The 53960-nt window shown below is 37.6% G+C and overlaps 3 protein-coding genes across 4 annotated transcripts; 2 read left to right on the plus strand and 1 right to left on the minus strand.

The window, feature by feature from the left end:
* Positions 1–8197: 8197 nt before the first annotated feature.
* Positions 8198–24292, minus strand: LOC106909151 (G protein-activated inward rectifier potassium channel 1-like). The gene is made up of 3 exons (XM_014975461.2): positions 23450–24292; positions 12137–12353; positions 8198–11778 (listed from the first exon to the last, which is right to left on the minus strand). Exons 1-3 carry the CDS (start codon positions 24116–24118, stop codon positions 11111–11113), a joined length of 1554 nt encoding a protein of 517 aa, XP_014830947.2. The 5' UTR covers positions 24119–24292; the 3' UTR covers positions 8198–11110.
* Positions 24293–26168: 1876 nt separating this feature from the next.
* On the plus strand, positions 26169–37311 carry znf281b (zinc finger protein 281b). Of its 2 annotated transcripts, XM_014975458.2 has the most exons (7): positions 26169–26756; positions 29542–30068; positions 30207–30320; positions 30745–30868; positions 32354–32437; positions 32536–32654; positions 33241–37311. In XM_014975458.2, exons 2-7 carry the CDS (start codon positions 29607–29609, stop codon positions 34840–34842), a joined length of 2505 nt encoding a protein of 834 aa, XP_014830944.2. In that variant the 5' UTR covers positions 26169–26756; positions 29542–29606; the 3' UTR covers positions 34843–37311. The 2 variants fall into 2 exon arrangements, with proteins under 2 accessions (XP_014830944.2, XP_087872499.1); XM_088016373.1 differs by lacking the exon at positions 26169–26756 and having other exon boundaries at positions 26776–30068.
* A 9055-nt stretch (positions 37312–46366) lies between these two features.
* On the plus strand, positions 46367–53555 carry muc13b (mucin 13b, cell surface associated). The gene is made up of 12 exons (XM_088016475.1): positions 46367–46495; positions 47228–47701; positions 47802–47915; positions 50204–50310; positions 50495–50556; positions 50668–50828; positions 51237–51365; positions 51443–51485; positions 51571–51608; positions 52112–52199; positions 52370–52637; positions 52720–53555. Exons 1-12 carry the CDS (start codon positions 46441–46443, stop codon positions 52879–52881), a joined length of 1701 nt encoding a protein of 566 aa, XP_087872601.1. The 5' UTR covers positions 46367–46440; the 3' UTR covers positions 52882–53555.
* Positions 53556–53960: the final 405 nt, after the last annotated feature.

The following is a 53960-nucleotide window of genomic DNA, read 5'->3' on the forward strand; positions in this document are numbered from 1 at the left end:
ACCTTTGAATCCAAAATCATTCATCAATCAAACTTATTAGCTATCATAGATTATCCCACAGCTGAGACAAATATCTCATATCTAGGATAGAAATCAACAAGAGGGACTAAGACACCTCTGTGTCCCAGAAAATATGCAGATTTTTTTTGAAAAATATGTAAATTTTCTAGGACGTGAACAAGTTGTCTTTGTTGAGCCTCTCTTTGAAGTTTACTAAATTATCCCACATGGTACTTACTGGATCTGTTACTTGGGTAATCCAGAGGGGGGAGAGATAGATTAATCTGATGGAGACTGAGCAGCACTAAGTAGAGCAAGGCCTTTTTCTGGGAGATCAAAGGTTTTAGTGCTACTTAACGAAGGTGCTGTAGCTGTGTTTTTCTCCACATGTTAAAGACAAAGAGGGTAGGTGAATAATGTCCTTGTCACTATCCGAAGGTCTCATTTGAATCAAGGTTTGGTGTGTGGGAGAGACACAGAACAGAGTTCAGCAGTATGAATATAAGAGCAAAGCAAAATGCACCTTGGAGCATGTTTGTTTACAGCTTCCAGAGGTGAAAAAAACATCTTTTCATCATATAAATATGCTTTATATATACATATTATAATAAAAACTGTAAAATCTTTTTACCATCAGAGCTTTTATCAATATGCCTAGCTTTAAGCTAAACCCATCGACGTGGATTAGAGATGACATCATTCGCTTAAAAATGAAAGTCTTCCCAAAGGAATCCTTATCACTTAATAAAAGATCAATTAAGTATTTATTAGACAAGCACACTGCTCACAAGAGTCGAACGTGCTCGTCAGTTTGAACTCGTGTAGCAGTTTAACCATAAATGATTCTGTGTGCTTCGCTAACTCTTCACCACAAGTCTTTAACAATTCAGGACTGCGTCTATTTAAAGCCAAGAAATAAAGACAGAAACGCTGTAAAAGACAATTACTTATTCAAATAGGCGCTCCCCTCCGGAGGTCCATCATGCGCTAATGTGCAATGAGTGATTTTGCGTGTTCTGCGGTTGGATTGTAATTCGGGGTTTTGAAAGAGCTCTGAGCAGGAAAACCCGATTAGGATGCCAAGGAGGGCATGTAATCAGATTCTGTCACGACGTAATGAAGTGACAGAGGAGCAGATTTCAATCAGGGCTGTCCTGGGAAGCACAACGTGGTTAGAAAAAAACATACTGTTGATTTGCTTTTATACTTTCTAAGACACTATTAATGTGTATTTTTAAAGCAGGGAACATGTTAATATTGTGGGCTGCACAATGGCAGCAACAAGGCCCTGGGTTTGAACTCTTCATGGAGTCTGGATGTTCTCTCAGAATACTCTGATTTCTTCCCGCAGCAAAGAAGCATGACTGTTTGGTCAGTTGCATACTCTAAATTGTCCATATCTGTTACAAGATGGATACACTCTGGTATGAGAGTGTCCACCAGTCCATCTTCTTGCTCAGAGATGGACTGGTGACCCGCCTCTTGCCCTTTAACAGCTGGACTTGGGTTGAAAAATATTCAAACAGCTGCCGAGAAGTGCAGCGTCAGAATGCATGTGAAGCAAGCGACACAGAAAACATCAACACTGTGCAACGGACGTCATGCCAGGAGGATGTGGCGTGGATGTGACCAGAAGCCAGATGTATCCACTGGGTCCACGTTGACTGTCCAGTCCTGTGCTAGGCTTAAATGAATGCATATGTTGCTAAGTCCAACCTGTCTGATTCATACTGGAGGCACAGGAGAACTAGAAATTTAGAGATTAGAACAATAATAATATTAATTATTATTAACAATTTCATATCTGTATGTTTGAAAAGAAAATAATTTAATTGTTCTGACACGACAGAGTTTCTTGTATGTTCAGGCTCTTGTAAAAACAGAACTTCCTGAGTTTCAGCCTGTCCTTAACGAATTTACTGGGTTATTGTCAATTTTTGGTCCTCATCTGCTTTATCTTTATTTTTTACTTTTTGACAGACAGTCTCTCATTTTCCTGAAGCACTTTTAATTTCTGCAGTGTTTTCTGACTACACAGAAATCCTCTTCCTCGTCATTATGAAGAAGTGTTATGATCAATATGATTTAGTTTGATTTATGTTTCTGTCTTGATCATTTCCTTGTGGATTTTTCTTATTTTTCCATTTTAGTTTATCTTAGCTGTAAGTTCTTTCACTCCCTTTGTTTGTATTTTAGCTTTTGTTTCTTTAGATTTGTCTTCCTTTTGTTTCCTGTTTATATTAACTTGAGAATTTCTTTAAGAGTCTTTGTGCATGTGTACCTTTAAGGTCCCTGGTACCTTGTCAGATTCTCTCTGGTGTTTCATACCACTGGTCTTTTTTCCATTTTTCTTTATCAATCCTTCGATCATGAGATCATGAGGTCCCTTTTTTGTTGTTGTTGTTGTTTTTACCATTTTTTGGACTCATTTTTGGCTTAACTCTTTGACACCCAGACCTGGGCACATGAACAGTTGTTGTGATTGTCTTTAACATATAGACCATTTCCATACTGCTGGTTTCATATTCTTTTCAGTATTTTTTTTTAAACCCGATATTTTACTCATAAGCTGCTGCAGTCTTGTGGCCTTTTTCAGTTAATGTGAGCAAATTCAGCATTTGTGCAATGCTGGTTTAATTAAAACCAGCATAAACTACATTCCAAGTACTAAAAGTACATAAAAAACATCACATGATGTTTTTCTTGCAAAAACATTATTGTAGATTCTTATTTTTAGTGATACTGTTTAGTTTATGGACTAAAGAAGTAACCATTGTATTGCAAAGGAAAAACTTTATGTAGGAAACAATAAAAGGAACTGAGACTGCAGTTCTATCAAGTGTTGTGAAGATAAAAAGAAATATATAAAAACATCTCTGAAAAAAGCCATTTTCAGACTTTTTCTATAGTTACCAATATAAATGATTCCTCTCAACAGTCTGCAGTTCTCGGTAAAAGGACGTCACTGCAATAAAAAGCTTTCGAGCTGATGTATTGAGTGATTCTTAGAGAAAGCAAAGAAAGAAAGCGATTGAGATTCTGCAGGGGAGAGAAGAGCCAAGCACTGTTTACCGCGTGTTGCCCACGGTGAGCCCTGTGGGCGCAACACACGGATGACACTGAGAATAAATGATTCCTTCTTGTGATCAAAAGACAATCTTTCAAAATCTGTTTCACTCGCTCCTCATTTGGACGTTTTGTGCTGAATAAAACATTGAGCTGTTTAGGAATATTTCAGCTTCAAGAGGATCTTTTCGGAGCATTTGGATGCTATTTTTGCCCTTTGTAAGTGTGATTTTTTTTTTTACTCCTTTTTATGTGTATAAACAGCAGAAGTGCAGTTGCAGTACAAATACCCCCTGTTTAGTCAGGATCCAAACCTTCAACTTCATTTGTTTAATCACTTCTCCAGCACCTTTCAGGTGATATAAGCAGCACCCACAGGTAGATGCATTCATCGCTGCTTCAAACCTGTAAATGACTGAATCTGGGCCAAGAGGTTAAAACGCAGCTCATCCTAGATGAGGTCTCAGTTCACAGGAAAATGTAGCTCACAAACCTAATGGCGTTGTAGAGAAACGCCTTTTTTTTCCTGTGCTCATTGACTATGTATGAGCATCTGGTCAATGTGGATGTGTTATCTGATCACAGTGCTCCCCCCCTGAGAGATGCCTGATGTGTTTCCCTGTGCACAAGATAAACAAGCAGAACTCGCAGAGCGCAGAGTCACGCTCCACACCCACATCTACCCCTACGGTGGAGGCAAGCGCAACTCCAGACTGAAGTGAAAGTAAATGCAGGCTGTTTGTAAAGAGTGAAACAATGAGGAAAGTACTGGAGGATTTCAGCTGATCACGGATGAAACCTGTGAAGATTTTTCTTTAAACGATAAAGATTGTTCTCTGTTAGAGGTCAACACATGTGCTGGAGGAACAATGAGATGTGTCTTTTTATTTGTAGGTGACAAGAACAGGAAAAAGGCTTGTTCCAGCGCGGACATTTCGTACTTCACGGGAACTCCAGTGCCGTCTTCAGGTCTCTCACTGCAGAATTTATCAGTGTCGGATTTTCTGACCGACGACACAATAGCTGTCAGACGCCACACAATAAGAAGTTCTGCCAAGAAAATGTGTCGAGATGGATGGAAAGAGAGAATCTCATTTTGTTCTTGCAGCTCCGGGAGAGAGAGAATTGATTATTCTTACATTCATTCATGTTCAGACCTCAGAAGTATGATTTCTGTTAAAAAGACGTTTTCTAATCTCAGAGGTTCGTATCAGGGCTCCTGAGGCCTTAAAGCTGTTCTACATCACTGAAAGTCATACAGTAAAGGAAATGTCAGATTGTCACTGTATTTAGATACACATTTGAAGTCTGGGTAGATTTTTATGTGTCTAAGATGTACTAAATTGAATCAGTGATCAGCTGATACTTCCATCTGAAACCGATCTTATCCAACGATCTTATCTACATTTAGATCATCAAAGGTCTAAAAATCGACCCCAGTCCTCTTTTGCTCTGCTGTGAGAGAGATTTGGCCCACCGTGTCATGTCTGCATGTTTGCGGTTAACGATCATCACCCCACTGTTGCCAACTCAGTGACTTTCTTGCTACATTTAGCAACATTTCAGACAAAAAAAATCGGCAGGTCAGGCATCGGCAGTCGTCCAGAAAACTGCAATCAGTGCACCTGTTAATAACTTTTTAATATTTTTTTAAAAGTTTAAAATTTCAGTCAAACATAACACCTAATTATTTGAATTCAGAGACCTTGTTTAGCTTCTGTCCTACTTTCAAGAACATAATAAAGGAATTTTGCTCAGTTGTCGAATATCTGGTCTAACATGTAAGCATAACTGTACTTTTTTAAAATAATACATACAAAACTGGACGAAAAGCACTTTAATACTTTTCTTTTGGAAGAGCCTAACTTTCTTCCTGGCTGCACACGTTTGTTTTCAGTTTAACGCTGACACGGCTTGTTCCAATGTCTTCCCCCACATGACAACTGCCATCCTGTTTACTGGCACAACCCGCCAGATGCCACTCATACATTTACTCTTGGATAAACAACCTATTTGCATACAATTTTACGGTGCAAACGATTGAGTATAAAGTGGTGCTGCGTAGTCGCAGTAATGAAATTAATGTGGCAGAGAAACATTATGTTGTGACATAAAAATGTGGTGTATGAAGTAAACCCCATAAACCACGAGCTCCTCACAGCTCAACTCAAGGGCAGCCCCTATATGAGGCTGTCTAGCCTGTTTATATTGAATATTGAAAATGCTCTAGAAATATCAGGGAGTAGAAGGTTCATTTAATGTTTGTCATGCTGATTATGCACATAGTTATTAATATACAAAGAACCAGTTCATTTTTAGTCTGTATCCAGATGCTTTTTGTTATTAAACCACTATTTCTGACACGGGCAATATGGCTCTTCACCCAGGGTGTCTCAGGGGCGGCACTACTCCAATAGGCATTTTTAATTTGCCTTGAGGGTATGGTTATGATAAGAATTCCCACTTTGAAACTGCATTTTAGGAGACATTTTCTTTAATTCTGAGTTTTAAAAAAATAAAAAATAAATTAACTACGACCTTATCAAGCTATAAACTGACCTTTGATTCATTAACCATTTCATGCATAGTGGTCACTGCAGTGGTCAGCTATCTAAAAGCCATTTTCTTGTGTTTCTTGTGGATTTTTATGTTATAAATGTACACAGACCACTGAAGTCGACACTAATGCATCATAAAAAATACTATCAACTACTGGCCATCAGCTGCAAATGCAAGAAATTATTTTTGTTAAATCCAATATGGCCGACAGACAAAAAAAGCATGTCGACCGACCCGGTCCCTCCTTCTACTGTAGACGAGTCTAGCAGGTAAAAAAATATTGTGACATCAGATGACCTCTAAAGAACAGAACTACTGATGTATTTTTCAAATAACAACTTTGTATTTGGAGAAAATTACAATTGATCACCTAAAAACAAAGATAAGTAATTTTTTTTCCGACCATTTTTTATGCCTTAAGAAATTTTTTAAAAAATGGAAAAAAAAATCCTGATTCAAAGGATCATAATTCATGCATGAAAGGGTTAAGAAATATACATTTGTGGCCCTTGAATACTTATATTTGAGTACCTTTACTCTCTAATGATACTTTAAACTTGTGGAATATTTCTAAACGGTTAAATAATTACAGTTCTTGTCACATTCTCAGTAGCAGAATGGAGGATTCGCCCAGGGCGACACTGTTGCATGAACCGTCTCTGTTCAGACACGTTCACTTTAACTGTTGTTTTTCTGTTTAACTGCACAGTTTAAATGCTGCCTAGTCTTCATACATGCAACACAGTTTAATCCAAAAATGCATTTTGAACACATATTAAATCTTTAACTCCATCATTATGTGCTATTATTTTAAGTGAGAAATGATCTGTGATTTATTCTTCCCACATCATTTATCTGAGTCACTTTTAAACTTAAGCTGGATGGAGGTCATTTTGTACTGTCAACAAGTTGCATAATCAATTTTTTTTCAGCTATTCTCTGCTGTATGACTAATTAGCACTGGATGTCCTCAGATGTGTAATGTCTGGAAAATTGCCTCTCATCCTGATAGCCATAATCAAGGCAGCGCCAGACCCAGAACGAGCCAGTCAACACCGTGACTTATGTCGGCTTGAAGGCGCGATAATTAGCCGGATCTGGAGATGCAGGGGAAGGTCAAGGGGTTTGATTTCAAGAAAGAAGAAGGAGAAGAGAAGTTAGTTAACCTTACAGCCAGGAGGTTATCAGCCACCAGGGGATTTTATTCTGGAGTTTCTTATACTTAGACATTGTGCCCTCTTAGAACTTCCTTTAAAAAGAGAGGAAAAGCCTCAGACTCACATGCAAGGCTTTAATATTTGATGATTTGTAATTTAGCCATCCAAGATGAAATATGAGCTGTTGGTGATGCATTCTGCAGGCTGAAAGAGCTTTGGATATTGAACAATTTCACCAAACACACTGCAGTCACACAGAAATATGATGGCTGCTTTAGATGTATGAAAAAGGTGCTTACTGTTTATTCAGAGAAACTATTATTTAGGAGTTGTAATATAAAGTTTTACCTTATATGCATATTTGTAGTGGTAAGCATCCCTGCATTCCTACACTTAACTTTGTAGTAAAGCAGTTCACAATGAGAGAAAAAAGTATATAACCCCCTTCAGGTGTAGTAATGGAAATGTCATCCTAAAAATGAATTAAAATAAGTTTGCCATTGAGGTAAAAAGTATCTGACTCCCCCATCAACGGCTTAACACTCAGTGGAGGAACCTTTATTGACAAACTGCAAACACAACACTAAGACATTTTCTGAAGCTGGTAAAAAGGTTTGTGATTATTCCAGGAGATTTTGAACCACTCCTCTTTACAGAAACTCTAAATCCTTTAGGTTTCTTGCCAGCTGTTCAGTAACTAGATGCATCAGATTGCTCTACATTAGACCAAGGTCTTGAGACTGACTTCGCCAAGGTATAGTCACACTGGATGACTGATCCATGATCCACATCAGAGCACAAACGTAGGTTTTGCTCCTGTGTCTTACCAGAGGATTTTCTCCCAAGCTTTCTCTCAACCATTTAGATGTTCACTGGGAAACCTAACCTGGAGATGGGACTGTACTCTACGTGTGGCTTCTGTTGCAGGGGCTTGAAAAACTTCAATCCCGTCACATTCTGCATTGTTCTTAGTGACTACGGTCCCATCTACCTTTAGATTATTAACAAACTCCTCTTGTTTAAATGTGGCAGACCATTGAACTTTCTCACCCCATATGCCAACATCTTGCATGAAGAAAAACATTTGATATTTCTTCCATTTCCCAATAATCGCTTCGGTAGCTGCCGCCTTCTTTATGAGCCTCTAGCTGATATTCTTGGAGCTCATTCCTGTTCAGATCTAATATCTCAGCTATTTGAGACATCAGGGACATTCATACACATATTAAGTTGTGGTCAAAAGCATCTGTAAATGGTACATAGATTGATCTAGATGCAATAAAAGGAAAATATTTGTGGGACCAATATTCCGATTGGGTTGTATAGGATTAATATTTTTTTCGCTTTATTACATTTATTTTAGATTTTTTCATTGATTTTGTGTCTTTCTAAATGAAATGAGATAACCAAAGATGTGGAGACTATGCTTTTATTTGAAATTGAGCAAACTTTGAAAATCAGCAATAGATTAGATACTGATTTCCCCCAAATGTATTCTAACATGCTAACATGATGGTGTACTGCACCACCAAAAAGCTTAAGTCAAGACTTTGAATGATAACATATGTAGAAAAAGTTAATAAATACATTGACTGTATCATCATGACTTGACCTGATATCTTATCACTGTTTTGAACCAAACCAAAATGAGACGGATCACATGATGAACTGTGCCACCCCGTCTGTTTACTGTGCTGTTAAGTTACCCAAACAAAACCATGTCTAAATAGAGCAGCGATTGTAGAAATATAGAAAATAGTGCCAAAGTTTAAAAGGATCTAAGCCAACATATCTTTGTTTTCATTTTCCCACCAGCCAAAAGCTTTGAAACCACTGAAATGTATTAGTAGGAAAAGCGTTCAATTTACACAAAACACAACAAAAAAATCAAAACCATCAAAGTATTTAAGGTTTCAGCTCTATTTTAAATACATCACTTAAAAAAAGCTTTTCACGTTGTCTTTTGAATGCTATTTGATTGTACAATGTGAAAGTTTTGATTTTAAAAACATTTTTTAAAAAAAGGTCAAAATTATGAAGAGCTGCTTTGTTCAAAAATAAATACTGTTATTGATAAATGTTTTCAAATTTTTCCATCAAATAAGTAAATGTCCCCATTTAAAAAAATAAAAATAAACAAAAGTCAATGTAAATAAAAATATTTTTATTGGGGAGCTTATTTTGTCAATCAATTTTATTTGCTTATCTATTTACTTATTTTACCTTGACCAGACCCACCACACAGATAGTAACATGAAATAAAAATAACCTAAATAATAACGGAGTTAAAACAATAAAAGCTCATGACATAGACGGAGTAGTTTAACAAAAAAAGTGTGGCAAAATAAAACACCATTATAAAATGAATAAATAAATTCAAATGAGTACTGAAATAAATAAATAAAAGCTGACTGACAAAATAAACTCTCCATTAAAGAATATATTTTATATGCATTTAGCTTTCATTTTATGACAAGGCTAACAACTATTAGCAAGACACAACAATAATACAGTATTCCTCTCCATTTTACAGCCTGTGCATTCATATTCTAAAAGAACATGTTCACAAACAGAGGGTGTACATTAATGCCACTGGATTATTGAGATACAATAAACAGAAATCAAACTGTTTATTTGTGCAAAATTCACTGTATTTTTTTTTTGTGTGTGTGGCAGCCATTTTTTGTGACTGCAAGTAGCTCAGGGATGTCAAATATTCCAAATCACAATTTCCAGTTTATCGGGCGTTTCAGCATATTTTTCTGAAATGGAACTCAGAAGATGTAAGTCCTAAGTATAAATAATATCGACCATTAATAAATGTACAGTGGTTGCTTACAGTATCTTTATATTAACAATGAGTATAGTACCTCAATGCGTTCACTATGTCTATATTGTTTTTCTCTTTTCTGGAGATGTAAAATGATCTGATTTAGTAAACTGAATGAGTCAGTCACACCACACCTCACTCAATGTAGCACCAGGATATGTGGTACATGTTCAGCAAGCTGATTTTCTTCTTTTTAAAACAAAATGCAATTTGATTCAAGTTGATTCTTTGTTTCCTACATTAAAATTGTGTGATGTGCGTTCTTTAGACTGGTTTCATTAAGTTTTATGTACTTGTGCACACTGAGTCACAGTAGGGTTCACATTTATGAGTTGTGAGTTTTATGGTATGTCATAACCACTCAGGGTGTAATTTTCACAGTGTTAAAAAAGCAGAAAAACTCCCATTATGACACACAATGTGTTGGAAACATGATGAGCCTTTAAAACCCATTTTATGCTATCCAGCTATTTATGCTAACGTTAGCATAAATGAGGCCTATTTGTTTTAAATTGCAAGGTTATGATAATGAAATAAGTGACACATGCAGAGTTTTAAGCAATAGCTAAAACTATTTTCTGAAATGCTCGAACCTTTGTATTCTGCAATAATTTTAAACATAACACTAGCAAACATAGACTTAGCCTTAGCCATTCAGCGCAAATGTTAGCCCTTTACACAGGCCACTGAGTAGAACAGACCAAACTGATCAAGCACATTGAGTCCCGTTCATCACTAATTTGTAATTAAACCAACAATTTGCCAATAAAGTTCTGGTTTCTCCCTGTGTAGCTCCTACACAATCATGAGTTCAACTAGTAATGGCTACAAATCCTGAGTTAGGCTATAGCTAATGGCTAAATACAAAAAAAAATAATAATAATAAACAAAGAAAGCCAGATAATATAAAAAACAACTGAAAATAAATTGTACACTAGCTTATAGTGTATTACTTACACTATAAGCTAGTGTAAATTTACACTATTAAATTATAGTGTAAATTATACACCACAATAATCTACATTATTATAGTAAATTATTACAAAATTACAAAAAAAAATTCTTATTCAATACTTTATCATGTTCCTTTTTTTCCTAAGTTGTGCCTGGTACAGCAGTGGTTTGGGGAAGGTTTGGCAAATAGTAATTTCTATTTATTTATTCATCCCTTTGTTGCTTTTTCAGTTAGAAAAACATACAGCAGTTTATGAAGATCAGAGAACATGTGATATAACCATGTAGAAAAAAAAAAAAAACAAGCACACAGATACGTGTTAGAAGTCTGTGGGGGGCACAGATGGTGATCTATCAAAACTGACTCACAGTTTGAGCGGATGGATGGCTTATTGGCATCGTCCTATTTGTGGCAATCTTAGTAAAGAGATTGCATTTAGTGAACAGTAAAGAACAAAAACTGCAGGGGGGAATCTAGGTCACAGTAGTCTTTGTTTCTATGCAATGCCCTTGAAGCCTGTTTGAGATTTATTTTGAGTTTTTCTCAGCGGTCAGCGTTCATTTTGCGCAGTTTTGCGGGTAGATTGTCCTCTGGCCGACTCCCCATCGAGGGGAAAGGGACTGGTGCTGGCGTCGCAGCGCCGATGGTGCTAATTGCTGTTGGCTGTCTGTGTTTCACCAGATCCCCCTCGTCGGCATCAAGATCGAGGGACAGCAACTTGACTTGCTCCTCAGGCTGTCCGTGCCTCACAGCCGGGATGGAGCTGGACCTGAACCGCTGGATGCTGAGCGAAAGGTCTCCAGTGCTGGAGGCTTTACCACCGGGCAAGGCTGTCCCCGTCTTCAGCGCCCTCCACAGGTGCTCCTCCTTGGTGGAGCTCATCCGCTGGAGCTTGCTGGGCAGCCTGGAGGCCTGATCCTCCGGGTGCTCCGCGTGGTCAGCCGAGAGGAGCCTTTCCCGGCGGCCCACTCTGTTGCCCAGCAGAGGCGAGGGGAGAGTGGGAGCAATGGCAACGGGATTCGGGGACGTGAGAGAGGATTTCTCCTCCTGCTCTTTGACACTGTAGGGAGGCGTGGGAACCTCAAAGGTGTTGTGGAACTGGGAGTAGTCCACTCTGAAGAATCCTTCTTCTAGAGACATGACAGGAAGGAATCGATGGCCCCACAGGACCTCATCCTCCGTGTAGGATGTTCTCGCTTGGCATGTCATACCTACAAAGGGAAGTTACAGAGCAAGGGAGGTTTTCAAAAGTAAACAAGAAAAGATGAAAGTACAGAAAAGAGCCCAAGAAAAGTATGTAAGTTGAGAGAGCAAAAAACGAGGGGAAATGAATAGCGAACTGCTTTAGGGGGAAGACATGAAAAATACAGCCATGATGGGTAAAAGCTTGTGCTACTGAATAATTAAAACCATGAAATTAAACATTCAGTTCAATATTTCATACAACTGAGAAAGGGATCTGTGCCACAGGCTAAAAAAACGATGAAACAAAAGATTAGGCACCAGGAGCGGTTATCCAAATGTTACAGCAAAAAAGGCAGAAACGAGAACGTGAGATTTTGCGCTCACCTGTGGTTTCGACAATGCCCTCTAGAATAACTACTATCTCAAACTGCTCGTTCATGAGCGAGCGCTGGGAGAGATCAAAGAACGGGCTGTTGGTGTTGATCTCGTGGCAGATGGTGAGAGGTGACACCAAGAAAAGCTGGTCCGCTCTGGTGCCAAAACCCACGTCCAGCTCACACTGGTCCAGAGGCAGAAACTCTCCCTCTGGGGTCTGTCTAGACTGGAAGCACAAATGATTCACACGTTTGGGAGAAGAATTGACATTTTTGTTTGCCAAGAGATCGTTTTTTGTTTTTTTAGGATTATTCAGACAGCAGTAAATGTCACCAGAAATTAGCTGATTGAACACACAGTTTGGGTAAGAAGTACAGACACTCATCATGAACATAAATATCGCTACAACTTTCATGTGAGTTTTTGCTTTCCAAAGAGAAATTAGTTTTTGTTGAACGAGACAAAAATTTAGCTATATAGACCGCCATGACATAAGCATTTGTTTTTTGTTGTATTTTTACCTTCCTTTAAAAAAAAAAAAAAAAACTGGTTAAAAGCCCCCAATTAATATGACGTTTATGCTAATCATAAGACAAGAACTTAACTAGCGGCTCTTAGCTACACCAGCCAAATTCAAGTTTTATGAAAAGGGTGAATGTTGATAAAATCCATGGAAAATCCCAACGTGAAGCTCAAACATAAACATTCATTAAAATTCCTCCTGTCAGAAATATTCTACATCAATGTTTTACACAAAGCAGTGGATCCCCACATACTTATTTCAGTGTTTGCACTTTCACCTGTTTATGGATTTTTCTGTGGAATGTAACTCCAAATTATTTGGGGAAATTTTCCCCATTTAAGGTTATTTTTGTGCAGCATATCTAGAATATACAGAAGAAAATGCAGCTTGGGAAGCTGAGCTGCCAAAGCAAAATGCTTTTTGACACGCTATTGGATGCTTTTTGCAAAGCAACCGATCCAGAAGTTCCATTTATTTTCCTTTGCACTGATTGGCTGTACCCCAGAGACAAGGATACGGATGTTAGCTCTCGCTACGATCGGTGCCAGCATCTAACTGTCTCCTGCTACAAGCTTCTGATTTACAACAGTGATTTAAATAACATCACTTTAAGTCCTAATGAGACCTCACAGATGAGGGGAATAATTAAGAGGCCTTAAAGGCGGTTGAATGAGCTCTTCCAAAATTCAAAATTCAAAGTACTTCCTTTTGCTTTCTTTGTTTTATAACCCTATGGGTGACAGCTATTCATAATTCAAGGCTACTCTGACAGACAGACAATGTCTGGTAAACAACAGCACTTTAGGGGACAGTTTTTATTCAAAGCTACTTCCAACTGTGTTGCTGCATGCCTGTATTTTATTCTATTTATTCATATTTTTACCCTAACTGACAGGTGAGGAGGGAAGTGTTAAAGGCTGCATGTAATTGCTATGAAAAGGAAATTTCCTTCTGTATTTAGGGACAGAGACGAATTGTGCAGGAAGTTATTTTATTGTTCAGTAGCAGATGGCATGACGCCAATAAACGTAAAGACGCTGCAGCTGCCTAGGATTGTTTCCATCACAACCCTCTTACTGAAGAGAGGAGGATGAAAATAGAGAGAAAAAGACAGATTTTCCCTGCACTCAGTTAGCTTTAACAGGCCAGCAACATTCATACATTGAGAAACATCACATCTAATCTGGGGTTTCGATGGATAAGGCAACAAAAATCTTTTTGTTGAAAGAAGTGGATGGACTGTAACAATTCATCCAGGAGCTGCAGCAGCAGTAAAGCTTTGCTGTCGATGATTGGCAGTTTGCAGTGTTAATAAAGGTGTGAAAACATTTGTCTTCCTTGTTTTCCGTCTCTCTCTCAGACATTAGACAACATTATAAGCCTATGTTGTGACTTTAGTGACAAATTAATTTGTCAACGAAGATATTCAGACTGAATGACAGACGTATGAGACGATAAACTGTGCAGTCACATCTATTTACTGGTAATTCATGTCATGAGTTAAAAATACATAGACAGCGAGATCTGTGTTTTAGAAAAACTACGTTTAAACACATATCAGCTGCAACATCAGAGCAGATAAATGGAAACCATGACAATCTGATGATGATCGTCAGGTTTTATTCCTCTGTGTGGGGTAAGGTGGTGAACTCCATCTATGTATTTTCAAACTCTGGATAATTATGGAGAAAGAGTACAAAGTCCAGAAAATACTTATATTTCCAGAATCCATCCATCTGTCCATCCAGTCCATTCAACCAACCAACCACCTGTCCATCCATCCATCCACACATAAATCCATCCATCCATCCAACCAACTGTTTTTACAGGTCTGGTATTTAAAATTGTCAGCAGTAGATTTATTCTGAACTTTTATAATTGTACTAGTAACTGAGTCCTCTGCTGTTACAGGCTAATTTTAGTCTGTAACACTGTGAGATTAGCTACTTGTCTATCATCAAGAACCTCTTCCTGTTGCTCAACGTTAACTTTATTTGTCTTTCTGGCTTCCTTAGTAAGTAGCCACTCGGTCCACAGATGGCAAACAGGCTGTCATTTGTATTCACAGTGATGTTGAGGACAGAAGGGTGTGACATTTCACGGGAAGACGTCTGTGCCCACAGATTCCTGGCTCGCCTTCACGACGGAAAGTGTCACCCATCATGCAGCATCAGTGTTTATTTCTTCAGTAATGCGCAGACATGCAGCCGATGTTACATGTCCACTAAATTTAGATCAGAAACTCAGAGAGCAAGGCCGGCAGCTGCTTAATATGATTAATGCAAGGCTAAGAAAAGCTAGAAAAAGCCACAAGAATCAATGATCTGATTGCGTATCAATCCCCAAGGTGTGTTATTTTAGGAAATATAGAATACGGCTCAAATTTGGTGTCTCTGACAGGACAGAGGGTGGTAGGAAAATATTGCACGCTCGGTTTTTGGACGCAGAACAATGCTATCCTTCTTAAAACTGACAGAGACAGTCACATACAAGCCCAGTCTGGAGAATGTAATGTGTAAATCTTCCACTCTGAGCAAACTCTCCAGAGAGGAAATCTGTGAGTGAGTGTGAAGTCTTTAGCTACTGTGAGGCTTCTAAATTCATTAATCTCTGGAGCTTGGCTTGCTTTAAAATGTAGTCTTTCAAATCTAGGTTAAATGTCTCCAAGTAATTGATACGTATATTTCAGAAAGTACTTTCGGTCACTATATTAGGCAGTGTACAGTTTCATGCAGTGTGTGTAAAACAAATAGCCATTTTTTTTCTCATTGTCTGATATTAAATCAGTGGGATATTTTCCCAGTTTTTTGTCAGTTTTGATTACCAAGATACTTAATATTTTCTGAATCATAGCAAAGAGAGAGATTTTCATAATTAAAAACAATTTCTTCAAATTTAGAAGTTTGCTTTTATCAAAATGAGTATGCCTTTAAATTATTTAGGAAAGCGCAGATGATGTTGACTTTGGGAGATTCTAATATTTTAATCCACAATATTTGAAAATATTTGAGAATCTTTTTGGATGCTGCTTTACACAAAGATAATCAACAGTACAAAATAAAAGCAAACATTCTTCCAGACCGCATCCTGCAGCTGCGTCTGTTCTGCAGAGCTTAATATAATTTTTTAACTAAAACTGAGATGAGTACAACCACAAAAACAACAGAACACACCCATGCCTGTAAGGAGTCGCCTTGTCTTTTCTGGGACACATGATGTCATTTGTAGAGTTTGGAAGGAAAAGCATAAACCGCTAATCAGGTTTGCAAAACATTAAAAAATCACCAAAACTCTGGAAAAATGCCCTTTGGAAAGATGAAAGGACATGTTTGGCCATGTTTCCAGTCAGCAACAAATGTCCACAGTCTGCCAAATGATTCTAAAATCAAATATGAAACTATCTGTGCGTCTGCTAAAGCTTGGCTGTCATTTGGTAATCTGACAGGACAATAATAAAAAACAAACATCATAATTATTTTACAATGGCCTAGTCAATGTCTGGAGCTTAGACACTGACTAGGCCATTGCCTAGGTGATGGGGAGCTGTATGCTTGTAAACCTCAATGAACTAAAGCACCGTGCTCAAACGTTTCGGTTTGGACGTTTTGTTTAATAAATGTGCTCAATAATTCAATAAAAACCTCAGATCCTGTCATTGATTCTTACAGTGACTGACTGAATGATGCTGTGGTAAAAAAAATAAAATAAATAAATAAATAAATCACTTTGATACTTTGATGCTACTTTTCTAACTTCCTCTTCCAGCTAGCTGTGCTGTTCCAGTTTACTCACATTTCAAAGCAACATCTGTTACACATTATATGTTTTCAATAATCTACACTGAAAATGAATGAAAATGAAAAACAAGTTCCCTAGGATGTCATATCTAAAATCTTGTATTTTAGATGCACTGACTTACACTAAAGCATTGTGGCTAAATTATAACCATACACTTCTGCTAAACAAGGATAAACATATTTGACACTGAAAGGTCTAACAAGGTGAAAGCCTCCTCCTGCTGCTAAACACTCAGTGCCACAGGGGGAGGAATTAATGGCCTCTGAAAGAGCTGCTGATATGGAGGGAGTGTTTAATTTACTGGGCCACCTGAGAGTCAGAGCCAATCCCCAGTGACTCACTTCCACCTGGAACAGAGCACCAGTGGTTCTGACCGCTGTCGCGTTATACACTGATGTAAAGAACCATCAAAAGCTTAAGAAGTGTGTTGTTTCAGAGTCGTCCTTGGCTTTGACATTGGAAACCCGCTGATGTTTAGTCAACAGATTTATAGCTCGGCTTCGAGGCCATAAATCAAATGTTCACGTCTCATCTGAGTCGTCATTTGCAACATTTCCTAAGTGAGATTGAAGCCTGGCTGTGTGTAGGTGGTTTTCTTCTGCTTGTCCTCCTGTGCTTGGCAGTGCCAGATGTTGCAAGTAATGTGGACTTGTCTTCCTGCATGTCTGTCTCCCATCTCCTGCTGCCTTTGCAACCCACTGAGAGAGCTTCTGCTGACACTGATGAGCACCACCCAGCTGTCACTCTCTTTCTCTGGATTTTAGCTCTGTTTGCCACTGCTTACTGCCTTTCTCCTTTGTCTCTTCTTCCATGCAGGGGTCTAACAGCAGACATATCCCACCAATGCTGCACAGCTCAATGCACCTCTGCGTTCTGCCGTTTTATTAACAATAGCTGCATCAATATTAATGAAGATTCAAGGACTTTTATCTCTTTAAGACCCCATGCATGGAAAAGGCATGGAACATGCACTCTGCGTTTCTGCTGGTGATTAACTTAAAAATTAGAATCTAATCAACATAAAATATTGTTTAATTCAAATTAATTCACACTTAAAAGACACAACCATCCCTATTCTTTTCGGTTGAGGTAATACATTCTTGTCAATTTAGTCATTAAAATATTTTTCACATTTTCAAAACGAGCGATAATCTATGTTTATAGTATTTCAATGTTACCCCAGCATTAAAAATGAGTAAACTGTGAAAGCACATGGCTACAGTTCAGATTAGCTATCTGCAAAATACTGTAAGTCAAAAGGTTTAAGTGTTTTAGATTTATTTTTTCAAAAACTTCATATTTCAAGAATCTTTCCTATTATTCCATGTATTGCCAGGTCTTTACCAGCTTCTGACAGGCTAATTCCATACAAGCTGCTGAAAAGAAAACGCTGCACAGCCTGATGTTGTCACCACCGTGCATCACCTCTTCATGGTTCAAAATAAGTTTCTATTTGCACAAAAGTTGTTTAGATCAAGCTACCTTTGTTTGACATCTTCTCCATAAAAATGGTAGCCGCTTGTTTAAACAGTTTTCTGTCTTGCCTAACTGATTAACATGCCATGGTTATGCTAACAGTTAGAAAGCACTGTTAGCATAACCATGGCAGTGTGTGCTGCTGTGTGGCTCAGTGTGTAAACTGAATGTGCTGAAGCTGTCATTCTGACGCCTATACGCTCTTCACCTTCCGTGTCTAACAACCAGCAAGTAAAAGCCGCCTGTCACCAAATCTTACAAAAAAAAACATAAAATAAAGATAACTGTAACTTCTATTTGTGGAGTTGTTTAAGATGAATTAGGTATAAAATATAATTTACTAGAAAGGAAGACTCTAAGGAGAGGTGTCCATTTCACAGTTGGATATTTTTTTCTTTTATCATATTTGTATTAATAATGTAGAATCAGAATCATATACTACAGGAAAGCACAGGATGGGTAATGAAGGACAATTACTCTGTGACATTTTTCAGAGATCTATAGGATTTTTTATCATTAATTTTCAATATAACCTATGTATAATTAATGATATGAAGGTCATCAATACTGTTGAAGCTCGAACTGCACAGCCATGTATGAACACACTTCATACCAGTTGTTCTTTAGAATGAACAGTTATCCATCATGGAGTCAGAGATGGTGCAGGCTGCGCATAGAAAGCAAAGATTTGAACCAGTAATATCATTTCTCAGTGAGGCAGAAATACTAACCGGGTCGTTCTGCAGGAGTTAATTAAAATTTTAATAATGTTATTTAGATAAAATTAATTAAATCAAGGCTAACTTCGACGCCCATTCAATAACAGATGCATCAGAAACAGGAATATGTATTTCTCCTTTCACTAATGGTTGTATGGGTTTAGAGTTATACGTTGTACCAAAATGTGTTCCTTCTACCTTTTTTTTTTTTTTTTTTTGCAGAAATTCATAGTATCCAGACCTCTTAGGAATTTACAGCCTGTGCCTGAGCCTATTTCTCTGTAACCAACCGGGTCATGCAGCAGTTAGGCAGCATTCACTGGGATTAATGCAGCAGCTCAAGACGGAGTTTTGAAATGAGTTACCAGACCACAAACTAATGCACTGTTTCTAAAAGTGATTGTGTTGTACTTCCTGGTGATGAATTCTGATCTTTTACCAGACGTCAGGGAAGTTTTATTGGGGTGTTACATGATGTGCCAGTATAAAATCATGGATCATTGTGAACTCAAGGGGAAATTGTTCATGGTTGTCTCATTTTATTATAAATAAAATCTGAAAACTGAGGCCAGCTTTGGTCTGCAGTCTTGGAGATACAACACTTTGCAGTGACTGCATCTTTTGCTGTAGTCACTGCTGCAAACTTTTTAGTGAATGTGGGTTTTGCAGTGACATTCACATCTAGTGACTAAAACTTTGGCTGTTCTTGCATCCAACATTTTCAGTACTGCCACCTCCATGTGTTACTTTGCAAGAAGGTCAGTCAAGGTTGACGTCTACTTGTAGTTTGCCACCACACATAACATTTACAGTAAAAAAAAATTGATTTTGATCTTAACAGACAAGAGCACCTTCTTCCACTTGTGTCTTTCCTGCAGGATTTTAGGCAAAATTTTAAAACAGGTTGCTTATGGCTTTATTCTTGTAATAGTTATTGAGCTTCTTAGCTGCTTCTCTTACTAATGATTTACTTGCCCAACCTCTAAGTTTAGGTACATGTTTGGAAACTTTGCAGTTGTGGCAAACTCTTCATAGTCAGATGATGAACAGAGCTCAGAGAGATGTTCAAAGTTTGAGGTATTGTTTTTTATCCTATCCCTGTACTGATGTTGCATTCACACTTGTTTGGTCCTATTTAACCAAACTCTGATTCATTTACTTAGAAAGTCTGGTTTGTTTAGGTAGAATTATAAAAGTTCAACTGAACTCTGATGTAGACCAAAAGGTGAATTTTGGTGCGGTTCAAATACATATGTGACTGGAGAGCGCTCCAACAGTAAGAAACAAACTACCCCACAGGGCATTTGGGGTAAATATAACCAAAACAAATGCACGAGTCTAGAGCTAGAGGGAAAAACCGCTTGTGGTCTTTTACCAACAACAAAAAAGAAATCCTACAACCGCTGAAATCTGACACCACTCCATTTTTGTAATAGGAAGTTGTACTCATGTTTTCATGTCATTTCCTTCAGTGGTTCTTGGTGCAGCGCCACTACAGGTGAGGGGGTGAACAGGTCTTTTCAAAGGGTTTGGTTTGTTTGAAAGGGTGCAGTGTGAAAGTGAACCTCATCAGCTGGAAATGTAACAAATGATTCAACTAAGGGCCCCGATTGACCCGAGTCTGTTGGACTTTCTGGTGTGAAAACACCATATAAGTCTCCATGTCTTTCTCACTGATGTCTCTGCTGGGTTCCTATGTCCTAGTGATGCTGTTTGTTCTCCAATATTCTGTAATAAACTTCTGAGGTCTTTATAGAACAGCTCGGCTTATACTGAGTATAAATTGCTCCAACTATGTACTAATTAGGATGATCCCAGAAAGCAACAGTGCTTGGTTTTATTTAGTGGTTTTAGAGTGAAAGGGGATGGATAATAAATAATTCCACACGTTTCAGATGGCCAACGTAATGAACTGTTTGATGTTGCTCTCTGACCAATAATCCTCTCCAAAAATATATCAAAGTTTTTGGTAAAGTGATTAAATTTGCGAAAGTTCAAGGTGTACAAAACTTTTCTCATAATTTGCAACTCATCGTTCAGGGGCAGCTTTAGACTTTAATCTGAGGATGATTCATGTTAATGTTACACACTGTTTTAAACAGCAGAATCACAGTGTTTTATGGCTGTGTGGGTATAAAAATGTACTATAAAAAAGATGAGGATAACACATTGGGAATTTTTTTACAGGTTGTCCTGTAGGCACTACCGAATATAGCGCTTCAGGATGTAATTTAGATAATGATATTTAAACACATAAATTGGCTCAAAAAGATAATTTAATGACCACATAAGAGATCATGATCTAATTACTGGCTTGAATCCCAATAAGATGTTTCATACATATCTAACAAATCTGTAGCTGAATCAATGCCAAGGACAATTTAAACTAGAGTAAAGTCAGGGAGAACAAAAAGAAGCAACAATTAAAGTTCCTACAGTAATTTATCATACAGGTTTATTCAAGCTAAAAGGTAAAGGGAAGATGGAATAGATGGAGATCTCTGCTTGTGAATCTAACACTACAGCAGTTGTTATTAAGTGTTCGCCCAATGAAGAAAACAAAAGCTAAAACTGTCCCAACAATCTTCTTACATAGTAAATCCACAGAGATAATGTCAACATGATGTATGATTCTGCCTTTCCTGTTTAAAACAGTAACAAATTGAATCAGAGAGAATGATAACAGAACATAAAACAGTCCAAGACTTACTACTGTCCTCTGTGGAGGAAGAAAAGGTGATGATTGTGCATTTTTTCCCCCTGATTAGTCCCTCTTTGATGGGTTGTTAAGCGCAATCAAGAGACCATATTTTTCTTCGCCTTTCCAGGTTATTAATTTGAGAAGAAATGATAAGAAAATGAAATGTAAGTCATCTCAGAAGAAGCTGATTCCATAACCACAAACAGTTAACTAATCAAAGCTTTTAAATCTGCAGTGACAAGAGGTACTGGTGTATAAATTATATCATGTAAGCTCTACAGAGAATAAACGTAAAATCCAGTGGGAGCACTTCTAACTGAAAACTCTCCCTCCGACGTGGAGAATGTAGCCTGTCACATCAGATTAAATGTGAACGCACCACTAACTCTACCTGTCACAGATACGCAGTAATGCAGACATCTTTTAGCGGTTTGAACGGCGGAGCTACGTTGGAAGTCCATGCCGTGTGATATTTTGGTGCATAGGCTTCACTTTTTTAGCACAAATACAAAATATTACTGTGGAGAAATGCAAAACGCATCTCCCCGCTGACAGCAAGAGATGCAAAAAACCCTGTTTTGTTGCTGGAGTTTGTCTGTTTTGTCAGTTTGAAGTTGTTTGTCATGTGTGTTCCTCCTCTCTTCTATCACAGCCACCAGAAGCTGCCTCAGCTTTGCTTTTATCCTCTGGCTTTTTTTTTTTTTAGAACTGACAGTGTTTCATAAAATGCATTCTCACTGTCAGCTCTCTGTGCTTCAGATCTGTGCAGGGGCTTTATGTTCAAGAAAAAGTATAACCTAGAGGCTTGCATTCCCTGCCACTCGCCCAGTGTATACAGATCCTGATTCAACCAATCTCTTAATCAAAAGTCACAGTTTGGGTGTAATTATCTGATGTGGACACCTGGATATCGAGTGCCCTGCAAAAGTATTTATGTACTTTGAGCTTATTCACATTTTTTTTCACATTACAACTGAGGCTGAACAATGCATCACAACATTTCTGCTGTATACAGCTGCAAGCTTTTCAATAAAACTATGTTGTTGGAATGAAAATAAGGATTTCTCCTTAATAAACTTCTGTTGTTTACATTAGCAATAAACTCTAAGACATTAACAATGAAAACCAGTCATATAATCATTGTAACATGTATTGATATTCTGTATTAGATGTTTTTAGGACTGCAAATTTAATGCAGCCCTAATTGCAGCTGCAAAGAGAAGCCATGGTGACTCTGGAGGAGCTGCAGAGGGAAAGAAGTCAGTCAGAATTAGCATAATATAGATACAGCTAAATACTGGAGATTCCCAGGAGGGATCCTATCTGAGGCTGCACAATAATTAGGCCTGGGAAAGGTTTTTTTTTTTTGGTCTGTGAGAGAGGTTCACCTTCCAGCAGGACAACATGCCTCAACAATGCAGCCAGCGCTGCAACGAAATGAAATGATGCAGATTCAAGCATTTTTCAGGGTTATAATGGTCCAGTCAAAGTCCAGATCTAAATCTGATTGAGAATCTGTGGGTCAAGATCTCAAATTAGATGTCAACAGATCATCTCCATGGAATTGCAACAATTTGCAGATTCGTAAAACCTTTTGAGAACATGCAATTTGTCTTCAATTATGAGCAGCTTCATGGTGGCCTTTAAAAAAAATCCCCACCAAATAAACTAAAATGTGATTTAATAGGAGAAAACGTGGAAAGAATAATTTTGCAAGCTAGTGTAAAGCCCTGACACCTAATGTGGGGGACATTGTTTCTGGTGACCCTGACTCCATCAGGCAGCACACTCAGCAGTTCTGGAACAAAGAGGAAGAAAAGCTGCACAACGCAGTGATTAATTCAGCTCCGACGTAGATCTTCGGGGGGTAGAATGGTGAGCCATTATCATATATCTAATGATAAAATTATAGACCCTCGGGGAATTTCGTCAATTTTTTTAAAGCTGAATAGAAATTCAATGCATGACTTGTGGCGTCCTCTGAGAGTCTAATGAGCGCTCACAGCAAATGAAGTGACGGACAATTAGTCTCTGCTTCTGATAACGACATCTCCATAGTTAGGATTGCGCATAAAGGAGCACCTTGGTCTCCGGCCTCAGCCTACCTTGATGAGTTTGCACCTGATCTGCGCGGAGACCATGTGGCTGTTCCGCAGGTTCCCCACGCGGAACATGAGGCACAACTTTCCGTCCCGCTGCGAAATGACCGCGTCCTGGCTGAACATGAGCGTCTCCGCGCGCTTCTTCGGCTGCGACATCTTGATGAACATGCAGCCGATGAGGAAGGCGTCCACGATGGAGCCCAGCAGGGACTGGAAGAGGAAGAGGATGATGCCCTCCGGGCACTTTTCGGTGATGTAGCGGGAGCCGTAGCCGATTGTCGCCTCGGTCTCGATGAAGAAGAGGAACGCGGAGGGAAAGTTGTAGACGTTGGCGACGCACGGCGTGTAGGACGGGTCGTGGCCGGTGCTGCTCAGATCCCCGCGGATGTACGCGATCACCCACCACATAGAAGCCATGACCAGCCACGCCACCGTGTAGGTGAGGATGAAGATGAGCAGGTTCCACCGCCACTTGAGATCCACCAGCGTGGTGAAGAGGTCGGACAGGTACCTGCTGGTCTCCCCGCCAAGGTTACCGTGCTGGACGTTGCAGCGGCCGTTCTTCTCCACGAAGCGCTGCCGCTTCCTCTTCACCGGCGCAGAAAAAGTCATGCTCCTGCTGGTGTTCACCACCTGATAGTCCTCGCCGAATTTCCTCCGTAGAGCCGACATCGTGCCACGCGCCTAACTGAAAACAGCGGGGTTCTCCTGGCGCAGGACTTGGGCTTTTTGCGCAACTTTTCGTCCTCCGTGCCCAAAACCAGGCAGCACCATTCAGCGCGCTATTTTCGCATCTTGTGAGGTGGAGATGCGCCTCTCTTCTGTAAATTTAATCGTAAGCGAGCAGCGATTCTGCGCAACGCACGACCCAGGCTCGCTCCTTTTTACGCAGAGAGGTCTCTTCCAAGTGCCAACTTTGTGTTTCTTCCTCCTCTGAGGGAAGGGCTTAGGGCTGAAAACCAAAGCTGTGCGTGGTATTCAAAAACAGTTCCACTCCAGTGAGCAAGAGGAACAATTTAGTGAGCACTTATGGCACAGCGGTGTTCTAGTGACATCCTTTTGTTATGCGCCTTGATCCATTCAGATCCATTCAGATCAAGGAGCATCTGAATGGATGCGCCTTGATCTGTGCATTTATTTATTTTTCTTTTATTATATCCAGCAGATAAGTTCAGGCTACTCCACAACTAAGAAATTACAGCTTACTGTCGCCAGCTGCTTATTTACGGCTGTTTAGTACCCCCTAGTGTTGGTGCAGTAGAAGTAAACCTGAGGCAATTATTGCTTCAAAAAAATTACAAAGCTGCTCTTGAAAAGTTAAAAAAAATATTTATTATCAGATAAATAAACTAGTTTACTGTGACGGTATTTTTTAAAATAAAATTTGGAATTAAAATGATATAATGGCTTGTTTTTTTACTCAGTGTTAGTGTTTTTTGTTGTTTTTGCATCACACTTCTGAGAAATCATCAAAGACAAGGATAAGTAGTTTTGCAGCATTTCTATATTGTTTTCGATTGTTTCAAATCCAACACTTATATGAAACATTATTAATCTACAAGAAAAGAAAAAAACAAGAAAATGAACCAGGAGAAATATTAAACCATCCCTCTACAACAAGATACACTTATATTTTGCTTGGTACAGCTATTACTTTTTTTAAACATTTTAAAAGTGATTATATGAATGTATTTAGCAAGCTACAAAAATGAAATTATACTTTCAGACATTTAGATGTACTGGATGATTGAAGAAGCCATTTCTGAAATTCCACACCCACTGAACTCAAGCTAGACATTTTGCATAATGCAATTTAATGTAATGTAATAACATAACTTTGTCATTATGGTTTTACACATGACTTTTTACAAGTCAGGAATATCTGATGGAAAATTAAGTCCACCCTGCACAGGTTATCGGCCTATAGGAACACAGCCAAGGGGCAATTTTTTCTCAGTATGATTGTTCAAGTATAAACAATGTGAATGACGAATCAGTGAAACTCGAGACAGCATTTAAGAGGGGTTTTCACATTTTCTCACTAAACTCTTTTAAAGGAAATAATTCATAAACTAAGAAACCTTGGATTTGACTCCATTACAGGATGCCACAAAACAATCAAAATTCCAGCATCCATCCTAAGTATGGGGAAAATAAAGTTCCTTGCACATAAAGTACATTGATTTATCTTATAGAATATAAAGAAATACATGTGCATTCCCTGACAAAAGATCACTCATGCAGGATGCTGTCCATAGTATGCAAATATTATTTTTAAACCAAGTCAAAGAATTACGGAAACACTAAATACGGAGGGAAAGAATGGTAAAAATTTCCTTCAATTTCATATTTGTTAGTTCTCAAGTTTTGAGTGGAGCTTCTTGCAGTGCGAAAGGGAAGAGGAAGTGGTCAAGACTGGAAAAAGTGGCATGTTACTGTTATCTGTTTTTAAGAAACAAGTTGGACAAAGTGACAGTGGTGCAAAAGCTTCATCAGTTTAATAAATCACACAGACATGCACCTGCAGGTTTCGTCTAATATTTGCATTCTTCTAAATTATTTATTTGACACAATTAAATGTATGTTCACAAAATTGCAACCTAAATGCAAATAGTAAGGTGGAGAGAAAAAATGCAAGAATAATAAATAAATAATAAATAGGGAAAGTTAGTTGGGAAGCAGTAGAAGTGGAAGGAAGACATGCCAAAGAGGTTAAGAGTTTTATTTTCCAGGGCAGACCAGGAAAATAAAATATTACAAAATCTATCTTTAAAAGACAAACACAATGTTGTAGAATGACCGATCATTTGAATTCTTTATCTTAATACATTGGAGTTACTACATTCTTGAAACTGTTCCACTTTATCAAACAGTATCTGCCATTTTACCAAACTTTTTTTTTTTTACAATAAACCACTGAGCCATGCTTTCATAATTTTAATACATATTTTTTTCTTAGAAACTGAGTTAACTCCTTTTGAGTTAATTTGAGAACTTGATGACAAAACTAAGCTGATTAGTTACAAAAATTGACGCAGTTTATCTGATTTCACCTTACCAAACTGAAATAGTCTTAAAAATAAGACACTTTTTTTCTCTGTGTTAAACTGTTCCGTGAACACCTCAGACCTCCACAGCATTCGCCTGTCTCCTCTCACGACCCGTCCTCTGCACCCATAATTCCCCGCTCCGGGACAAGATGGAAGAAAGCAGCGACCGCCGGAGAACAATGTTTTGGCAATAAAAAACCCTCAGCGGCGAATACGGAGAGAATATAGGCACGTTTGAAACCAGCTGCGGTCATGTGTAGGTGAGTGGGAGGCTAAACTGAATTTTGTTTGTGTCGAGCGTGGCGCCTTTGTCGAGATTTAGGCGAACAATTGCATGGCTAAGCGCAAACAGGAGATGCACGGAGTCGCAGCATCATTGTTTCTGTTGCATGGGCCCTAATGCGGCTTTCAGACGGGGCAGCTAAGGTGCTAACCTGCTAGCTCGTGGCGGCTTGATTGTTATAAACACAACTCCCCCTTGCCGAAGTGAGTAGTATTATTTCGCTCGGTGTTTTAGAGCCCAAAGCGACTCGGAGCACGATCGGTAATGAATATTTCGCTGAGCAGCGGGGCTTGGTTGGATTTATCCGCTGGTAATTACAGCTAAAGTTAGCTATCAATAAATAGAGCGCCAGGGCTTCTCGCAGCCAGACAGATTTGATTTCACGGGCGTCATCAAAGCTGGGGAATTGGAGAATGAGCAATACGTGCCGCAGACATGACTTCAAAGCAAACGTGCTATTTCACCCATTTTTAAAAAAAAATATAAGCCACTTTTTTCCCCGGTTTGTTCAGCTAATCTCTGACTTGTATACTATTGTTTTCTCAATGGGTTAATAAACGTGTGAATCGCATTAAATTACGAGTCCTATTTTAGCTTTAGCTAGCTTAATAGCAACTCCAGGTAACATGCTAAAACATTACAATGGTGATTTTAAATTGGTTTTATAGACTACATTTAGACATATATGTGTTGTATTTATTTTTAAAGTTAGCCCTGGTTCATTCGAGCGATATAAATTGGTTTTGGGGGCGACTGGATTAGGTTGTTTTGGTTGAGGACTTAGAGATGCTTTGATTGTCTCATTGTAGCACGCTAACTATGCTAACTAGCTGCTAACTATTATGCATCACAAAAGCTCATCCGTTTTCTGTTCAGTGCGGCGTCGCGTAGCCAAATGGTCAGCAGGTCTAGACTAAACAATAAATTCTTACGTCGACTTTTCCTCTCTACGTGTTTACTTACACGTTTCACTCAAAGCGAGCGGAATGCGCCTGTCTAGTATAACCCCGAAATGTATCCCCAGATTTGACCTAAATATTGTTTTGTTTTAGGGAAAGTGGGCTGAAGCGATTAAACTGCGAGCGTTATCTAGTCAGCCTCTTGAGCTTTTGCATTTATATTTTATTTTCAGTTATAAGTGACTTGTTTTTGCTTCTTTCAAAGTGCAAAAATCAAAAGACATGCGTGTTTAAAAGCCGTATCAATACCAATCATATTTTGGCTACGGTCCAAATCACATGCGCTGCTGAATTTGAAACAATACGAGATGGATTAAACGACTCGGATGTTTTATCTTGCTCTCTGCCATTTTAATTAAGAGACGTTATTTTAAAGATACTGTTTAATAATAAATACATATGTATTTATTCTGTGTGCAAAGCTTGACATTCTATACTGTCACATAATGTAAATCGATAGTGCCACTTCCATATGTATGGTTATGCGAGATCTTATTTCATAGCATTTACATTCTATGTATTTAAAAAACAAACATACATTAGTAAATATTTTTGAGTTTTCGCGTTTATTCCATTGTGATGATCAGGCCTGGGTATCTACTATTTACACAATGAAGGTCATGCAACCTATCGGCAGGTTTCAGCTTTATTTTTATTTTCATCAGTGTTTTAAATTAAGAGCTGCACAATAAATTAAACCGACATCACAGTATCAAGTTGTGTGATTATCACTGTAGCAAAGGGTTACTTGTTAGGCAACCATATTTAATTTCATTTATGATATCCTTGCCAATAATATCCCTGGCCAGTTAAATTCACTGCTCTGGAAGCCTATGCCAGAAGAAGATTGAGGTCTATATTGGTTACACTTCAATAATACACACTCATAACAACATGTTTGTCCTTATATTATGTTGCCTGAGATGTCTTATTTAGAGATCTGTAATTTTCAATCTATGGTTTTTGTAGCTCTTTAACCCTCCAATAAAACATTTGTCTTTAATAACTACAATTAACATTTCATTTACCTTACCTCCCGTGAGTGGCTATTATTAAAAAGAGCATGAGACACTACATTTTAAAGAGAAAACTGGATGTTTTAGGCTACATGAACCTCTTATTAGCAGTTAGCATGAGCAGCTTTACCAAAACAGTAGTCTGTGTGTAGCCCCTAGAGAGCCATGCCTTAACTTTGCTCTATTCTATTCAGACTTATTATTTTCTTAAAGTCTTGTTCTCTCTTGCAAACAGGAACTGACCACAGGGTGTCGGGAGGGGGGGAACACAAAAAAAACAACTTAATTTTTAAAAAGCTTTGGCATCTCTGCTTGATAAAATATCAGATTGTTAGTATCCTGCTGACTGGTTGGTTAAGTTGCTAATCAAGGGCTAATCAAGAGCTAATCAAGCTGAAAATCATCTGATTTAAATCACTCGCTGGCGTCGTGGTGCGTCTCTAATTGTGACTTTGCTCCAGTCATGATCGGGTGTGTTTCAGTGGTTTAAGCAAAAGAGATTGCAGTTGAGATTAGGAGTTAAAAATATCTGAGATTTGCCAATAGGTCACTTTCTTGACATTGTTTTTTTTGTCACAAAAGTGATCTGCCTGTTTTGACTTATTCTCATTTTTTTCACAAAACAGAGGACTTTACTTTTTACGTACTTCCTTTACATAACTGAAATGCTTAGAATTTGAGGTGCTAAGAGCTCAGCTAATCAAAATTCAGTTTTGTTCTCTATACTTCTCATATCTGTTTTTATTAAGTCTTTTTTCTTTTTTTTTTTGTCTGTCTTCTTTTCCAGAATGGTCTCCCCCTGCATTCCTCACTAGATTAATTACCCTCCTTCTCCCCCCTGGCACAAAGTAAATGAACACCATGAGTATTATTCAAGACAAGTTAGGCAATGAGTTTCTGCGCAATGGAGGCATGGACCCCAATTTCGCTCCAGGTATGCTTATGTTCAGCCACTTGCCGCCGGTCACCAGCTTCACGCGGCTGGCATCGCAGTCGGTCATCGGTGAGCTTCCCCAAGAGATGATCCTGAAAAAAGAGCGAGACTCGCCGCCGGAACACCAAGGCCCCGTCGCTGCCAACACAGGCGGCTTCCTCCACAGCATGGGCATTAAGCAGGAGCGGCTGAGCGAGCTGGACTATCGGATGCCCCTCTACAGCGGGGGCGGAGGGTTAGGGGTCAACTGTCCTGGAGGGGGCACGGGGAAGAGCAGCACTGACATGACCGACATGTCGTTCGGCAACCAGCACCAAAATCACCAGAACATGCTACTGCATGACCTTAGCCTCAGCAATGTTCGCTCCTTGGGAGAACAGGTAAGCAGCAGCAGCAGCTCTGGCTTTAAATAATAATTTGTTCTTCTGAGGTTCTTCTTTTCTATTCAGGAGTAGTTTAAATGTGCTTTCTTTTAAAAAACAAAACAAAAACACATCTGTTTTTGTTTCTTTTCTCAGATGCCTGGAAGACAAGGTAAAGAGCCAAAAGAGTCCTCAGGTAGGAGAGGCCGGAGGAGCAATGGGGATGGGCAAGGAGGCAAAGCACGGAGGAAACGCAACGATCCGTCAAAGGTAAATCCCTTAACGCAATTAAAGCTTAACTGAAAAGGAACTGAGATTTTCAAACAATAATTTAGACTCAGAATGGCGATGGTGGAAAGATGCATTTCAATTAAAGGCGTCACTTTATGGAACAACCTGGACATTGAGATAAAACAATTTAAAACTATTTCTGCATTTAAAAGAAATTTGAAAATCATTCTAATAAGCTGATGTTTGGTGTGTACTTTTTTGTTTATTTGGAATATTCCTGTAATAGCCTTCTAAGCTGAATAGCTAATTTCAGATAAAAATCTAAACTTCTTTCTGCTTGTTTTTATTCATGATTTCTTTTACTTGTTCCATGAACCATTCATATTCATTATTGAGTGTATTAAATAAAAAAATGAAAATATTTACAAGAAGAAAAAAAACAATGTTTTTCTATTTTCTCTAGGCTATGATGTTGGATGGGGATGGAGCCTGCCTTTCCCCAAACTCAAAACCACATATCTGTGAGCACTGTAACGCTGCCTTCCGCAGCTCCTACCACTTACGTAGACATGTGCTCATACACACAGGTGAGACTTTCTCTTCTTTATATCATCTAAATTCTTACACTGCAATATTTATCAGGTCTTTTATTTAAAAGATACAGGAAGTGCAGAGAAAACATTCAGCTGAGCAGCAGATGAATGAAATCGAGTCACTGTCTCTGATCTGTTAGAGGCTGCTAGGCCTGAGCGACACACCCTTTTCTATCAAAGAATTTGATAGTAAACTGGTTAGGACCATAATAACAGAGTTTGATCATATAAAACAAGCTGTCTGCTCACAACACTTTGTATTTCTGCGATAAGACTCCGTAGCAGTCTCTTGGAACCAGACATGCAGTGATGACTCAATGGTTACTCACGTGTTTCTCTCCATGTTAGTCACTCTCTTTGCTGGGAAATCTTCATTTGATTATTTGAATCTGACCTCATAAAAGATTTAAAGGATTAGTCACACTTTTATTTTTGACATTATGTGCAGCTCTGTGCCAAAGTCTTTGACCACCGGTATGTTTGAATATAAAACGGTATGTTTGAATATAAAACATATATTCAAACATATAGTTGGCTCTAATTGACTCCAACTCAAAAAAATCAATTTTAGAAATATTTTGTTTATTTTGGTGATGGTCAGTTTATTTTTCAGTTGGTGTGTATTTATTCATGATGTTTGCTTAATATAACAAAAATTGACATAAAAATGCAAATTTGAGTCTGGTAAAATGTCTAGGATCCTCATATGTGACTTTCTAATAAATTAACATTATCTTTAGGCAGCAACAACAGTTGCATATTTTTAGATTAATCTTTAATGTATAATTAGGCTTTTACATATAAAACCCAAATTATTATCTACAGGCAAAAGAATAGTTTAATCAAGAATCAATTGGAAGTTGCATGTTTAGCTACTTACTAGCAATTGTGCACAAAGCAGATTTTTACCAGTGTTTGTTTGGATCTATTGAATATGCTAAATATCAAACTTTTGTAATATATTTGCACTACCAACATGTTTACTCAAGTTTTATGGTATAGATAATAGTACTTAATTTATTCAAAAGTAATAGATATAAATCTCTTTGGGATTTATTACATGCAATACACATGTAATAAAATTAATCTAATCAGAAACAAGATATTGAAGATGGATGGTTTTTCCTTTATTTTACAAAAAATATTTTAAGCTTCTTTTGACATTTTTTTAAATTCAATTCAGTGTGTTTTTGTGAAATCTTTTGTTGAACTTATGACATTTTGTAAATTGCCTATCTAAATTGACAATTTTAAATCAAATAATGTGCTGATTTTATATTTAAATCTTACAGGCCAAAAAATCTGCCAAGACTACAAATCAAATGTTGCACCTATCGCTTTTAAAAAAAATCCCAGTTTGAGTTATACAAAAATACGTGTGTAATTTCAATTCTCTTTGCAAAAACACGTCCTATTTTCTTTAGTTTTAGCCTGTTATTTTATGTTGTGTGCAAAATGTTTTTGTTCTTGCTTGTACAGGTGAGAGGCCTTTCCGTTGTAGTCAATGCAACATGAGCTTCATTCAGAAATACCTTCTTCAGCGGCATGAGAAAATTCACAGCGGTGAGTCAGAGTTATTTAATTTAGTGAGATGTATCGCTTCATGCCATGATCTTGGCTGAAGTAACTGATGCTGACACTGCTGCTGTTATCATTCACAGGAGAAAAACCTTTCAGCTGTGACCAGTGTAACATGCGCTTTATCCAGAAGTACCACATGGAGCGACACAAAAGGACACACAGTGGCGAGAAGCCGTACCGCTGCGATACATGCCAACAGGTAATATACTTCCATATTTTCTGTTTTTTACAGGCTCAGTATTACGTAAAATCTACTTTTATTCATTTAAAAAATGCTGTTCCCTTATCAAAAACATACCTTGATTATTTTATGCATGTTTAAGAAATCCTTTAATCTCCCATTGCAACCATTGATCTGTACAAAACATGACTTTCCCACTCAGCTCCTTCAGACTAGCCAGCAGCTATTGGCAAACACCTGGTGGATCAGAGCATCAGCTGAGCTCATTATGCGAGCTACTTCTCAGTGCAGTGTTGGTAAAAACAATGTTAAAGGGTTAATAGAGGAGCCATGTTGTGATGACTTCCTGTTGGAGGCCAAATTTCAAGGCGTTAAATTACAAAGTCAAATTTCTTTCAATACATACAGCATTTTTATCACTGATGTTAACATGGTTACTTGATTATGCTATAAAATGACACTATGTGGAAGTGAAACACATAATACTGCCCTATTAAACGCTAAGTTTTAATGCCTCTTAGGCTAGTTTGTTGAATCATTTAGTTTTATCCATTATTATTTTTTGTTTTCATGTCTAAACTTAGTCTTATTTTGTTTCTTTCAGTTTTTCTCAAGAACAGACCGGTTACTGAAGCACAAACGGACTTGTGGAGAAGCCATAAAAAAGGGTCTAGATCCAAGCATGCTGGAGCTCAGTGAAGCAGAGCTAGGCCAAGGCAGCTATTCACTCTCTCAGGGAAACTCAACCACCTCCGGACGAAAGAGGGCAAAGTCCAAAAACGGTGAAGGTGGCGAACGCAAGAAGAAAAAGAATGCCCCAGCAGCAGCATCGTCTGGGGGGATGGGCCTGCAGGACTTCAGCATGGAGCACCACTCAGGCTCTGATCCCACCATGCAGGTGCGCACCCCCAAACTGGTCTTCAAGAAAACTGGACGCAAAGGGCTAGACAAGGGCCTCCTGTCCCTGGAAGATGGTGCTGATGGGCAGAAACTGTTGGGCCAGAAGCCGGACGCCATGGATCACGTGGAGGGTTCTGCCCTTGACAACATGGCTCTACTCCAGGGACCCGGTGGCAGCAAACCCGGTCCCACCACCAGCAGCAACTACGACGACGCAATGCAGTTTGTCAAAAAGCGGCGCTATCTCCACGCGGTCAACAACGACTACGGCGCCGGCTCGCTTCACATGGCGTCCCAGGGTAACAACGTGATCCAGGGTTCCCTGGGGCCCGAGCCCACCCTGGCCATGCTGGACTCCTCTCCGCTGGAACTCAAACACGACAAATCAGGCATTCCAGACGAGGTGCTGCAAAGCCTGCTCGACCATTACAGCCATAAACCAGAGGGAACCCACCACGATGTGACCTTCGACCTGTCGGACCACCCGCACCACGTGGACCTCCAGCCAGCGGCGCCCGTCACCCCAGAGCTGGAAGACGACTCCCCCAACGGCGGCGACAAAACGGCGGTAATGAGCGAATACTCGAAGTTCCTCCTTCAGGCCTTGGAGCGCACCAGCCATAGCGGACCCTTCCCCAGCCTCGGCCCGACGGGTCCCTTCCCTCTTCTGTCCAGCAGCTCCAGCCCCACGGGGCCCCTGTTCTCCGACAAACACGCGTACAGCACCTCGCCTCTGGATTGTGGCTACCCGCCTGCGGTTTCCTCCCCTCTGCCCATTGCCCCGCCTTCATCGGCTTCCTCTTCGTCATCCTCCAAGTCCCACTACGGGATGTTGGTGGGGTCTCCCTCTCAGGCGGGCTACCACCTCACCCTGGAGTCCACCAGCCACCAGCAGCTGACTCCGTCTCAGGAGCTGACCGAGCAGCTGGAGAAGCAGCACTCCCCGGGGACCTTCACCATACCGCCCCAGGAGCTCACCGCCACGGCAGAGGGTGCCAAGGGGCCTCAGTCCAAGGCCGGAGGGAGCGCGGCGGCCTCCAACGGCTCCACCTACCCCGACCTGTCTCCGCTTAACCCCCCTAAAGAAACCACATACCAGATCGAAAACTTCGCCCAGGCCTTCGGCTCCCAATTCAAGTCCGGCCGGCGGACCCCTCTGAGCTACGGCAGCGACCCGGGAGCAGAGGTGGAACACAGGATACGGACTCCGGTGTCAGAATTCTCAGGGTATACCAGCTTGTTAGCTGATGTCAGTGAGCCAGTGAGTACAGGATCAAAAACCCCGACAAGCCAAAGTTTCAGATAAGGGTCAGACGAGGTGAAGCCTGTAAGCGGGGCCAGTTTCTGTTTTTTTATTTGTTTTGGTCGCTGTCCACCCGGCCCCCGCACTCGCTCCAATTTAGTTCCTGTAGCAATGTTTTTGTTTTTATGAACACTGCCATTAAATGTTAATACAAAATGACCAGGGAGGGTCTTCTATGGCCTCAAAATGCAATTTTTTAAGATATTCTCATTTTTATCATGTAGTCGCCTATGTTTTTGTTTAAGAGTAGTGATTTTTGATATGAACGTATCGTAGATTTAAATGTAATTTAAAAAAAAAAGTTTAGAGGGTAGCTATGAACTTGCTTGTTTTATTTCTTTCCTCCTTTTTCTGATCTATTTGTGATTTTTATCAATCATCATACCATTGTAAAGTAATGAATAATGTTGATGATTTCAATAATAATAACATTGTGTCAGGGAAAGGCCCAGAATTCAAATGGCAAAAAAAGTATATATTGTCTGTTACAAGAAACATATAAACTCAGGAAAATAGGCGAAATTGTGTAATAAGACTTTGTATTATGAGATGCAATTAGCACAGTTTTTACAGGCATATTTTGAGACTACAAAGCTTTTTTCTTGTCTTATTTAGTTTTTTATTTTGTTACTTGTCAGAACAACAAAATTTACAATACACGGTAATGTTCGGTTTGTACTGCGGATAGCTTTGTCGAGATTATGGTACTGTTGTCTCAATGTGAAGACATTCGCATTTCTTCTGAGAGCCACGTCTACATGAATTTCTATCAGCTGTAGCAGCAGGCTGCGTTTCACGTGGCGCGCTTTTTTAGAAAGACGTTTCAACATCGCTGAGTATTGTAGCATCAGGTGACTCATTTCTATCCAGAAGTAGCTGCAGGATGCGACGAGCGTCGGTGATCTTTTCATCATGCTGTTTAGTTTTTTATTTCTTTCTTAAAAACAAGTCACCACTTTTCTACTCCACTCCTTGCTGTTCCTGTTTATGTGTCAATGGAATCAAACAAGCACTTTTTTAAACAAATCATTGGAAACAACAATAACCCATTCAATTTGCATATGTGATACGTGATTATTATGCTAATGGTTATTGCTATTTTTTAAGAGGAGAAAACTGTGAATGGGGAGGGAGGGCGGGTTAACGGGGGGTCGGCCGAGTGATTTGTAAAGGGCGGCCGTGGGCATTTAAGCGTATTTTTGTTGCTTTTTTTATTTTAAAGGGTAGAACATGGGGGATGGGATGGGTGGGACTTTTTTTTTTTTTTGTTTTGCGGTTTTTCGGGTGTTGTTGTAAAAAGATGATTTGCCATAATTTTTGTTATTCAATATTTTGAGAGTACCTCTTTGTATTTAAGTGTTTTTGAGAGTCGGGCTGACATGCTGGATCCCTTATATTGGTATGTTGGTTGCATACCCAAACCCTTCTATTTATTTACCAATAGCATCACTCAAACAAACTCTGTAGCAGATCCTTTTAGGCAACTAATCACGGACCTACGCCAAATCCCTCCTCTTTGTTTTCTTTTTCTTTTCTTTTTTTTTTCTTGAGTCAAAAGAAACGCAGTCCAGAAACAAAGTTAAGTTCAGTCCTCCTCCCCAACCCAAAATGCAGCCCTGCACTCACAAGAATAAACAATGGCCTTCTTTGTCTTCCTTGGCTAAAGCCAATCTGTCCGGCAGCCAGGGTTGATATTTAATTTAGTTGATTTCCTGTGAGCCGTCGCCCCCTCCCCTTCCCTTTCCCACGTCTGTGAGCGCCACAGCTTCACCGGAGACTTCGAAGCTGCTCAGATCACACGGAACAAAGACTGACTGACCAGCAACTTCACTCCAAACACACTATGCTTTCAAAGAGACAAAAAAAAAAAAATGAGTGAATGAGATGGAAGGGAGAGGGGAAAAAAAAGACAAAAAGATTGACCTAAATATACCTCATATCATTAAAGCGTTAAAAAAAAAAAAGCAGGGACACGCGTTTTATGTATGTAGTGGACATATTTGTAGTATAGGTTCGACATATTGTATAATCATTTAACACTGCCTGTGTTTACAATTTTAGAGCAAACAACTCATCAAAAATGCAAATGTATTATTTTTGTTTTCTGTAAAAAATAAAAAATACCATCCACGCCAAGCAGTGTTGAATTATAGATGCCTCATAGAACATTCATTCTTCTCATTATATCCCTTATTTTTGTTACTTGCCATAATGTGTTTTGATATGATCTCTAGAAGGATATTGTTTACAAAAATGTACAAAAACACTAAAAATCTGTTTTGTTTTTCCAGTATGCATGAAAAAATTTTGTACGGATTTTTTTCTGTCACCTCAATACCAAATTTTTGTAGCAGATGCCCCGCAGTTCCTTTGTCTTATTCGTTCTAGTCCCCTTGTGTTATGATTTCCCAGGCTATACCTGTTATTGAGATGAACGGATTAGAGAAGTCAATAAAACTTTTTGTTACTAAAGCTGTGCCTGTGTTTTTTTTTTTTTTCCTATTTCTCCATAAGCGGTTTGATTTATACCTCATATCATTAAAGCGTTAAAAAAAAACGCTTTCAGATAAATGCTGAACGCATTCAGATAAATTTGAACTGGAAATTAATATCCCTGAGAAGATTTAGGTTTAAAGTTATTTAACTTTATTAAAATGTAAAGTGGTCCAGAAAGAGGCACAACTTAAATCTGAGGAAGCTAAAGATTAAGGTTATGGTAAGGAGGCCGTCCAGCCTCAAAGTTTTGGAGCTCACCATAAAATAAATGGAAATTAATAAAAACATCTCCCTCCCACCCCCCAAATAGATACTTTGGACAGATGCAGGTCTCACTCCATAAGTGTCTCTAGTCCTTTTTATTCTCAAGACCAGCTGAAAACAAAGAACTATTACACAAACTACCAAATTTGCCAAATGTTTTTGTGTTAAAACCTGTAAAATACAGATTATGTGTCATTAAAAACAGTCTGGAGCTTTTCCACTGTATCCCTTCATGCATTAAACTTTACTACCATAAGATGGCGCTGTTTTATTACCATGTTCACCATAATCTGAACAACAGGGTAAGCTTAAATGAAAAAAAACAACAAAACTTTTAAAATTAATCAATTTAAGTGCCGATTTTGCAGATTGCATAAGTGGACTCAGTAACGGTGGTTAATTGCTGCAGTTTAATGCAAGAATGCTACTTTTTGCTTCACTTTAGTGTTTTAGAAATACGTTTTTCAAGCAGTTCTCATGGTAACGGAATAAAGTCCAACCTCTTGTGTCTATGCAGTCTCTATGAACACAGTGCCTGAAAGAGTGAATAAAATGTTTTTAGTCTGTTTACCGAGCAATTGTGTCTCCTCCCCTCCACCTATATTCACTGTGTCGTTTTAATAAATTATCATATTCCTTACACAGACTGACTCGTTGATGCATGTTCTAAATTAGTCAAATGGAATCGTGGTGATAAGTTTTATTGCTGTCTACCACATGTCCAACTATATTACCGCCAATATAACTGTAGGTTAAAATGAACTAAATTTTCCTGCTTCCTGTACTAATATTAATAACTCTACTGATTTACAATAAGCAGTTCAAGCAGTAAAAATTGACCCTAGTAGAGATTCCTTCTATGAGAAGTTTTTAGACCATCCTTAAATGTTTCAGATCATAAAAACAATTTCACAAACAGTCTGAGTTAATACAAAAGGAGGATTTTTGAAATAACTGAGAAACAACGTTTGCTAAACAATTTTTAAAAAGCAAAACATCATGCCTCAATCAAAAAAAAAAAAAAAAGTATAAGAACACATTAAAAAAAAAAAGTTTATATTTTTAAAGTCAGGGCCAGGTCATAAACGTCTTTTGAATGAGAGTAGATTTAAAAATAGAGAAGATATGAAATAGTGGTGAACCTTCACATCAGTCCATCATCATCAACTCATACAGGAGATCATAAAGAATCCAGACATAAAATCCAACACAGTGCAGGCCTCACATGCCTTTATTAAAATTAGTGTTCAAGATTGAAAAAGACACCTCAACATAGCCTCCATAGGAGTTTAAAAAAGGTGAAAAAATAAAAATAATTTTTCATTTTTCTTTTGGTATTTAATTTTTTTTTTTTTTTTTTGGTGTTTAATTTAATTATTTTTTATTTTTTTTGGTATACCAAAACAACAGCCAAAAATAATTTTTTAATGATTCCAAATGGTTTTGAAAAAATATTCTGTGGACTTATTATTGGAAAGTGTATTTCTTGCATCTGGAATAAAACTAACAGCTTTTCATAAAAATAACACCATACCTTCAGTGAAACATGGTGGCGTCAGTGTAATGATCTGTGATTTCTTTGCTTGGAGAAAGCAAAGAAATCCCCATTCACATAGTCTTGACTTTTGAATTGTGAGTTCTTCTCTCAACAAGACAATCCAAAAGAAATTCTCCAATAATCACTACAGTCAGATTAAGCAAACTCTAGTAGCACAACGAATTCAAGTCCATGTGCTGTTTGATAATTAGGATTTAGCGGCATGTTGTGAGGTGGTGCTATAAATAAACTGAATTTACTTGAATAGAACTGTCAATATGCTTGGACATAACTTTATGATTAGATAGTTCACCTTTAAATGCAATATAAAAACTAAATGATCTTCTTGGAAGGGCCTAGTCAAAGTTCAGACAGAAATAAGTTTGTCCTAAACTCCTTCCGACTTGGCCAAATTAATACACAGTAATGTAGTCTGGATGTCCTCTAAAGTGACGTAAAAGACTCATTGCCAGCAATAGAAAAGATTTGATGGTAGTTGTTACCATCAATGGTGACACAACTAGTAATTGACCAAACCCATTTTGGGCTCATACAAGCAAATTAGTCATTTTATTAACCTCTCAATCTACGTCTCATGTTTCTTCTCTCACTACAGAGGCTCTGACGTCCAGGTCAAAGGCCTTCAGGAAGAAGACGAATCCGGACAGTTTTCGCTCACCTGTTATCTGCCTCCCTCCCTCTTCACAAACATGGTGTTCTTAGGTTAATCACTGCTGTCGTCATGCAGCTGCCCCGCTGCCAGGAACAGAGCTGCTGGGCGGCATTATAAGGAGAGCACGTAAATAGATGTGACTTTGGACTTCCACTTGTCAGGAGGGGCAGTTATTGCTGTGCGATTGCTCTCGTGTTGACACTCCACCAGACCTGTAATAAAACCTGAGGGTAAAAAATGTTGCTGAAAGTTCTGGACACAAAACTGGGAAACATGTTTCCTCTGAAGTGTAACATATTTTATTTTCTCACTGGTGTAACATCTAAAGTGATGTAAAAGACACATTGCCAGTAATGGTAAAGAGTCATTACTCATGTTTAAGGCAACATGAACCATGTCCCAAATATCCTCAATATAATTTCTAAGTAGTTGGTCTGTTGTACATGAAGAGTACAACCACTAGTCTACAGGTTTCCATAGCAAAACAACCTAATAAATCATTCATATAAACACAGTGCAATGACTCTTGGAAAACTGATATGCACAACTTTAGGGTTTTAGGATAAGAAAAGTTCAGATTTAATGTTTTACTGTAGTGTTAAACTGCGGTGAACCACAAGGCCACACATTGTTGAAGCTGTCTAACAGTAGTATTGACTGTGTTGTGAGAAGATAAATATGGTGCTATGAAAAATTTATGGTTCCATAAAGAAGTCGTCAGTTTTTCCCTTGACTGTCAACCAGAAATGTTTCTGATCATCAAAAAATATATTTTTCAAAGAAAACCAGCATAAGTACAGAAAGCATTCTTTAAAGGATGAGTTAATTTATATAACAGAAAATAGTTGTTGAAAGGAAAACATGATTTCCCCCCTTGTTAAATCATGAATTAACTGTGTTAAAACAGTTCTGAGAAAACGGATCTTAATTAGTCAGATTCATTCCCAAATTGGGTATTGTCAAACTTGTAAAGTTGAGAAATAATTTAAATAGAACCAGCCTGACAACATGAAGTAGGCTAAAAGATCTCAAAAAGCAATACATCGTGCCCCCATCTAAAGACATCCAAGAACACATGCAAAGGAAAGGCATTGACATCCATCAGTCTGAAAGGGTTACAAGTCATTTCTAAGATTTTTGATCTCCAACATCCACCAGTGAAAACCATTATCCAGAAATTCAGAAAACAAGGAACAGTGAAGAACATTCCTAGGACTAGCCAACCTACCAAAGTTACTCCAAAAGAGCATTGACAACTCATCCTGGAAGTCATTAAAGAACTGAACCCAAAACAACAGACTGTCAGCATCTAAAGTTTTGAAAGCTTAATTTGAATCACTTAAGATCAAAGTTCATGATTTGCTAATAAGAAGGAGTCTGGGTAAAAAGTGATGTCTACAGAGCTTTAAATGTTGTTCATGTTCCTTCTTTAACCTCCTGAATGAGAAGTTGATGTGCTATTAGAAAGAATTTGGTAGGTCAGTCACTTCTTACCACTGTACCACTGTACCCCTGGCTTTTTGGAGTTATGAAGCCCTAGAAGTGGATTTTTAACCTTTTCAAGCACAACAGAAGCTAACAATTCAGTTCCTCGTCTGTCAGAACTCTACTGGGACGTCTTTTCTTATCAGAGACAATCCTCACTTTATTGGGACTAATGGTTAAAGTGTGTTTATTATAAAGTTTATTTGATAGGGACAGACACACATCGACATAGACAAACTGAATAAAACAGTAGTCCCATGTTTGCATCATGGAGCAATAGCAACAGCTAATTCGCAGCCCTTGTCCCTAGTTGGGCTTTTTAAAAAATAACTCTAAAAATTGAAGTGATAATCATTTAAAATAGCACAACATAATGTATACAAATAGAAAAATGTAAAACATCAAAAATGGGTACAGTTCTGCTTTTGACATAACCAAAGTTTTGTTTGATTTTCGACAATACTAAAACTGGTTACAGACTTTAAATGAACAGGAAGTGAGTTGCAAGCTGCAGATCCTCTCACAGGCAGAGCACTTTGAGCAAAAGTGGTTCTTCGAAAGGAGACCTTACAATTTCCATCCAAAGCCGCTCTGGTAGATCTGCTATTGCCCTACAGTCTCTGTATACAAGCGCTTAATAATGTAGGTGCAAGTCCATTTAAACACTTAGAAATCAATTTTAATACATTATAATTTAGAAAATTTGTAAAATCCAAAATGCCAAATTTAACCAAAATGTGACAGTGATGGAATCTAATCGGCTTTTGATATATAACCTTTAAGGCCCGATTATAGAGACTTGCTAATGGTTTGAGTATAGTTTGATTAGTCTGAGACCAGACAGTAGCTCCGTAGGTAAAATGTGAGAGGATCAGTGAGTTCAAAAACATCTCTGCACAGTGAAGTGTCAAACAATGTCTAATAATTTTAAAACAATTTATATTCGATCTAACAGTTTTGCAGATTGTATCAACATGGCTCCTAAAATTTAACTGAGCATCCAGAGTTATTCTTGTGATACTTGTTCAATAGGGTCCCCATTGATCTGAATATTCAAGGACTGTAATGATGTTTTCTTGATTGAAAAGCAAATGCACTTTGTTTTCTTTGTATTGAGAGTTAAGCAAGAATCTTTTAGCCTTGTTGATAATCTCTGCAGACTGTTCTGAAGTATTTCATTAACAACAATACCGCTTTTGTCTGATGTATAAACAATTGTGTCATCAGCATACATTTACAGATTGACTTCAGGACAAATTTCAGGAAGACTATTAACATACAAACTAAAAAGGACCAGACCTAAGATGGTTCCTTGTGGAATCCCTGTTACAATTTTGCAGAAGACAGATTTACTGTTATTAATGACAACACACTGTTCACGATCTTCCAAATATGATTTAAACCAAGACAATGACCGTTCTGAGACGGTCATTGTCTCAGAACGTCATAAATTATGAAAGCCTTGAGATCAGTAAATTGTGATTCACCGTATCAAAGGCCTTTTTCAAATCAAGAAAAACTGCACCAGTAATTTGTCCCTTGTCAAGTGATTGTTTAACCTTTTCAAGCAGCGGTCTCTGTGGAATGTTGACGTCTGAAAGCAACCTGAAGCGGATGCAGAAGATTGTTACTTTCTAAATGCAGTAATAGTTGTTCCAGAATAATTTTCTCCAGCACTTTTGACATAACCGGAACCAGACTTATTGGCCTGTAGTTGCTGATTTCATGTGGACTTCCTGATTTAAAAATCGGTTTCACCAAAGCTTTTTTCCATGCATCAGGAAATTGTCCTGTTCTGATGGAAATGTTAGCTATATGAGTTAAAGGTTCTACTAAAATGTTACTGTATTTAAAAAAAAAACATAGCATCTAAATTATACATATCCTTTGCGAGAGAATTACTTAAGCTGTTAATGGCTTTTTGAACATCAGAGTAATGAATTTCCTTAATCTCAAAGAAATCAGAACACTTTTTGGTCGGGTTTGTACCGTGTAAGTGTCTACAGTGGCATGACAGAGAAACAGTGAATCTCTGTGTCCTTCAAAAGATAAAACACTTACAAAATTGTTAAAGTTATAAAATGAAAAGATAAGATAAGGATCTAACTCCTTCATTCAGTGGCTGAGTCCATGATAACAAATAAAACTTCAGTTTTGTTCAGATTAAGCTCATAATGATTCTCTAACATATTTAGAAAAGCCATAGTAGAATAGAATATAAATATCCCTTATTGTCCCTCAGTGGGGAGATTCCAGTGCAACAGCAGCAAAGTGACAGGCAGCCAAAGCATGTAAGTTAATACAAAGATAAGAATATATATAAAAAACAGAATGAAGATTAAAATAAAGAGCAAAATTTCAACATAAATACTGTGCAGTTATTAAAAGTAACGTACACCGGTCCAAAGGAATATGCAAAAGAGAAGGTTAGTTTAAAAAAAAAAAAGTACAAAATGTGCACAGTAAAAAACTATGCACAATAAAACTGTGCAACAACAGAAATATGCCAATACCAGCATGACAAGAGTTATGGATTAAAATGTTCATCAGACAGTTTTGCATATTTAGGAGACTCAGAAAGGTAGAGCAGTCTACCCCCAACACAGCTGTGATAATTAATCATATCCATCCTTCAGTACCTTGGGGGAGTTTAAAGTGCTTTGGACCTAAATTAGAGCCTTGCAGGACACCATGGTTTACCGTTATTTATTGTTTTCAACATGTAAAAGCTCCACTACTTAGCTTTACAATAAATATTTCTGACGTATATTACACCCAGAATATGATTTATGCAAACAGGCAAATCAAATAATATATGACCAGTAAAACCAAATGTTCTTTATTGGTGTTCTTTACACCAAAGTAGAGTTTAGTTTGCTAATTTTTGTTCCTCACACAATTAGCAATTAATGAGAATCTAGAAACTCCCTTTAACTATTTCTTTCTCCTAATTTTTCCAAATTTTCATATTTTAATCCCGTCAGTTTGTGATGTTTACAATTCATCACCTTTTGAAAGCTGCGTGGAACAGACAGGCAACCTTGTCAAGGATAAACCTTCAGTGTGGTCAGCATGATACGTGAAATACCTTCAACTATAAAAGTAATTTTGTGATGATGACGTAAATGAGTATCTGAATGGGTGGGAAAAAAAGTCATCTCTTTTTCCACCATCACCCAAGATGACGTAGAAATGGTGTAATAGTTGAAGATGGTATCAGTGAGTTGAAGATTGTATCAGTGCAAAGAGAATCAAAGTCAATGCAAAGCGATTTCTGTTCAAGAGCAGCAATGCAGCCGTTCTTCAGGTTCCATTAAAACCTTCATTTCCCACTTTGTGTTCACACATATTCCCAGTAAACAATAGTTTAAGTGAGTTCATTCTAACTTCATACACATTTTTTTTAAGTATATTTTTATCTGTTTATGCCTGTGATTGCCTCCTTTCACAATATAACCCGTCTTAAGATCTAAGGTCAGGTGGTACATAGTCCCACCCTGTTTTACTGGTAAACTAAACGTCTGTGATGATACAGGAAGTAAGTGGGTCAAAATGTCCTTCAGCGACAATATTTTAAGACTTGTGAGAAAAATATATTAGTGATGATTTGTGATTGTTTTCTGATGTAGATTATTAAATAAATCAAGCTTCAAAACATGTGAGTGTTCAGGAAGGACAGATGGGAGAGTTATAAAAGCATTAAACAACTGACAAGGAATGTAATCTTTGTCCCTCTGGTTTATTATTAACGTCTTTCTGTAACCTATAAAGTCAAAGTCAGAGATATGTGTGTGAAAAGGAGTGAAACAGCAAGAAAAACAAAACTACCCTCAAAAGTCAGAGTTTTTAGTAACCAGTGTTGTTATATTGTCTCTTTGGGTTTGATTGTACAATATTCTCCAAGCTCTTTGCAACATCAAGGGCAATCAATGAGGGATAAATAGTCACAGGGCAGGTTTAGCTAATCTATCAAGGTATTTGTTCTGCATTAGAAGGTTTGACATGTTTCTGCAGAACTTCTACTTCTTCCTCTTTTTGAATTTCCCTTCGTCGTCTTTACCACATCCAGATTCCTAAAAGAAAGAAGTTCAGCTGATTCTGTATTTATGCTAAAAAGTAGACATATGTACCTAACAGTATGTCTAACAAAACTACACATGCAATAAACTAGAGGTTGTGTAGCATTTTGGAAAAAAAAACCCAAGGAAAATAGTGAGCTCTCTTTAGTGTAATAAAGTAGAGGTGGTTCAAAAATATGTATGTAAACATATTTGAATGTCTTGGATGATCACCTTCAAAACTTATGTAGAGAAACTTGTTGAAACATTTTACCTGTGCTGAATTGGGATTTTATATATATATATATATATATATAGAGTCTTTTAACGGTTATTCTGATGCATCATCTCTTCTCTGAGGTTCATTACAAATTGCACATTTTTGAATCTCTACTTTGAGTCATACTCTCAGGTAAGATGGCCAGTCAGAGGAATATTCATTTTTATTAAATATAAATTCATGAGAGCACATATTTATAGCCAGGAATCTTGTAATTTTCGGTAAGCTATGACTTTATGGTTTATTTTTAGAATATATGGTTCTAAAAATTCTTTCAACTATAAAAACCCAACTACAGATTCCTGTCCCTTCACCTGCCTCAGGTACAAATCCTTACAAACTGCAGTTGTTTTGGCTTTAATGAAACATTATTTGAAGCTCCTGAAGACAAAAAATAAACAACAAAAGATATCAATAAAGTGAGAAGACTTTTATTTTATTTTCATCCACTTTTAAGTGAATATAAAGAACTTGGTGGACTGTTTGTTGCTGTTTTGTTGTCCTAACAGCCCATGTGTTTGACCTGTGACACACTTTCAGCTCTTCCAAAAATTTGTGCCAGAGACAGTTTATGATATTGGATAGCAATAAGGAAATAACAGTTTGAAAAAAGCATTGCCTCTGGGGTTTTTTCTGGAAGACATTTAGTGGCCGGTGACGCCCCAGGAGGCGTGGCTAAAGATTAAAACTTCACTGTCAGGCATGATTTCTCATTCATCTTAGCCTCCTAAGCTTTAAGGTGTCATCCACACATAGGTTGTACTGCTTTTAGTATTTTTGTGGAAAAAAATCGCCTTTTTTTAGTACAATGGCTAAAACATTGATTGTGACATTCCTCCTTTGTGTTGCTGTAGCCACTGTTGGTAAGTAGTACTTCTTTTATAAACTATCCTTAAATTATTTTGGTTAGAAGTAGCTGTCAAGGGAAACATCTTTTTCTGTACTAGCTTGATTATTTTGTGCTCACGATGTTAAAATAGTGTGCAAAATAGGCGAAGCAACAGTTTAACAGATTATATCTCTTACAAAATATTTATCTCATTTTTAAGATTGTAACTGAAATAACCCCTATAAACATGTCGAACACATCCATGGTTATTTTTTTATTTAAGCAATGGTCTCAAACAGAAGGAATTTCAATTTATTTAAGGATAAAAATTAACAATAAGTTGAGTTTGCCTAATTATGTTAAAGCAATTTACAGGTTTAATGTACGAACAACTATATTTATTTTAAAAATAGACAGTGTCTGAAAATCTGAAAGGGTTTGCTCTTTAAAGATGATACAGCTTCTGCTGCAGTTATTTCAGTGACTATAATCGTATTTGGATTTTTCATTCAGAACATGTTTTATTACCAAAAGCAATACTGAGAGTTTTATACTTAGTTGCTGTGGAAGAAACATAACAGAGACAAAAAACCAGTAACCTCCTAAATGATTCAGCTGAATTTGTTATCAATTAGTTAGGAAACATAGAAATTATGCATCGTTAGTTAAACTGAAGCATTTTCTTTAAATAATAACAGATTGATAGCAACGGCAGCATATGTTTTATAACTCAGAACTAATGAAAAACTAACATTTGTTTCCACAGCAGCAACAACGACCAATTCACCACCTACCACAACACCAACACCTCCACTACCTACAACCACGAAAACTACAACTACAACAACTAAAGCTCCAACCACAACTATAACTTCAACCACAACAACTAAAGCTCCAACCACAACTATAACTCCAACCACAACAACTACAGCTCCAACCACAACTATAACTCCAACCACAACTAGAGCTCCAACCACAACTAAAGCTCCAACCACAACTAAAACTCCAACCACAACTAAAACTCCAACCACAACTAAAACTCCAACCACAACTATAACTCCAACCACAACTAAAACTCCAACCACAACAACAAAAGCTCCAACACCTGCACCATCTTCAACAACTACTCCACCAACAGGAACTCCACCTACAGAGGGTTCGAGTGTTTCACCGAATACAGGATCTTCCCAAACGAACGCTCCCTCCACAGCACCAGTGACTGAACCTCCAAAGCCTTCAAGTAATTCAGCTACTTTACAAAAATATAAATAATTTAGAAACCATAGCTAAACATTAAAATACCTCCATTGTGTGTTTGTGTTTCTTGTCACATTATCAAGGTGCTTGTGCTTCAAACCCATGTGGTGGTGGAAGCACCTGTGAGGAACGTTTTGACGAGACTTTCACTTGCTTGTGTCTGCCTGGTGACGTTTATCAGGGTGACTGTCAAAGAGGTGAGTACATGAGAGTAAAGCAACATGGGAATATGGGGCTTTTTTTAAACTAAGTGTAGAAATATGTGCAGATAGACAAGGTGAACAATCTTTATGCAGAATGTCACCAAAAGGACTAATGGTATTTCTAAAATGGCTTTTCAGTAAATCATTAGAAATTTGAATATGTTTGAATATGTTTAATTTGACTTTGAAAAACAGGTTAAAGAAGTAATTATCTAGATTTGCTCTATTGTCTGTTATAAAAAAAAGACTCAGAGATTGACATAATTTTGATAGCCAAATAGCTGCCCCCTGCTGGTCAATCTGAGGACTTTTTATATATGGAGCTAAATTAGTCTCAGAAAGATTCACAACGTTTACGATATTTGTATGTGTACAATGAGATCCACAAGCGTACCAGATGTGTTATACACATAATTCACAAATGTGCTTAACACAATGCATAATTGTGTATCTCAGTATTCACATATGTGTAAACATTTTGTCAAATTTTGTTTCAAACTGCACAAGTGGTAGTAAACTACAAATCTGAAAAATATGCATTCACATAGCCCTTTCTATTTCTCCACAATGAGAACAAGCCCCTGAAGGATTTTTCCCTAGAATATTTCGCTGCTCCTCTCAGTAGTCTCCAGGGACTTTTTATTTTTCCAGGAAAAGAAGAACCATCTCATTTAAACTATTGTATTTCAGCAGTGCAGTCTGGAATATTTTTTTATAATACAGTAACTTTAATGAAAGTGCATGTCCTTAATATAATGCGTTTGGACTTCGGGGTGAAGTCAAAAATATATTTCCAGTAAATCTGGTAATGCTCAGATGTCTGAGGTTTTCTTCTGCTTTGAGCGGAACATCACAATTCTAATGCTTAAATATCCCAACTTTTCACCAGCCTTGAACACATCATTCTCACTTTGTTAGAAAGTATCAAAAGTCGAAAGCAGAGGAAGGCTGATCCATGCGCTTGTGTTGACTGATCCGTCCACAGCTGGCAATTTGTGCATGCATATTTTCAGATTTATATGTGTATTTTCTTACTACTTGTGCAATTTGAAACGTTAAGTTGACAAACTATTTATGCGAATTTTGAGGCACACATTTAATTATTGTGTATATATTTGTGAATTATGTGATACTCTTACAAATCTCCTTGAAGCCTTGTGGATCTTATTGTATGCGTACAAATATTATTGCATGTGTTGTGAATCTTTATGAGATGAATTTAGCTCCATATTTAAAGCCTTTCAACAGAGTTTTCATTCACTTGAGAAAAAAAAGAAGAAATATCATATGGTCTGTCAGCTGATCAATTAATGATACTATTAATAAGGACAAATTTACTGAATATTTAATCTCATATTTATGACTGAATGTCATTACTGTCTTTAAAAGCCCAAATCAAATTTAATTCTCAAACTGAACATAAAAAACTGTCAAAAATATGACTTTTAAACTCATAGTAATGACTATGAACCTCAAAAATATGACTGTACATTTTACACCAAAATGGTGACTTTTAAACTCATAAGTATAACATGGAAATCTGAAATTGTTACTTTTAAACTTAAGATTTCACTAATATTGTCAATAATATCATTTTTAAACCTTGCTCAAAATTATAACTCACGATGGAAACTAATATTTTAGAAAATCCTGCCTATAAATTTCAAAATTAAAACTTTTGAAAGCATAATTATTACCCTGAATATCAAACTTTCATCATCTACATTGCTATCTTCAGTTTTTTTTTCAAGTGGTGGAAATTTGCTTCCATTAAAAACTTCAATACGTACCTTGTATATTTATTCTGTGGTTTAGCAAAATCTGAAACAAAGATAAACCACCAAATTCAGCATTTTAAATGTCTTTGTTTATATCATCACAAAAACAATGTAGATGCTAATTAACCATTTCGAACCCTAATATTTAGCAGTATGTTGATCAATGTAAAGTTAATCCTTTTAATTATATAGTTTCAAGTTATATTTAGTTTCAGGTTTAGTTTCAGCATTTCATTTATTAGTTTCAGTCGTAGCAGTGGTGGTAGTAGCATTGTTTGACTTGGACTATATTCAAAGACATTAAAAGGTAATATAATTATTTTTCTTAAAACAATTTTGTTGTCATCTAGTCATTAGGCTAACAGTTAATTTAACTGTTTTTTTATTATTATTATATTTAATTGATAAGCTCTCATTTGTAAATTCAAACTGCTTGAACATTTCTACTTGTGTTTGTGGGATTCTTGTGAAACTTCATCACAGTGATCTTGTTTTTCCAAATAGCCAAGGTTTTCCCTGGACTGCTACACTTGGAGAAACCATATGAAGAGAAAATGGCCGACAAAACATCACAAATATTTAATGAGACTGCCAAAAGAATTATTGAAGAGGTAAGCACTCATTTATCTTTCCCTATATTTCATTTTGGCCCAAATGTCATACTTAAAAAATATATTGGGGAGTAATGTTGATGTCACCTGTATTGCACTTAAGATTAACTTAAAAGACAATTTGTTCTTTGAGCCCAAAAACAAACAGAACACTGTTCACTAAAATGATATTTTTAATACACAGATTGACGGACAGTTCACAGGTGCAAAAAATGGATACATTAGAGCTATAGTGCTGGAGCTAAGGTAAGTTTCAGAGTCAAAATAGTATTTTCTATACAATAGTGAATATTTACAGTATGACACCAATTCTCTGCTTAGTGCAATATTCCTTAATTATGACATTTTTTCAAATAGGGAACAAAACGCTAATGCGAGGGCACAGAGACAGTCAGGAAACGTTGAAGCATCAGTAGAAATCATATATGAACCAACTGCTGAAATCACGCAAGAAACTGTAACAGAAACCATGAAAGATGTCGCCTGCACAGGATGTGCACTGGAAGGAACCTTTATCGGTGGGTTTTATACAAATATCTTGTTATTCTGGGTGCTCTAGGCTTTACCTTTCTCCTTTCTCTTATTCTATATGTAGCACATTCATTACACTTATCTTCCAGAATATCTGTGTTATATTATTCAGAAATATGTGGTGTTAAGACTAGTTCCCATTTTTGTTTTGCAACTTAATTTATTCTTCTTTTTATTTTTCTATTATTTTATTTTCTATCATTATGGTTTAGTTTTGTCAGATTTTTTTTTGTTACTACAAACTTATTTTTAATATTCTTGACAAGCATGGCACCACTGCATGGACAAAATATACATGTTATAATTTCTGTCAAGATTTTAAATCTGATGTATGTGCATGTTATGTTATAAAGTTTTCTGATGCCATCAACCTTTTTTTCTATTTCATTCAAAAGTCAAAAACCTTTGTGATTCCAATCCATGTGACACTTCATCTTCAAAGTGCAGTTCTGCAGAGGGCACTTTCCAGTGCACCTGTGGTGATGGCTTTATTGACACAGATTACACTGACAGATTATGCTTGGGTAAGGATATTTAACGATCAAGAAAGTTTAAATGTTTTTTCTGAGCTCTAACTGTAGTGTAATTTTCTGTATTTTAGCATGTCCCAGTGGTCAGAAACCTGTGAACAATGAATGTATAAAGTAAGTGCATCGACCTAACTGTCTGGTTTACTGTTTTCTGCAAGTCCAACGGTTTTAAGTTAAACTATGTTGTTGTTTTTTTCAGTTGTGGCTTTGGTTTGACTGGCTTCAACTGCAAGGACAGTGAGTATACAGTAGTGAAAACCAAAGCATGTTCATGATGATGTTAATTTTTATGTTTGCTTGAGGGGAGGAATTACAATAAGCATACAATTACAATTCACCATGCAATAAGTCACGTGTAAAGCAAATTATTTCTGTCATTTTAAGTGGAAAAAAAATTCAGAATTGGGTCAATGACTGAGAAACTGGGGAATATTTTTCTAAGTGTTAAACAGAAAATAGTCTTCAACACTGGTTCTAATGCTGGACCACAGCCATTAGCTGCATGTCTTAGCCCCACAGTGCAGCTACAAAAGCCTTTATTTAAAAAACTATGAGACACATAAAACATCTACTAAAGAAAATTAGATTTTAGCCCAGTGAATTTTCCCTCTAAAGCTATAATAAAATCTTTAAAATCAAATTTTCAATTTTGAGACAGAATGATCTCTAAAATGTGATCCTGTTGTATCAAGATCGTAAAAAGACTGAGACTAATTAGTGACTGCTTCTCTGTTTGCTAGACACGTTGTTGATCGTTGTGATCGTTTGCTGTATCCTCGGCGCTCTGGTGATCGCTACATTGATCGCTTTGCCATTGGTAGCAAAAAAGTAAGTTTGAACTCTGTTCATTTATCGACCTTAGCGACTTCTACAATCACCTTTTTTCTCTAAAACTGCATTCATATTTTTGCAATAGACTGCAAGCTATGCTAGATATGCAATTTTAAACACAACAGGAGAGACATTGTTGCAGTTTTCTGTGTTATTGTTTCTTTCAGATCCAAGAAGAAAAGCTCCAAGAGAAATGAGGAAGACTTTGGTAAACCCTACCAAAGTCATTCTGTTGCCAAGGCCCCACTATCCTACGGCAATGGCAACAGCAACGACTTTTCCGCTTCAGTTAAAGAGCCAACAAACAGCCTGGCGAATTCTGGGGCCCCTCGAATCCCACGAGCCACAGCCAACAGCAACTGGGAAAGCAGGACCAACCTGGAGATGACTCCAAGCAACAGTCGACAAAACTTGATTCCTTCAGGGATGAACTCGGTGGGTACACCTCTGCTCGACAACACAAACATCTGTGCTTTATTCACTCACAAATTATGATGTCTCTTCTTCTCTGCTGCAGCGATTCAACAACAACCAAGATGACATGTACTCGTTCTCCCAGAATCGACCCAAAAACCACGCTTATGAGGAGATGCAACCCAAGAGCAACCCTTATTCCCAGAACCGAGCCTCAAACCCTTACGCTCAGACCCGAGGCCAGACAAACCCTTACTTTAATTAAGGAAAGGGAAGCTGAATCACTTCAGGGGTTCCTATAATGGTGTTTTTTCCCCTAGTGACTGCAATTCATTGGAAACCCAATGATGTAAAAGATGTAAACAGAAGCATATCAGCTAAGATGTGCAACGTAATGTAGTAGATATTGTTGTATCATGTGTTCCTTTACTACTTTTAGCTATTATTGTGTGACTTCTATCCTATAAGCTGTAATAAACCAATCTGCTTTTCATTGTTTAAATCTTTTTAATTCTTGTATTCTGATTCACCCATAGTTCTGTATGCTGATTGAACATGAGTCCATCATTTATTCCATGTTGAAATTTCTTTTTGTTCATCTATGAATTTACTACATTTGTTTTTTGCTCAGCATTTCAGGCTTAATTTGAGTCTCAGTTTTAAGTTTAACTAAGTTTTGGTAAATGAGATGAGCTGAAAATTTCTCCAAATTAGAGAATGTGAAGATGTTCATCATCTTTCAATATATTTTATATAGCGGTAAAATTATTTATAATTCCAAAAGTTTGCAATATTTAGCAATGCTTGTATCCTTTCTCTTTTTGTATTTCATAGTATTATGTTGTATTTAACTCAAAAGCTGCAAATCAGAGATGATCTGTATTTGAAATTTACACTTGCATTTTTTATATGAGTAAATAATAAAGATTGGATTGCCTATTTTTGAGTCTAAAATGTTTTATAAAAAGGATAAAAGGATATTGCTGTTCATTCTGGTCACACAAACATCATTTTAATGTTTCTACCTCTGATTCATACAGTTTAGGTCAAAATTCTCTCATCATGAGAAAACAGGGTAACACTATTTGAAGGGGGTTGAATAAGACTGATATGACACTGTCATAAAAACCTGTCATGAACATGAATAAGCCTTCATGAATATTTATGACTGTTGTCATAAAGCGTCATTCGGTAAATTATGACACTTTTAATACAAAGTTGACATTATTCAAAATGTCTTTGTTATGACAACTTGACATTAACCAAGAAATCATTACTGATATAAATTTGTTATAAAGTATTACTGATTTCACTTTAAAAATTAGGTAACTTTATGTTATTAAA

This window comes from Poecilia mexicana, unplaced genomic scaffold, assembly GCF_051168715.1.
Source record: "Poecilia mexicana isolate PSO_F unplaced genomic scaffold, ASM5116871v1 scaffold_19, whole genome shotgun sequence".
Lineage (NCBI taxonomy): Eukaryota > Metazoa > Chordata > Actinopteri > Cyprinodontiformes > Poeciliidae > Poecilia > Poecilia mexicana.

What these genes read in the sequence shown, in the direction of transcription:
- LOC106909151 (XM_014975461.2), bottom strand. Translation starts at nt 24,118, where the DNA reads ATGTCGGCTCTACGGAGGAAATTCGGCGAGGACTATCAGGTGGTGAAC. An exon ending in TCAGGTGCAAACTCATCAAG is followed by an intron (nt 12,354 to 23,449) that starts GTAGGCTGAGGC and finishes TTGTGCTTCCAG; the next exon opens with TCTAGACAGACCCCAGAGGG. An exon ending in GGGCATTGTCGAAACCACAG is followed by an intron (nt 11,779 to 12,136) that starts GTGAGCGCAAAA and finishes TTCCCTTTGTAG; the next exon opens with GTATGACATGCCAAGCGAGA.
- znf281b (XM_014975458.2), top strand. Translation starts at nt 29,607, where the DNA reads ATGAACACCATGAGTATTATTCAAGACAAGTTAGGCAATGAGTTTCTG. An exon ending in AACGCAACGATCCGTCAAAG is followed by an intron (nt 30,321 to 30,744) that starts GTAAATCCCTTA and finishes TATTTTCTCTAG; the next exon opens with GCTATGATGTTGGATGGGGA. An exon ending in GCTGCGATACATGCCAACAG is followed by an intron (nt 32,655 to 33,240) that starts GTAATATACTTC and finishes TGTTTCTTTCAG; the next exon opens with TTTTTCTCAAGAACAGACCG.
- muc13b (XM_088016475.1), top strand. Translation starts at nt 46,441, where the DNA reads ATGGCTAAAACATTGATTGTGACATTCCTCCTTTGTGTTGCTGTAGCC. An exon ending in TGTTGCTGTAGCCACTGTTG is followed by an intron (nt 46,496 to 47,227) that starts GTAAGTAGTACT and finishes TTGTTTCCACAG; the next exon opens with CAGCAACAACGACCAATTCA. An exon ending in TGGCTTCAACTGCAAGGACA is followed by an intron (nt 51,609 to 52,111) that starts GTGAGTATACAG and finishes TCTGTTTGCTAG; the next exon opens with ACACGTTGTTGATCGTTGTG.